Raw genomic sequence first — 71,152 nt, forward strand, 5'->3', positions numbered from 1 at the left:
TAAACTCTTAGATCCTGGAGGGCTTCAGGCCCGTTCCTTTCCACAGACATAGAATAATGAGGGGATCCTGGCTGCAGACTGCTGCAGCTCAGTCACCCGCACTGCCAGCTCATGCAAGATGCAAGCTTGCCTGCGCAGATGGCTCGTGTCAAAGTCTTCTTAGTGTCATGTGCTCCTGAGGCACCACTGAGCTCAGCACTGGAAACCAGTGTTTTGTTTTATTTGAAAAGCAGAAAACTTGTTATTTGAAAAAAATCTGTTCCCCTAAACTGAAATTCAATACTTTTGACTCTACACACACACACACACACACACACACACACACACACACACACCCCAATCTAAAATGGATCAAAGACCTGAAGATCTGAAACTGATATCTTGTGAAGAAGGGAAACACTTCAAGACGCTAGCACGGGCTGGGGTTCTCTGGAGAGAACTCAAAGAGCAAAAGAAACAAAAGCTGTCCTTGGCAAGTAGGATCCCATCAAACTAGCAAAGAAAGCAATGAAGAGTAACAAGAGGACATCTAAAATGGGAGGAGATGTTTGCCAGCTACTCAATGGACAGATAGCAGACATCCATAATACACAAAGAACTTTTTTTTAAGAGTCTCACTTTGTAGTGCTGGGTGCCCTGAATTCATTATGTAGACTAGACTGGCCTTGAACTCAAAGAACTACACCTGCTTCTGCCTCCAGGGCTGGGATTAAAGGTGTGCACCACCATGCCCTGCTAAGAACTCAATCTTAACCAGGAAAATAAAATAAGTCAGCTTGAAAACAGATCCTTCTTTAAAGAAGAAATACAGATAGTTGCATATATATATATATATATATATATATATATATATATATATTCCCAAAACAAAACCAAAATGAACAAAACAAAACAAATCATTATCCACCAAGGAAAATGCAAATCAAAACAATAGTGACGGATCAACTTGCTGCAGTTAAAATGGCTATTACAGAAAAAGAAAGAAGGAATGGGAAAAAAATTCTGGAACAAATGTAGAGAAAAAGGAACTCATGAATTCTCTTGGTGACAATGTCAATCAGTGCAGTCTCGAAGTCTCTATAAAGAACAAGTATGGCGGTCTCTACCACGTGACCCAGACGAGCCAGCAGAAAGTCAAAGGAAAGGGAATCCACACGCCCATACATACACAGGCCCTATGGATGGCCTGTGTGTAGCCAACGACTGATGAACGGGAAGGCAAATGTGCGGCGTGGATTTAAACAATGAAGTGTTATCAACCAGCAAGGACTGGAACCCTGAATCTTGTAATTAGCAACAGCAGGAATGGAACTGTACTAGCCGTGGACTGTTCTTTAATGTGACTAATTTTTTTAATTTTTATGTATGAGAATATTACTAAAGCTAGAGAAGGCACATCATGCACTAGAAAACAAGTGAGATGACTGACTGGAGGCAGCTGTTTCAGAGCCCTAACTGCCCTCACAGAGGACTGAGCTCAGTTCTTGGTACCCCAATAGGCAGTTCATAACAACCTTTAATTCCAGGCCCAAAACTTTCTTCTGGCTTCTGCAGATACCTGAACAGTTGTTCACAGACACATACATAAATACTTAAAAAAAAAAATCAACTTCTTTTAAAGTGGGAAGAAAATTCACTAAAACATTTAAACGATTAACTCCAGATGGTGAGTGAGTGAAATATTAAGTTTCTACTTTAAAACAAAGTAAGACCCACATTTTCTTAACTAGGGTGAATATTTGATATTTATTTATTTGTATACAGTGTTTTGGACTTGACAACTTTTTAATGAAAATGGTATTCAATATGACGTGCATGCGAGAAAATGAACAAATTGAGCATATATGGCTCCGTGGAGTTTCACTAAATGAACACAGCCAGCACTGGGGTCAAGATAAGTCAGTCATTACTGCGCATCTTTGCTTTACAGCAGCTCCTACTCAATACCACTGGCACGGGGGAACCTTTTAAAGATTTGTTTATTTTTATGCGTGTGTGAGTCTTCATGGGTATGTGCGCACTGCAAGCATGCAGGAACCCGTAGAGGCCAGAAGAGGGTTTGGGGGTCTCCTGGATCTGCTGTTACAGGCAGTGAGCTATCATATGGGTATTGGGAACCAGACCCCAGTTCTCAGCAAGAGCGGTAAGAGTTTGAGCTGCTGAGCCATCTCTCCAGCCCCCCTTTCCTGATTAAACATAGCAAATGGAATTTGCCACGTTTTGCTGTTCATAGGAACTGTTTCGTGCCTGCGTTGTGCTTGGTATTTCTGGTGAAAACCACCTGCGTTGCTACTGTCTGTAGTGGGAGTGTGGTGGTAGGGAGGTGCCTCAGGGCACATACCTTGCTGGGCTTTACCCCAAGTTCAGTCTCCTAGTGCTCAGAGCACAGCCAAGGATGATCTGGGTCCTTCCTACCTATGATCCCAGCACTGAAAGGTGCAGATAACAGGGAGACACGGGGGGGGGGGGGAAGGCAGAGACAGAGAGAAGGAAGGAGGCAGAAAGAAAGAGAGGGAGAGAAGAAGAGAGAAAAGGAGATGGAGAGAGGGAGAAAGACAGAGACAGAGGGGGAGGGAGATAGAGAGAGAGCACATTTTGAAGACCTGGTCATGCTCCACTTGTGAAAAACTCTGTGCCCTGCTAAGCTGTCATGGCTGCTCATCTCCTACCGATTCTCACCCCCTCCTACCCCCGGCAGCATCTCTAGGGCTGGGAAAGAGTTGGGCTCATCCTGTTACTCCAGCTCCCACATCACCAATGCACGTTTGTTTTTGAGTCTCTTAAAGGGGCAATCAAGCAGGATGGAGAAGGGCCCCATGGGCATCTTTCCAAGAGGGGCACAGCATGAAGCTAAAAGGAAGTGAGTCTGCAGTGGACAGAGCGGGTAAAGTGTCCCAGAGTGCCAGGTCTTCCCCTCCTGCCCTGCGCTCACTGCCAACGCTCTGCCACTGTCCTGGAAGCAGTCACTTCCTCTCAGAGATTGCTTCATCTAGCCCTGAAGCTCCCCACGTGCATATCCACCTTCCAGCCTCTGAGAGAGAGACAGAGAGACAGAGACAGACAGACAGACAGACAGACACACACACACACACACGCACAGAGGAGCTTATTTTTGTTCAGTGGAAATTCAGCTAGCACAATGGCTCAAGATAAGCTTTTAGCTGGGGATCAAACAACCTTAGGCCTAGGTACTTAGCCTGGATTTGGCCTCTGGGGGCCACTCTATCTCTCCCATGCCTCAGTCTCCAGTGATGGCCTCAGCCTGGTGACTGGCTCTCCATCTGTGCAGTCAGGCAAGTCATTCTTCAGACAGAGTTTGTTTGCTCATAAAATGGGCAGCCCAACATGTCTTCCTCCCCATTCCAAGCTGCACCTCCACTAACCTGCAAGAATCTCTGGGAAAATGTTCTGGAAAAAACAGAGGCGTTTTTATGACTCTCTCCTCACCTAAACCTGCTGGGCTAGGACAGAGCGCAGACCCTCAGGCTCTGACCATTATCCACCAGTTTGGACTCTGGCTGCCCTGGCTTTGATGTTGTCTACTAAATGTCCCCAGGTCACCGGGGAACTCTGATCTCCCCAGCACCTAATAATTCAAACAGCCTGAAGTCAAGAGCAGCTAATCAGCCAACAGCCCTTGCAGCTGCAGGATGGAGCTGACAAGGAAGGGCGTCACTTTCATTCCGAGGTGCTTGCCTTACAGCCTGTTGTCCGAGGCAGACAACACCCTCGTCTGGGGCCTGGAGGATGAGGTTGATTCCTCAAGAGCTGCCTGGCAGCGGCCACTGTTTGCAGGGTTTGAATCATGGTTGTCCTGGCTGGGCCATCGGGTGAGAATTAAATTTTAATTTAGACAGCCTTGTCTCTGCAGCCCTGGTGGCCGTCGTCTGGGTGATTGACTGACTGGTTTCTTTCACCTTTGCATGCCTCGGGTTTTTACTGGCAGAGGAAATGAAGGCTGAACCCGGGCAGGAAATTCCATGTATACAGGTGTTTCTGATTAGCCCTGTGCACCTCGGCCAGGGGCACAACCAGGGGCCAGGGATTTCTGTGTGAACCTGGATCCCCACTCTAGCCTGGCAGCCATGGCTGCTTTGCATTTGCGGAAGGGTAGGCAGAACACTTAGGCTGATGCAGGGCAGAGGTGGTAACAAATAGTGTCCTGCCTGACCCCGTGAGCCTTGAGACCACCTGTCCTTGCTCCAGCCTCGAACAGCCTCTGCTCCTGCAGTGGGCAGACAGAGCCCCAGAGCCTGACCTGGGAGATTAGCATCCCTGAGGTCTGTTTACACACTGTAGCCCACTCTTCATGTGGCTGACCTGCCCCCATTTTCACATATTCCAAGGAGCTTAGAGATCCTAAAGTACCCCCTTCACTTAAAAGGGCATCTTCAGAGGGGTCAGGAAGGGCAGTCTTGGGCTTGGACGGAGATGGCCATCTGCAGAAGTGGTTTCAGAGGCTGGAGTAGCAGCTTCCTCATCCCATAATGCCCCCGAGCTGCTGCAGGAGTATTTCCACCCTCCATCCTTCACTCACATGGACAAAGGCACATGGCGCTCCTCTTCAATCCAGACTCTACCTTGTGAGTAGAGGAACCTAAGAAGTGACACAGAGACACACTTGGTACCACTGAGTCAGTGGCCCCTCCCCAACCCCACCTGTTTTCCCATCTTAAAAGAACACCGTGAGAACACTCTGTGCCGAGTCAGCACTCGGGCTCATGAAATATTCTCTGTCAACCCTCAGGTACATATCTGAGAATAGAGCTGAGAGAATCCATACGGAGCTCTCACCTGGACATGTAGCCCCCTGGGAACAGCGCCAAGGGAATTGGCACATTTTATGGATGCTTTGGATCATAACTTCAAACATAGCCCAGGATGTTACAGACATTTCAAAGGCCTGTCAAGTGGTTATGCAAAGTAACCAGTTGGAGGGATGTGATGAGCCCCATAAAAAGCCCAGCGAGCAAGCCAATGACCTGGTCTCAGCTGAGGAAAACTAAATGGTGATGTAAATAACTATTTACTTATTAACTTTAAGCCACCCAATCGGTTATTGCATCCCAGCAGCAGAGATAGATACGAATGTGTGTGAGATAAGATGCTGACGTTCTAACCAGCCCAAGATTCGTGGCATCTGCAGAGGACGAGACTAGTGGGACCTCAGATAGAGCGGGGGAGTGGAGTGGGGGGGAGAGTTTGAGAGGCTCTTGCCCCACAGGGGACATGGAAGCAGGCCGTCAGCATGAATATGGGTGGCTACAGGTTGAGGTTCTTGGCATGAGGGACTCATTGGGGAATTCGAGACTGACTCACCACTGCCGTCAGCTGTGTGTGTGTGTGTGAGAGTGTGTGTGTAGGTGTGTTCTACTGTGCTTGTGCTTTATAAAAGTGCTTCCTCCATCCCTCTCCATCTCCTACCCTACCCTACCCTGTTACTATACTCTACCCTACCTTACCCTACTCTGCCCCACCCTACCCTACCCTATTCTATTCTCTGTTTGAGACAGGGGTTCTCGCTGAACCCGGATCTTGCCATTTCAGCTAGACTGGCCGGCCAATGTGCTCCTGGGACCTGCCTATCTCTACACCTCCAGCATTGGGGTTATAGACACAGCTGCCAGGCCAGCTTTTTACATGAACACTGTTGCTCCAAAGTCAGGTCGGAAAGCTTGAATGGCAAGGGCTCTACCCACTGAGCCATCTCCCAGCACTTCAATAACCTTCTTCAATAACCTGGGACCTCGAATGCCTACCACACTGTAGGGGTGGGGGGAGAAGGGGGAAAGAGAGTTTGACCTAACACTAGAGTGAAGAGAGGAGTGTAGAGTAAGGCCACGCCTCAGCCTGCCCTCTTCAGCTCTAGGGGCAGAGGATCTGTGCTGAGCTGTAGGCATGTTGGCTGCCAAGAATTAAAGAGATTTCAGACTCCTTGAAGCCCCCCCATTTGTGTGCAGGGCCTGTCAGTTGTGAGCTGTGGGCTAGTCCATGGCTCTCCCCTAAGCAGCCTGTCTGAGGGCCTCTTGCTCTCAGAGAAGCACTAAGGAAAGACTGCCATGCTGTGCGGGGTCGGGGCTGGGGGTGAGGCATGACTGAGATACGCTTGCCGCCTGTGGTACTGAGCAGCAGGGTGGAGCTCGGTCTGGCTAGGTCTCTCTCTCTATCTCTGTCTGTGTCTCTATCTCTGCCTTTCCTTGTGTCTTTCAGTGTCTTTCTGTTTCTCCATCTCTCTGTCTCTGTCTCTGTCTCTGTCTCTCTCTCTCTCTCTCTCTCTCTCTCTCTCTCTCCACTGCCATTGTCATCCAAACACAGCTTCTTCCTCTAGAAACCTTTTCTGACCAGCCTTAGTCCGAGTTGAGAGTCCTGATTCAAACCAAATATGGTTGTAGGGCAGACACGTGGCTTTACACTCTACCAACAGCCTGCCACCTCACTCTGTGACCACAGGCTCTCAGAGGTGGGTCTTGGGACATTCTAACTGAACATGCTTGCTGGGGACACAGGACAGTTGGGGTGACAGCAGTTCTCAACTCTCGGTTCCGCATCTGCAGCCACTTGACATTTCTTCAGCCCTCCCCCCCTTCCTTCCTGGGACAGAACTGTGAGACATAACTCCTCCCCTCCCTTTGTGCCTCTCATTCCTCCTGAGGCCCTCAGTGCGGGTCCTTCAGGAACTGGCGCTGACCCAAGTTTCAGCCTCCCCAGCCTTAACAAGTACTATCACACAGGGGTTGCCTGTCACCTCCAAGGTAGGGTGAAGAAAACAACTACCTAACACCAGGTAAAGTACTGGTCCCCACTGTCCTGAGTACTCACATGTCATCCCATCCTCGGCATCCTGGGCACTGGCACCCACACGGTGTCTCACAACTTTCTGTAGCTTCTGGTCTCCGTGGGTACTGCATGCAAATGTTGTACAGACATACATGCAGGTCAAACATCCATACACATAAAATTACACACACACACACACACACACACACACACACGAAGGGGGCAGGGCAAGGAAGGGAAGGGAGAAATAAAAAACAAAGGACAAAGTAAGGTTGATTCCTTAAGGCCACAGAGCTTGGAAAGGGTAGAACCTGGGTCTAGACTTCAGCTACCTGATGCCTAAGCCTTGGCTTTTCTTCTTTAAATCTCTCCGCTTGCCTGCTTTGTTGTCTGTGGAGTTCTAGGAAATGTTGGCTGCATTTCACCAGCAGGGTCTGATGCAAGGCCCCTGGGTATTTCCATGTGGTCCCTGAGCGAAACCTTGGGTGTGCAGAGCATTGTATCAACATCCAAGATGTCTAGAACAAGCTGGCCCCACGCCCTGAACAGGGAAATGCTGTTTGTGGCTGGTGCTGCGGTTGGAGTGGTGTCTTTTGGTTCATGAGTCAAGGGACCACATGGAAACACTTTAACTGGCCCTGAGAGGTCCTGGCTGGAAGCCACTAATGGCGGCAGGTCCAGTAATTTAGAGAGGCAGGTATGGTTGCTGCCAAATCCTGAGGGGATCTGTTTGGAGACTGATCAGCCCTTGCTGCTCATGGGAAAGGCCATCATGATGAGATGGGCCAGCCCTGCAAGTGGAACCCTTCAGGGAAGAGCTGCTCTGCTCTGCGCTGTTAGGCTGTGTTGGGTGGTGACCACGGCTGCTGAGATTATGAGCAAGTTTATCTGTGATCCTGTCTGTAAGTTTCTCCTCATTTCCAATGATCTGCCAAGGGCCTGAGACCCCACCAGCCCACACATGATAACCTAGACAAGTGACAAAGGCACTTGGCATGTCTCGAAAGACAATTCACACTGTAATAGCTGGCTCTGGCAGACAGGCCATGGTGGTACAGACCTGTGAGAGGGGAGGCATGCAGCGCAGGCCTGCCTGGCTCTCTGAGAGAGTGGATGATCTCCTCTGCCTCCCTTCTTGGTCCTGACCACACAGGCTGCAGCGTACAGGCCCTCCCTCGGGCCTCGGGGGACAATGGCCTCCCCCCGGCATCATCTGCAAACCTCATCTGCAGGCTGAGAGCTTCCTCCCAGGTGGGGCTGCCCCTTCTCGGAGCTCAATTTCCCCATCAGCTCCAGGCCATATATCTTGCCCTGCTTTCTCCTGATGCTTTATAGCTTGCTGGAAACACTGTTCCTTAGCACTTCGAAAGGTACCACTTGAAAGCACCTCAAGCTAACCAACACGATTCTTTTTTAATTTGAGTGGGCTTATTCCTTCGAATGGCTTTCCTGATCTCAGGAGGGCGTGCTCCCTAATATTAAACATTTTTTTTTCTTTAAAAAGAGCATGCAAAAAAATGACTCACATCTGTTTGATATTTAATTCAAATCGAATGGCAGGACAGGAACAAAATTGCTCTGCAAAAGGCCATAAAGCGTGATGTTTAAGAGAGCCAAGCATGCTGAACCTACATGCCGGAAAACAGGGAGAGACAAAGATAGAAGGGATGCAGCTGGGGCGGTGGGGTCTCTCCTGCCCTGACGCTGGCTGAGGACAGCAGTGTCACTGAGAGAGGAGGCGGCAGGAGAAGGAGACAGTGCACCCTGGAGGCTGCAGAGGAGTGTCTTTCCTGACTCCAGAGGGTCCTAGAGCCCAGCACTGGCAACTGCAGGGTGGTGGTGCCCTGGCACTCTTCGGGGGCTGCTGGGCAGCTCTACACAGACAGCCTGGGTGAGCAAGAGGTACTGCCCTCCTCTTGGTGTCCAGGAGGCAACCCAGTGAACCCAGGCTAAAACCCTTCATTCTTCCCTGCTGATCCATTTTCCAGAAACATCACCATCCTGTATTCCAGATGCAGAAGATGAGGCTCCGGTCTTGTGAGAAGGAAGGCGACACAGCCCGTCACTGGCTCTGAGCTCGGAGACAGAAAGGCCTTCGGAAAGAAAGACAGGATGATGGCCGTGTATCGGCTGCTTCCACCAGGCTGCATTTTAGGTAAAGGGCTGACTCCAGTCCTTAAGCTCTCCACCTATGAAATCTGATGGGTCACCCTTCCCAGGCAAGCCTCAGCGAGGAGGCTCCACCAGAGCTGGCCCTGGGCTGCCCGTCATTGAAAGCATGGACGGAGGAGTGGGAAGTGAGCAAAGTCTGAGGGCAAGAGAGATGCTGGTAGCACTCCTAACCAGCTGGGCAGGCTGGGGTCACACTGACCAGCCAGGCAGGCCCAGCTGGACGGGCTAGGCTCACTTCTGCTCTCTGACCCTTCATTCCCGTGTCTAGAGCATGCACCTGCTTAACCTCCTCCCGAGGTTACTTCTGTTCTCTGTGGTGGAAAGCATAAACAAATTTGCTCTTGAATGGTAAAATAATCTCATTTTAAGGCATTTTCACTCTGCTCCAGCCAGCACCTGGGTGCAAGAGACCAGCATGCTTGGTCCCACGCGGTAGGGTGCTGAGGCTCTCTCCAAAGAGTTGGTGGTGAACAATTATGAGATGTCAGGGTGGGGAGCTGGCTCCGCACTTGCTCACCTAGGAGCCATATTGGGTTCTCAGCACCCACGAGGCAGCTTACAACCATCCATAACCTCAGTTCAGGCAATCACTAGGCACGCGCTTTGTGCACAGACACACACACACACAAGGCACCCACTCATGCATAATAACTTGCCTTTTAAAAAGATCATAGGCATCTCAGCAGAATGAAGCCATTTGATTTAATAATAAATTAATAATAAATTGCATTTAATCATTTATAAGGATAAATAACTTTTTAGCTGAATTATTAAGTTACATGAGGTTAGTTAAACCAGCTGGATTTAAGATGAAGCAAACAACCAAAGCTCATTGTTTCCTAAGCATTTGTTGTATCTACAGTCTTTACATTTATTTTTATTGACGTGTATGTGTGTGCCTGCTTGTTTGTATGTGCGCCGTGTGTGTTCAGTGCCCACAGAGGCTAGAAGAGAGCGTCAGGTTCCCTGGAAATGTAGGTGCAGGCCCTTGTGCGCCAGGAGACCAGTGCACACTGGAGGCTGGGGGTGGGGGTGGAGCTTTCCTGACTCAACAGGGTCCTAGGGTCCAACTCTGGCAGCTGCAGGGTGGTGGTGTCATAGTGCCCTTCAAGGGCTGCTGGGTAGCCCTACGCAGACAGCCTGGGTGAGCAATAGGCGCGGCCCTGCTCTTGGTGTCCAGGAAGTCAACTCCTCATCTGTGTGGTAAAAACCAGTATGCGCTCCTGCCGTTAGAAGCATTGTGGGCGTGGCTGCTGTGTCACATGTGCGTCAGTAGGGGGCAGAGGGGAGAGGCTGTGTGTACACTCAATGTTCCCACCTATGGACATCGGACTCGGTAGCCTAACAGTCCCTGAAGAAGAAGAGGAGGAGGAAGAGAAAGAGGAGGGGGAACGAGTGTGTGCTTCCCTGAGTCTTCTCCCTTCCATTCAGCAAGGTCACCTCGTAACAGGTCTCTCAAACCGGACCATAGTCAGAAGAATTACACCACAGAGAGAGGCGGATGCTGCCATGAGAGTCCCTGGAGCAGAGAGCCAGGTGTGGGGCATTCAGTGGCTCTGGCCCTGACTGCAGGGGCTGATGAAGGATCTGGATCTGGGGGTTTCTTCCTCTGAGTCGAGGGCATCTGTCTCTAGGAGGAAATCCCTTGAGAGTTGTCAAAACATTCACCCTGCTTTCGAAGGCACTGCTGAGATTCTCAGATGGGAGCGCTTTCTCTTTCTTTAGCAGAGGAGAGAAAATCGCAGCTCACAATTACCCTATGGTTTTCTGTTACCCGGACTTCGGCAGGGGTCCTGTAGAGTGCCCACCCGGCCCTCATGGGCAACAAGTCTGAGCACATGTGGCTTTGAGATGTTTCAACCCTAAACCTACAGGCCCAGGAGACACGGAATACAAAACTGAAAGGCAGCCTTCCCTATTAGCTTCCTGCCTAGGCCTCCAATGAGCGTCCACGGGGGCCATGTGATCCTGGGTAATGAGGCTCAGTGCTGGTTCCAAGGCTCCAGCCTGCTGCCAGTCCTCCTGGGGCAGAGTCCAAGAGTTGTGTGCCTGTTTCTGAGTGGTGAAGAGTCGGAGGCAAGGCCTGTCTGGAGACAGCTCCGGTGTCAGACAGAGGAGTTATGGTGTGGGGCCTTGCAGCGCGCTGCTGCTGGCTCCTGGGCTCAGTGACAGCTTCTGCAGTAAAGCCATGCGGAGCACTTGGCTGTTCAAAGTCTGTTTAACAGCTCTAGCAACAGCTTTATCAAGGCTTCCATGAGGGTCCGCTCAGTTCCTTCCTAGAAGCCAGCTTTTACCCCACCCGAATTCTTCCTCATAGCTCACCCTCCTGCCTTCAGGGGCTTACTGAAAACCTACTGAGCTGCCAACCATGTCTAAGAGCATTCATGTCTAAGAACATGTAGGGTTCTTCTAGGAAGTTCTAGGGAGCAGACATCTAAAATGGGGTACTGACTCCTATGGAGATGAGGACTTCTGTGCCATAGATAACTGCTTTCAGTCCCATTTGAGTGTCCCAGCACTGTGGAGCTTTGTGGTGGAGGGCTCTTCTTAGTGGGAGCACCAAGGGATCCTTCTGGAAGGATTCAGTGCCTAGTGTGATGGCTGGGACTTAGTCCCTGCAGTTCATGTACTGATTGTTTTACATGTTGTTGGTTTTTTTCTCCCCATCTTAACAGAGATGAGGTAGGTCCCGACAGTGCTGTCATCTTATCGACGAGGGACAGGTGGCATGTGTGATAATGGAAGTTTCTAGAATCGGTAGGAAACAGTGGGGGTTTGAGTATTGAGAACAGACACCTCTCTCTGCTCTGTGCTCTGACTCCTGGGAAGGGGCACCTCAAAGTAGGGAGTTGTGGTGTCCTGGTAAGGATGTGTGAGAGCCAAGCCAGACCACACCTGGCTCTTCCTGTGTGTCACTCTGCTGCAACCATTCTCTGACCCACGGATGTTTAGGGTAGAGTGGTTGGCAGCAGAGCACCTGGCGTCAATAGGAGCCAGAGAGGAGAGGGGCTATGGCATCCTCTGGACTAGGACTGCTCCCATCCTACCTGGTGGCTACCCTAGGGCCCAGGCAAGGCTAAGGGACACTGACACAGAACACAATGGGTTTGTGTTGGAGTTTGGCTGCCCACAGACCCATCATGTTCTTCCCTTTTCTGCTCTGTGGGGCAGGGACCCTTCAGGCCATCTCTTAGTCTCAGTCTCCTTTGCCAGCTGTTTTTGCATGAAGGGCTCAAGCAGCTGTGCTGCAGCAGCTGTGCTGCCATGACAGGCTTCATAAGATACTCCAGGCCTGACTTTCCATTTCCTGGGAATGCTCCCACAGTTGCTTAGGTCCTTATTCTCTTTCTCAGAACATGAAACTATAGTCCACGGAAATGAGATACAATAACTCAATGACCTCCCTGAGAATCAGAAACAATAGTTTAGTCAACCTTTGCTTAGCTAGTTGGAATGATATTGTTACCTGGACACAGCTTGTTACTTGAACACTCTATGAAGTGCCCCCACCCCCATCCTCTAGATCAGTACCAACTGATCAGTTTAGGACAAGCTTGCTTCTGCTAAATGGGAACCAGTCATGTAACTGAAAGTCCTGTGCCTTCCTCAAACCGTAATAAAAACCCAGCTTTGCAGCCACTCAGGGCTCCTTCCCTAATCCGCTGCATTAGATAGTGGGAAGTCCAAGCTTAAGCCTGTGATAAAGGCTCTCTGTTCTTGCATACGTGATCAGTCTCCTGGTGGTCTTTGTAATCTGGGCACAACATTTGGGGGCTCGTCCGGGATCCCCAAGACACTCCCTCACCCCAGGACCCCTGACACGTTGAGTCAACAGCCAATAGCTGGCTGGTGTTTGTCCTGCTTGTTTGTCATGTTCCTGACTTGGGCCCAACTGGTAAACATGTAAACCTGCATTTGCCTTGGGAAGTCTTAAGTGGACCGGCTTAAAGACCTCGAGCCATGGGATCTAAGAGAGTCTCAGGCCCACCTGTAGGAGATTGGATTCCCTTTGCAATTTTGATCTGCAGCACGGTGAGAGGCCAGCATCTCACTTTCAGTTTTGCCTCCATTAGCTAGGAGGACTGAATTTATTTGTCTGTATGTTAATTGTTGGTCTTGTGTTTATTGTTCTTGACTAGGGAGATGGGACAGACAACGACCCCAACCCCCTTGACCCTTGTTGAGAGCCATTTCAAGGAAGTTAAGGAACAGGCTCACAGTTTAAGCTAAGAAGTCAGAAAGGAAATGTTATGGTTTCATGTTTGCTTTATTTTGACTGTTGGCTCCATTTCTCTCTTCTCTGTCCCTCTTCCTACTCCATAGATTTCTCCTTACAGCATGGAACTAGAGAGTATAAATGCTGCTTTACTTTAAAACAGCCCTAGCTGGGGCAGGAGGGAGGCACTTAGGAGTTATTGCCAACTTCTTTTGGTGAGTTTCAGGGTAACTGCCAAATGTCTCACAGATATGTCAGGTAACTTGGTTAGTTCAGGGACCTGCAGAATCCCCTACTGACTTTTTAGAAAGACGCGTGAAAAAAAAATGGCCAAAGAATCTGGGAAAATAGACGATGGCTCATTCCTTCCTAGTTATTCCTGAAAACTCACTTTTCCTTGAAAGAAATATCTTCGTGTTTCATATTCCGAGGAAAGGACCAAACTTCTTTTACTGGCCAGTTTACTCTTGACTTGGTTTTAACTCATTTCAAGATCTGCACCTTTCAGCTAGGAATGCCCCCACCTTCTGCCTGAATGAAGCTGGCAACCAGCTCAGAGCTAGGCACTAGCTGCTTAGCCTTTCCGATAGGAAAACTGATGACTAGTCATGCTACAAAACCTCTGTGCCCATGAGAAATGGATTCAGCAAGTAACAAGAGGCTCTTTCCTTGAAATTACAACTGAAAAAAAAAGTTTAAAAAAATATCTTTTTTAAATGTATAGGTTTACTATGTTCTGGATAATTTGTTTATGTATGGTTAAAAAAATCTGACACAACTGGAAAAAGTTAACTTACATTATGTTTTTCTTATATACCAATACTTAAGCCACTGGTGCTGGTATTGTTTGGTTTTCTATTTTAACTCAGAAAGAGTCAAAATATTTCTGAATGTAATGCTAAAATCTTGGCAAAAAAAAAGATATCTAAATATATAGGTGAAAACTATTGATCAAACATGCTTCTCTCCTGCTTCATAGTTGAGACAGGAAATGTATACCCTCGGCTGCTTAAGGGAATGTTACTGTTTTGAGACAGGGTTTGAGACTGTGCTTGATTAATGAAGCATTAAAACTGCCCTTCTATGTGTTCATATACAAGAACTTTTCTTGCTGGCAGCCAAACTTTATGACATCAAAATAATATATATGGCATTGATTTTAGAGATTGTTTAACAACTTTTAAGTACATAAAACTACAGGACATTTTAAAATTTATCAGATATTTACAAAATGTCTTATTAATGTGTCATCTTGATAAATAGATAAATCAATAAAAACTACTATTGAAGCATATTAGGGTTAAATGCCTAATTTTCCTATGCTTCACTTTGTTAACCAGGAAGAAAAAATATTCCTGTTTAGGTTAATAAATTTTAAGACTTGGATGCCTCCATTGTTCCCTAGGCAAAGATAGTTACATGACAATTTGACTATTGATATTTAAGCCTTGAATGATACAATTTCTGTCTCTAATTGTACTTCTAAACTATGGTCCATAGGAAATTTTTTGAAAATTTTGTTACTTGGCTATACTAAAAAATACCCCAACCTTAAGAACAATTTGCTATTCCATGTATGTTTTAAATAAAAAGGAAACTATTTTAAAAGTCATAAAATTGGCCTAGTCTAAGAGAAGCATATGCCAGGGAATTTTCAAATTAAAATCCGTGACTCCTGGGCCACTAAATGTTTTTTTCAGTTCCTGAAAAATCAAGACACTCCCTAAAGCATTGAAACATTCTAGCTACTTTGTGTTTTTCCTTGTTCCCTAAAAGTCAATGAAGCAAACAGGGGCTTGACAGGTCAACGGGTCTTAGACATTAATCTTATGTACCCTGTATAGCTTGCAAACATCACTTGCACAATGTCCTGGCAACTACAATATTAATAAAAATCACTAACTCATAAGGTCTATATATAGGCTAACAGAGACAGATTTAAGGATATATATATTTGATTTCCGTGTTTTTACTAGCATTATTAGGAGAGCTTGTTTTCATAAACTGGGTCATACAGGAAACTATTATGTTCTATGGTAATATGCTACATGGGCATGAAGGAAGTTCCCAATCTCTGTATTTAAGGATTTTGATGTGAAAGAGCTTCAATTCAATGATTGTCATTTTATTATGGACTGTTAAAGATGATTAAAACATACAGGTTGAGTGCCAAATGCCTCATGATTGCATTATTTAAACTATTTTTAAATATGTATGACTCTGCTTATGATCATGACTGATTACCTGGACAGACTTTATTTGGCCTTCTGAATTTGTTTCACAAATTGTTGAGGATAATTAAAAAAATGCAAGCTAAAGCTTTTGTTTTTTGTTTTTATAGTTAAGTTCAGGATGGGTTACTAAATATAAATCCACTTTGTTTGACTCAGCTATGCTGAATAGATAGGTAGTCCTCAAACATTTCAAAAATCTGCTGAATATGGCACTTAAATGTTTCATTAAAAAAACCTAAGCTTTATAACGGAGACCCCAGCTCCTAGAGGTAACCCTAAAGTCTCCAAGAAGATAGATGGGGCACCAAGGGCTTCGCCTGGACTATGGTATGCTAACCACTGGGCAAGACTACCACAATGCCTTGCTGCTGCCAAGGCCCAGCCTGAACTGTGGACAAAAAGGACACCTGGAGAGTTAATTGTCCCGTGTTGCCTAAGACAACGTGAGGTCAGTCTCTCCCATGTTCCTCCCCCAAAAAGGCCTTTCAGATTTGCCGAGCCTGACAGCCGAAGACTGACACAGCACTGGACTTGTGCCCCCAGCGAAGCTACCAACATCATGGGATAGCAGCCATCTGGGTAATGGGTAAGCCTCTGTCATTTTAACAGTTTATTCTTCTCAGATCTCTAATGTGTTTGAGGACTAAAAACTTACGATACTACTCCTGGTAATCTGGGCATAACACTGCTAAAGAGAAGGAGGGTCGTGAAAAGGAGAGAAGCCCCGCCATTGCTGCCTTTTCCCACCAACTTGTAGTCTCAGCTGGCCACAAGCAGACTCTCTCACAGAGTCCTCCATTTCCACAAGAGACCTTCACAGCAGCTCAGGACAGGGCCTACTCCAGTTTCTCTTACACCTCTTCTCTTAGTTTCTCCTCCAGTTACAGGAGTGCAGCTAGCAGTGTCTTTGCAGGTCGATCTCTGAATTCTGCTTCCTGTTTAGATTCTTAGCAATTTTCCCACTTGTCTGAAGAATCTCTCTCTCTCTCTCTTTCTCTGGTTTTGTTTGCCTGACTTGGTCCTGCATGATTAAAACCCTCCAAACAGGGTTTTAATAGGCTACTTAACAGTATTCCTGTTCCAGCCCATCTGAGACATGCTCTCTGGGAGAATAGCACCATGGTATCTGACCCTGCGGAGAAGCAAGCCCAGAAATGTCAGATCTGGCTGCCCAGCTGAGCACTGGCCTCTCAGGCAGCCTCTGCTTTACTCTGAAGATTTCCCTGACCCCCTGCCTCCACAGTTTTAAGAGAAAGCAGAGCAGACATCTTGGGCAGGCTTCCTTCCAGGAGTCAGAAAGCTGGACCTCCAAGTCTGGAATCTGGGGGCTTCTCTGTGTTGACAGTATGCAGAGGGATTGGGGAAATGACAGGGGAAGAGAGGAATCTCCCGCTTCTCTAGAGCCAGTTGCACATGTGCATTCTTTATTCTTCACGGATGCGATCTTGACTCAGATCTGCCCTTTCTCTGCCTCCTTCTTGTTCCCAAATGTCTAAAGCGGTGCCCCTCACAAATACTCCTAAGATGCTATTGTCGCCATGGGGCTGGAGGCCATTTTTCTCCTAGAAACAAATACCAAAAGAACAGGAAGAGGATGGGATGGGGATGGGTGAGTTGCAGCCTCTCTGGAGAGTGGAGCAAGCTCCCTTGCCAAAGGGCGCTTTAATGCCTAAAGAAGAAAGTAATTACACTCCTCTGCCGGGGTTCACCTGGCTCCCCATCGGTCACCTGGGATGCTTCCTCCCCACTGGAGCATGGGATTGGAAAGCAAAGGTAAGTGGGAACAATTTTTACTCCATCATCCGCCTCCCCCCACCCCCGCCCCAAGCAGGCTTAGTATCTCAGCCGTAAAGCATTTACAAACTCTGAAGAACGATAATAACTTCCCTTCTCACGGCCCAGTCACAAGGAGGTAATACATGTTTTCAATAAGCTGAAAATGTAACTCAAATAGTAAGTTTTATTTCACTTTAATCCGCCTGTGAGTTCACGGTAAAGGTAAGAGGAATCAGAGCCTTGCAATGTGAACCAAGTTCATTAAAATCCGAATCTCCTCCTAGGGCTTAACCCCTCCCCCAAGTCTTGGCTAGATAGATGGCCTGGGGCCGCAGAGTGATCACTGAGAGGCCAAGGGCTGGAACCAGTGGATGGAGGAGGAGGTGGGTGTCTCAGCTTGGGCTGGTTTCTGGGCAGCAGAGGTAGCTAGGAACCATCTACACTTACTGAGGCCGGCTTGGTTGCTTCTGAACCTCTCGGTTGACGGCAGCCTGATGGTGCAGTGCGCAGTGATAGAAACGATTCTCAATCCATGTCTCCAGCTCTACCACATACCGGAAGGCCTAAAACTGGACCCTTCACCTAAGGCTTTACTTACACATCGATGGAGCAACTACTCCCTCAGTGCCCAGCTGGCAGAAATGACTGCTACCCGTCTGTGTACCAACCAGTATTCCTTCCAGTTAACAACTGTTCTGTTCAGGCCTCTAGCCAGGTGGCCTTCTGGTGCCCTGTGGTCTCAGGTGGTACTGGTGTGTGTGTAGTAGGCAAGCTGACATAGCAAGATGGGTATTTCTGGTGTGTGCTTGGGAGAGGGGGCCAGGGACAGGAGATTTGGCAGGTGGCCTGGCCTCAGTCTAGCCAGCTGGCCAAGAGCCCTTCCTGGGGTCTCCTGGGAGAGCCTGCCCCATTGCACCTCTATTGGAGGCTGGAAGTGCTGATGAGGGGGAGCTGTCTCTCCTTCCCCATCACACATTCATCATGCACATGCCCCAAACCCAGGTTCCAGCTGAGGTGGGGTGCAGAAGCTCAAGGAGGGAGGAAGACAAAGGAAACATTGCCATGCTCTCTGAAGCCCTGGGCTGCCCACTGGGGCAGGAGAGTGAGAGACAGCTCTCTCTCTTGTCCTCCCAGACTGTGTGCCACAGACAAGTTTACCCGAAGTGCCTTTGTTTACTTCTACAGGGGCACTAATGCAGGAGCCACAGGTCCAAAGACCATGGGATGATGGAGGGAGCAGCATGAATTGTAGCCCAGACAGCAGGCTGACCAGAACGCAGCTTGAAGCCACCCGGGTTTTGTGCATATGGGTGTCTGTATGTCTGTACGCTGTGTATGCGTCCATGTGCTCATCCCTGTGGCCACACAGGCTACCCTGCCGGGAGCGGGAAGCTGAGCACACGCAGATGAGAGGCTTAGAAGGGATCCTGCACAGGCGAGAGAAGTAAGTGATGGTGATGTCAAATCTGCAAACCAGGGTCTTGAGATCACCTTGCAGATTTCAAGTGCTAGGGAAGTGGGAGGGGGCCGTGAAGCTGCCGGCTTGAGGCTTGTTTATGCTTTTCACGAGAAGTGGGGTCTAGCGGAGTTTGCTCTCTTGAGTACTTGACACAAGTCAGGGGTGGTTGGCGTACACTTGTAACTGAGGCATTTGGGAGGCAGATGCAGGACAGCGCATGCAAGGCTACTATGAGCCTCACAGTGAGACTTTGTCTTAATATATATATATATATATATATATATATATATATATATATATATATATATATGAATATATATATGAAAACTTTTTTTAAAAAGGAAGAAAAAGAGGAGGAGGAAGAAACTTTCCTGAGGAGACTTTGAGAAACAAGCCAGATGTTTCCTGGCTCTTCCCCTTCCTGTGTCTGGCCTGTCATCCTTTAGCCTACTTTTCAGAGTGAGGACCTCACAGACGCTTCACCCAAAATATTCCAACAATGCAGTCCCTGTGGAGGAAGCTCTCTGCTCTATCATAGGGACCCCTGGCAGGGATGGGGTCTCCTGGAAGGGAGAGGATGGAGAGAGGCAGTCAGCAGCTGTAGCCTGTGCTGCGAGTTCAGGAGCTGCAAGTAAAGACCCTGGTGCCTTCTGCCTTTGGTGGTCATGCGTGGTCTAAGAATGGCTCCCCAGGCTTTGTGGCAGCTGCTCTGGACAGCACTTGAATCTTCCAGGGACCTGTGAAAAGCACCAGCCTGAACCTACAGGTACTTTCTCTTCTCCAGTGCCCATAGTGTCTCTCGTTCTACACCAAGACCTTCTGATATAAAACCTCCTCCCTTCAGGCCCCAAATAGAAATGAAACCCTTAGAGAGTCACAGAGTGCTGAAAGCCCTTAGGCTCTGGAGCCAGATCACTTGGGTTCAAGTCACCCCAAGTTCCTTGTTTGTGATAAGCTTTGGGATTTGTATATTTTAGCTTTCCCTGTCTTTGGTCTCAGGATGGTGGCTGGCCTTTTTTGAGCAGCTGCTGTGTGCCAGGCATGGCACTAAACATTTCCCATGCCCCACCTCCTAAGAGCCGCCCAACTGTTCTGACAGGCAGGTATGCCTATCTTCCTAGCTTTCCTGAGATAGAATCCGAGGGCGTGTCTGGCTAAATCGCTTGCCCAAGGTCACCAGACTCACCCGTGACATGGCCCTAGCTAGTTGACTTTCCTTACCTGTGAGCTGTGTGTGAGACCAGTGTCTATCTGGGGGAGTGTGAGAACTGTGTGTGTTAGTGGCAGTGTCCCATGGCTTATCACACTGTGACCTGCTTAGCAGAGGGAGGGATATATAGCAAGCATCACCTTCAAATCCACCCAATGATAGGGCTAATCTCAAGCCCAGCTAGAGGAGAGAGAAGATACAATCACAATAGCTGTGATAAAATAATTAAGTCATCTGATCCCAAGTGCTTCTCATTTCGGAGTCCAGCAAGCTGCTAGAGTGCAGATTTTCTTGGCTTTCTTTGTTTTTTTTTCCTGGATCCTGAGAGTGGGTACTCATTTGGCGTGAGGTGGATGTTTGGTGCACGTCCGTTGGTAACTGAGGAAGCAACTGCTTTGGGAGTCTCGAGGGTGTATTCATAACATGGCCGGCAACCCCCGAAGGCAGAGCATGTCCTCCTCAGCCCTGCCTGAGTGTACTCCATTCACATCCTGTTGGAGGAGGGACCTTCCCGAGCAGGGATTGGGTAGGTCTGGTCCAGTGTTATTTTCTCTACGGGCAGGGAAGCAGTGCTGAGCCTCCTATAATCCGCCTCGGGCACAAAGGGGCAGGGATGGTAGATGACAGGGGTGGCACAGACGCCCACAGGGTGGGGTATTAGTCTGCCAGCAGCACTACACCCTCGTGTGTTGGGTGCCCAAGTGCAGGGTCTGGGGTTATGGTGATTGGCGGAGTCTGTGGCACACTCCTGCCATCCCATGAGTAAACACCATTTCTGAATGGCAAGCCGTTGCTAGCCCTTGGTCCCCTTCTCACTGAGAAAATTCCCCCGTCCTTACCTGCTTGGCTCCTAACAACCCCCCCATCCCCACCTCCATTCAGATAAGATACCTCCCCCACCCCTGCTGGCATCTGACTTACTCTGAGTGAGATAACTGCTGGGTTGACTTCTTACACAACCTTGCACTCCAACCATAGACTTAGTTCTGAAAGAGCCTACTTCTCTAGAGAACCATCTTTCCCTGAAGATCCTTGCCCTCTGGCCAATCAAGGCTTTGATTCAGAAGTGACAGAGAATGGAAGGAGAGCAGAAGGAACAAGAAAACAGGGGAAGAAGGAAAGGAAGAAAAGAGAAGAGGAGGACAGGAAGTTTCCAAGCAGTCCTAGCTTCTAGCTTTCCTCCTGGAAGCCTTGAGATCCACTTGCTGCCTTCCCAGAAACGCAAGCTCCTGCCTACCTTCCCCATTTCCACTCACACCTCTTCCAGGTATCCGGGCCCCAGGGCCACGTGACAACACGGCTTACATGTGGCCCATCTGGGCTCAGGGAATCTTGCTGGGCATGCCAGCTTAATGAAATACTTTCAGTTTATTAAACACAGGCTCTCCTAAGCCCTGAGCGCCTGTGGGTATTCGAAAGCTGAAGGCAACCCAGAGCTACCACAAACGTAATTTCTCCACACGCCCTTGCATTCCTGCTGCAACCCTTCTGCTCTTAAGCAGCATGTGAAATGAGCAACATAAAGTAACCCCCTAGCCAGACAAGGGAGGAAATGGGGGGGTGCTGGCAGAGGCTCCCCAGAACCCCTCAGGGCCTCTAAAATTATATGAAGTTCCCATTACCCGGAGCCATGGAGGGCACCTCTATACCCCTGGACTGCTCCGAGTTTACAGAATCAGTTCCCCGTGAGCAGAGCGGCCAGTGGCCTTGCATGCGAACTTTGCGTGTTAACCTCGCACGATGTAGCTCAAATATTTCAACCCCATTTCAGCAAGGCTTGCTCTCAGCAGTAGGGCTGGCGGGGTGCCGCGTCTTCTGGCTCCCTCTGGAGCTTTGTTTCTGTTGCTTCTCCAGGGCTTGGCAGGGAAACAGCTGTCTGAGTCTGGGAGGAGCCGTGGAGAGACCCCAGGAGATCATGAGTTGCCTCCCCCAAAACAGGGGGAGTCTCTTTCTTAACAATGTTTTCCCATTCGTCTGTCTCCTGGGCCTTGGGTCTGTAAATCAGGGGTGAAGGGCTGAAATGGAAGTAGCAGACAAAGGCCTCCAGGGAGGTGCCGCCCTCTTTGCGGACTACCATCTGGATGCCAGAGAAGGAGATTCTGTTGACAGTGCTCAGGGGGACCTGCTCCAGGTACCTCAGTGGCAGCCCGTTGACCCACACACAGCTCTTGCGGGTCAGAACCTTGAGGCAGAAGGCTAGCAGAGTGCTGCCTTTCTCCAGATAGGGCTCCAGGGACAGATGGTGGCGGGACAGCTGTGGCAGCTGCAGCTGGAGGTGGGTGTCCTGCCCCCGCCCAACCAGCATCCGGCTGGCATCATGCTGCAGCTGCAGGGGGACTTTGGCAAAGGTGACCGGGCCCTGTGTAGGGTGGTATAAGCTCACGTGCAGGGCTGTGAGGGGCCTCTCCATAGAGGAGACCCTGGGAAGAATGTGACAGAGACACACCTCTGTAGCTTTCTGAGCCCAGACAGGCTGCCCACTTTGAGGATCCTGGGGCCAAATCTTGTCAAGGAGGACCATGCCTAAATGGATACGGTCATTCTGTCCGAGCTGGATGGAGCAGAGGCTGGCACAAGTGCTGGAATTCCACCTCCTCACACTCCAACAGGACACGCTGTTGAATCCACTCTGAATCGCACTGTTTTATAGTACGGGTGTGTCTGTCCTTCCAGACAAGGGTTAATCTTACCAGCTCACAGGGTGGAGCCTGATAGTCTATGGGCCATCTGGAGGCAGTTTGTCCCTGCTTTTTAGGAAGAGACGAGCAGACATGACAGGCTTTCTCGTACCCTTGAGAGTCCTCCTCTGAGCCAGGTTATCAGTCCAGGTGCTGTGGAGACCGGCCTGTGCTCTTGGGAATACCCCTTTGGAGGGGACAGGTATGGTGCTTCCCTCTGTGGAGGTACAGAGCAACATGAAAAGGTCCTGAACACCCCACGGAAGGTAAAGATAGCTCCTTCTCAGTGTTTCCAGTAACCCCACTATGTTCAGCGCTCGCCTCTCCTGAATGTCTGGGCAGAAGGCAGATCCTGGTGGAGACAGCGAACAGAGGGGAAATCTGGCTTGTTGGAGACCCCTCAGGGGCTCCGGGAAGTGCACACAAGGTATCACAGATGCACCTCCAGGAATTTGTCCTTCAGTGTCTGAGGGGCACATGGGAAGGGCCCCATCCCATGGCTCGATTGGTTCCTGCCTGGCTTTGACGAACACAGACTCTGCCGCATCTATACCACATCTATTATACAGTGTCTACCTGCCCTGCACGACCCAGGGTTTGCCACCACCTTCTGCAGGGACCAAGGAGCTATACAATAATTATAGTCTTTCTCTACTGCCTGGCTTTGGCCGGCAATATTTTTTTCTGCTAACAAGGTGTGTTCTATCCTAAACTCTGTGTGAAAACATTGCTCATCTTTCAGGGCCCAGTTCAAATGTTTTCTTTCATGAGAAAGGTGACCTTGTCTCTTCTTACATAAACCACAAGGGCACCTGGCCAACCCCCACCCGTCCATATTTGCATTCCCCCCCCCCCAAGAGTTCTGTAGGCTTCTCTCCTGGTCCCCTGAGGTCTCCCAGGGGTAGAGTGTGACCCACCAGGCAGTCCATACAGCATCTGGCCAAAGCAGGTATTTGGGGCACACCTGCCAGGTAAGGAGACATCCACATAAAATGAGTGATATCTCAGTCAACCATAAATGGGAGCATAGTTCTTAAAGGCTACGGGATAGGAAGCTTGTGCTAAGTTGCCAAATTTTTGTCCTGTTGCTTTCTAAATGTAGTATGCCAGTGGGGATCTAGTTGACAGGGAGGCCTAGGCCCCTGAAGATATCCTTCCCCTACCAAGCAGACAGGCACACCTCTTTGGGCACCCTTTGATCCCAAAGAATGCTTCTTCCTGAGGTTTGGTGCAAGTTGAGCCCAGGATTGAGGGCTGGGCAACAGTGCCCTCAGGCCTGGTGAGAACACAGGGTGTATCTGTATCCTTTAGAAGTCAGTGCATGGCCCAGGGGTATTGAAAGTGAACATGGTTCTGTGAGATCTCTCTGTGCTACTGGGCACTTAAAACTTATGGGAGCCTGCTCTCTGCCAGACAGTACTCCTGCAGAAGCAGACTTATTTGTCTTGGATCCCAGTTGATCTGGGAGAACAGAAACCCCAACCTCTTAATGGCCCCCCCGGCTGACAAACAGAATGATGCTGGCTCTGGCCAGGGGCCCTCCTTGTAGTCCCCCCAGCCTCCCTGTGGGTGCAGGTCCCTCCAACCTTCACCTACCTTACTGCCGGGTACATCTGGCACTAACTCTGCAGCTGTGTGCTCTCTGCAGGAAGGGTTGGGGCAATGCCTGGGCAGGCTTTTTAGTAGTTCAGGACTGTACTGGGTCAGAGCACACGTCACTTCTATCGTTCTTCCCTTTTCACTCTAGGAAAGAACTGAAAGTGTCATCTCCTTTGCAGAAGTGGAGCCCACTGACAGACTTGTGAAACTGGTACCCCCTCTAGAGGGGCCTCTTGACAGCAGGGTTTCCTGGGTCTGGGTGTTCCCAGTCTCTACTATTCCAGAGACCACAGAGTATTAACAACTTTCTTCTCCCCTCTGAGGGCAGAGAGTTGCTACCAGGGAGCTCCTAGACTAGGAGATTCCTCTCAACTGTCTGGGGTTGGTCAAGAAAGCCATAAGTAATGGAGAATCTCCAGGGTATCTCAGAAGTGAGTGAAACACAGGGGAAGGGAGAGCATGGATACTCATGGGAAGGGAAAAGAGAGCATGGCCACTCATGGGAAGGGAAGGGAGAACATGGCCACTCTTGGGAAAGGAAGGAAGAGCATGGACATTCATTAGAAGGAAAGGGAGAGCATGACCACTCATGGGAAGGGAAAAGAGAGCATGACCACTCATGGGAAGGGAAGGGAGAGCATGGCCACTCATGGGAAGGGAGAACATGAGCATTTATGGGAAGGGAGAGCATGGATACTCATGGGAAGGGAAGGGCTGCCTATTCATGGAAATAGGCCTCTTTAGTGTATGCAGAAGGCCATCTGCTGGCTTTGTCCCATTGTCCCATTCTCCCCCTGCAGTTGGGTTGGGTAGAATGGGAGGGAGCCCATCATACACTGCTTTCCCTGAGTGGAGACTCATTCCTGAGGCTCTCCTGGTGCCTTCTTCCAAGATGATGTGCTCTGGGCCCTCCAGCGCAGTGCCTCAGAGGCTGTGCTCACTCAGGGGAGCTCAGGGAAATTCTACGGCCTCTCCTAGGTCTTTCCTGTCTACCTGAGAGTCAGTGCTGAAATAATTGACTCTGAAGCTCGAAGGAGGCTTGCCAGGGTCACACAGTGAGTCTGCAGCATAGCCAGCTGAGGACACAAGTGGGCCTAGCCCCAGCCTCCAAGGTCTGCCCCTGGTGCAATTCCTTGCTTGCTGGGCCACAGAGTACAGGCTCCTGTTCTGTCATCAATGATTCAGGATAGGTGGGAAGGAGCCAGGCTCTCCCTCAGAGCCACCAGACAGCTGGGAACAGGGTGCTTTCACGAAGGTGTTAAGCTCAGTGAATGAGGCCTTAGTACCTTCAACGGCCCTTTCTCCATCCTTCCCCCCAACTTCCTGTGCCCTAGGTCCTGCTGGCATTGAAGAAGGATTAAAATGTTCATGTCACCATGCAAATTCTCTCCTGACAATTCTCAGTGAACCTCTCGTGGCAACAGTAACCCAAGGGGTAGCTCTGAGAATGTGGCAGGCAAGCTGGTTGCCTGGGGAGGACAAGAAGCCAGATGTCGGTTGGACAGCTGGACTGGACCTCAGGCTCATTGTCAGCGCTGCACCCACTTGGTGAAAACAGCCACAGTCTCTACTGCACTGATGGATCAGCAGAAGCTCAGGAGCCACAGTCAGGTACCTCAGGGACGGCATACATACAGCGGGATGAGTGTGCACAGCAGGGCAAGTCTTCTGGGCCATGAGGCTCACATGTGTCAGTCTCTGCCTACACAGGTCTCTCAAGCCTGAAGAAAACCAAGTCCCTCTTTCCATAAGAGCTTCCTCCCCAGTGTCCCCCATGTCTGCTGGCCTTATAGGTCACATGGATACCGCAGTGATGCCCACTGCCTCTCTGTCTGCAGAGCTGGGCCTGGCGTAGGCCTTTACCATTTCTGAGTTTCTTCCTTGGAGATGGGACACCCCCTGCCTACCACCCTGCTACAAGCACTCTCCAACAAGGGTGTGGGCATAAGACACAAGTGTTCAGTCCCTGTGGTGCAGAAACTGGGCCAGGAACATCAAGAAAGGGAAGTGAAACACCCAGGCGATTCATCTGGCAAGAGGAAGTTCCACCCAGGGTCCTTCTCCAAGACATAATGGGACTCTGAGGCTGGTCTGTGGGGACAACACTTATTTTTGACTTTTTAGGTAGAAGGTGGGAGACAAGATGAGCAGGAAAAGAGAGCTAAGTGAGATGGAGGCACAGCCTCTCAACCTTGCTCAGGAGGTTCCATCTGACCGGCCTTACCTTACCTGCGCCTCTGACTGGCTGGCTGCTGGGCATCTGGCTCTGGACTCTAAAGAGTGTTGTTTCAGCAAGATGAACCCCATTGTGAGCCAGCTGGGGAACCCAGAGACAAACAACCACTTCCCCAGACCTTCTCCTCAGGCCGCTTTTCCCAGGCACGCTTGTGCCCCCAGCTTGTTCACTCACGTAACACTTGCGTGACAAGTTGGACACCCTGTCTGGACCTCAGTTTTCTGCTCTGTCAGAGAGGAGCAAGTGGGTGAAGCTGGGAGGACTAAATGAGTGAGATGTGCGGAAAGTGCTAACCACAGGGAGACCTGCTACCTCAGTCTCAGCAGAACCTTTAGCTGAAGATCCAGAACATACCTGAGGAGAGGGGCGATTGGAGGAGAGCGACACTGTGAAAACCCTACATTCTCAAAACGCCCCATCGTGGGCTTAAAATGAGACAGTTTAGGAGTTGATTCCCCACCGTGGGAGAGCTTCACCTAAGTTCCATTTTATTCATAATGAGGTAAATCATCATGCCAGGAAGTCTCCGCTTCCTTGCTGGGAAAGGCATCCCTGCTACTTATCTTGCAGATGGGGAAACTGAGGCTGGAGCAGTCAGGTGACTTGTTCAAGGTACACCTGGTGTGTACCCGGCCACACCAGAGCCTGGTCTGTGAGGTTTCTCCTGGCCCTGGCACTTGCAGTCAGGTGTTCTTTGTATGCAGTTGCCTGGCCAACCAGGCCCTGAGCTTAGGAGGTCTGCTCCCGGGCCAACTTGGATGCCCCTTGAAGAGTCTTGAGGACCTGTGGCAGCACCCTTAACCTGCCTTTCAAAGCTGTAATGGAGAACAGCCAAAAAGCTCAGCAGAGCCGCCCCTCTGGTGAGAGTCCTAACCAGGCTTTCCACAGCTGTAATGAGACCCTGACAAAACCAGTGGGGGAGGAAATGGTTTATTTCAGTTTCCTTTTCCAGGTAACAGTCCGTCATGTGGGAAGTTAGGGCAGGAACTCGCAGCAGGGACTGAAGCATGGACAATGAAGGAGTGACATTTAAGGGCTTGCTCTCCATGGCTCGCTCGCCTACCCTTTTTATACAACCTAGGACCACCTGCTCAGGGGTGGCCCCACTCCCAGTGGGCTGGGCCCTCCCGTGTCAGCTATTAATCAAGAAAATTCCCGACACCATTGCCTACAAGCCGGTCCAACTGGAGGTGAGTCTTCCAAACAACTCTAATTTGTGTCAAGTTGAAAAAAAATTTTAACACAAGGAGAGAGCCTGGTTCTTTTGACTCCAGGTGTCCTGAAAATGGCTTGAGGGAGATCACACTCAGACTGCAGGGAACACAGAGGTAAAGCAGGGTACAGAGCACAAGGCCATGGTGGTCAGAGACGAAGGAGAGAGGACACGGGAACAGGAACAGTCAGGCAAATTCCCGCCAGCAAGAAGAAAAGGATGAGGAGCCAGGTTTACTCCTTCAACTGTAGACTGGAGTAAGATGATCTGTCTGTTGAGGGGAAACTTGGGGGGGGGGAATATAGCCTAGTCTTGGCCCTGGCCATCCCTGAGGGGCTGAGCACAGTTGCTCTGTGATGAAGACAACACTCCCTGCCTCGGCCAGCTCTCAGAGAAGGGTGGGTGCTTGTGACTCACTGTGACTGTGACCCCAAGGCAGGGGACCCTTCCTACTTCTATGACCAAATTCATGAAAAACAAAACCCTGCAGTAGGAAGTCTGTTTTGGCTGAGGTTTCACTAAAGTTCAGCCTGTGGTCATCTGTCTTCATTGCTTTTAGGCCTGGGGCAAGGCAGAATCATCAGGACCAGGACAGAAAGATGGGTAGAGGAAAGGGAGAGGGGACAGGGAAAGGAAGAGCAAAGGATGAGATATGCAAATGACCTCTAACCACACCTGGAGTTCTCCACCCACAGAATCATTAAGTACTGTGTCCCCCTTCTTACAATAGGACTGTGTAAATGAGGTATACCTGGCACCCCTAGTCCCATCAAATCAAATATACTCAGCCCCAGAACCCCTCCCGCTGCCCAAGGTTTATAATGCACCTGGTTCACTCTCTCTCACTTCATTCCTCCACCATGACCACCTGAGGCTCATCATTTATCCTGGGAAAGGACGGGCTCCCCTCCTCTGTGAAGAATTTGCTGCTGGACCCTCAGGGCTTGGCTTCTGGCCTGGCAGCCATAGCTCCCTTGGTCACCACTGAAGAGGAAGTGAGCTGCTGACCACAAAGCAGCAGCTGGACCTGTGTTTGGCACAGGTGTCCACCTGAGTCCTCTGCCATTAACACGGCAGCTTAACCAAAGGGCCGTAACATCATCACCGGCTTTGGAACGCCCAAGTGTCCATTGTCATCTGGTACTGGCAATCTCATTAAAAAAGAGCTAATTATGGCACATTGGAAACTCTTCTCCGCACCTCAGCCCCTGTGAGATCTGGGACCCTCGTGCACAGACCTTGCTCTGAGTGCTCTAGCTGTACCTGAGAGAAGCGGAACCTGAGACTCCCAGGTTCCACAGGTTTCCATCTGGAATCTGGCAGCACCTGGACTGGCCCATGAGAGGAGCATGCATACCTTAGGTCCTGAGTTCAACCCCAGCACCCACATTACAAGCTGGACACAAGCTTGTAATCCCAGTACTGGGGAGGCAGAGGCAGGCGGATTTCTGGGGCTAACTGGCCAGCTGTCATGGCCTATTTGAGGTGCTCTAGGGCCATGAGGGAACATGTTTAAAAGAAATGAAGGAGAACAGCACTTGGGGAGTGACATACACATGCACATACAATGCATACACATATACTCCCACATGCACATACACATACACACAAATGTACACACGTGTACACACACATACATATGCACACACACACACACACACACCTCTTAAAAGCATGGGTTTCTTTAAGGGCTGAAGCTGTCTAGGGATGATGACCTCACAATGTGACACATGGCTGTTCACACATGAACTTTCTGTTTTCATTGTGAGATGAAAACCCAGCATAAATATGGTCCATGACACCGTGAGAATAAAGAGTATCTGAAAATTGTGTCTTCAAAGGCAAATTTTTAATGTGAAAACCAAACAAAAAACCCTCTCTGTAGAAGTGCAGCTTGTTTCCGTTGCTTAAAGCACTGTATGATCTGAAAGTGGGAAGGAGAAAAAATGTGCCCTCTTGGTAAAGTAGCCACACATATTATTCACACATAGGGTCATTTTAACCATTTTTGAAGTGGTACTGTCCTATTTCTGTTTATGTTGCTGTGACAAAAGCAGCATAGCAGAGAAGGGGTTTATTTTAACTCACAATGGCAAGTTACTGTCAGTCACAATAAGGAAGTCAAGGCAGGAGCTTAAAGAGACCAGTCACAGCACACCCAGCGACCAGCGGAGAGAAAGGAATGCACACCTGTGTAATACGTTCTCTTCAGGCCTCTACAGTCCAGGACCAGAACTCAGGGAATGGCAACACTCACAGGAGGCTGGATCTTCTAACATCGGTTAACATAAGACAGACAATCCCTCGTGGAGACTGTCTCCCTTAGTGGCCCTAGATTGTGTCAAGAATGAAAACCAACCAGCACAGTTACTAAGTACATTTAAGCTATCGTGTAGATCATCTCCAGATTTTTTTCATACTTATTAAGAAAAACTTCTCATTTCTTTCTCCTTTAGCCCTCAGACACCATCTTCCTACTTTCTGTTTCGATGAGTTTGACCTCTCTAGATCAACTTCAAAGAACTGGAATCATACAGATTCATCTTCTGGTGGCTGGCTTATTTCACTTGGCATGATGTCCTTAACATTTATCCATATGGTAGCCTGTATCAAATTCCATTCTTTTTCTTGTTGAATAATATCCCCTGTATGCAATTTCCAGTTTTGCTAATCCACTCATCTGCCAATGGATGCTTGGGTTGCTCCCATCTTGGCTATTGTGGTTCTGGCAGACAGAGTGAGAAAGAGCTGCAGTGGAGAGAGAGATTCCTGGAGACAGTCCATCGTTTCGCACAGATGTGACAGATGTCCTTTGGAGGGGCACAGCCCCAGGGCCTCCACCTCTGGATCGATCTTTGCTGCTGCTGTGCCTTTTCAAGTTTGTCATTGCTGTATTCCTTGTATATCTAGAATGGTCTGACTGGTCCTGGGGAGACCATTTTGCTGCCTATAGTGTTGCCTCTTGGGAGACAGCCCACTCTACTGGGCAATTCTGCAGATAAAGATGAACTTAGGTAAAATAATATTGTTTAGATGAACTATTGATTTTACAGAATTCCTGATTTGACTTAAGTAGTTTTAGCATGTTAGTTCAAGTTGTTTTTTGTTAGTTGATTTGATGTAGAAAATATTAGGGAACAACTTACAGTTCTAAAAGGCGCACTCACAATCGTTGAGTTAGGGACTTTTTAAAGTCAGGGAACAAGCACAACGGCAGCCTGCCTGGCACTAGCTGACGGGCCTCTCTTGCTGAAGCTGGGCTGGCGATCAAGAAGATGGCTGATTTCTTGTATCTATTTTTGCCCGCAGCTTCCTGATATAATTTTTTAAAAAAAAAATTGTTAGTAAGTAGATGTGCATCTTGAGAATTTAAAGTAAAAATGACTTACTGTTTTTATATAAAAGTAACCTCAAACGGAATTAACAGTGATCCTTTATCTCTTCTCAGTTTGTCAAATATTTCTTTCTGATGGGATCTGCTTTAAAACTACATCAAGCAGCAAATTCTTAAAGGGAAGATTATTTATTTACTACTAATTCAATTTATTTAGTGATTCTAGAACAATCCAATATTTCTTTCCACTGTAAAACAGTTTCTGTAATTCGTATTTTCCCATTCATTTTTTTTTTTCTCTATCATTGGCTTCTGCTCACTGGTATAAATTTATTCATAGTGGTTTTTCTAATCTTGGTGAATCTGCTATCTATTTTTTTCTATTCTTAATATTAACTTATTTCTTCTTTCTATTATTATCAGTATTGACAGAAGTTTGTTAATTTTGTTAGTCATAGGAAAAAAACAAATTATCTGTACTGAACATTTTTATTCTATGTTTAATTAGTATTTTAAATTATCAGTATCTTCTCAAATCTTAAAAAAAGTGTAGATTTGTGATTCTTTTAAATTTTAATAAGATTACTTTTTAAGATAAATAATAAAATAATGGATTCTTTCTTTGTAACTGCATTTGGAGACTGACAGTAAAAAGAAACTGGCTAAAAAATTCCCTTCCTCCCTTACACTTTGCTAATCTAAAACAAGTTGCTTAGCTATAAATGTATTTGGGTACTTTGGAATGATTTGGTTTTTTTTACCCATAATATGTAAGATGCCTGATCATGTGAGGGTATTGGGGAACACGGAGCTTTGCTCCATCCATCCAGGGTGTGAATGTGTATGAGTAAGAGAATCAAGCTCTGTATCCTCAGAGAAAAGTCCGCTGAGTGATCAGTACCCGACTCTACACCATGCCTCAGTTTACCCCAACCTGTCAAAGCTGGCCTTTGACGTGGTTCTATGCTTGTATGAAAAGGATGAGTCAGGGGAAAACACACGTTTGAGACCTTGCCTTTAATTATTTTGGTATGCATCTGTTATGACTTGACAATGAAGTGCACACACACACACACACACACACACACACACTGGCTCGTGTTTTTTTTTTAACACACTGCCTCCAGTTGACTAGAAGGGAATAGGTCACTGGAGGCATCTTTGCCTGACTCCTTGCTGTTCTGTTCTCTGCTTTCCGTGCAGCAACCTCTGCCGCACACGTCCGCCACTGGCATGTTTCACCCCAGCTCACCAGCCAAGCAACCATGGACCAATCATTCAGAAACCATACCCAGCACACATCCTAAGCCTCCAGGCTGGTGACGTATGCATATCAAGAAGTGGAAGTTGTGGCTCACGTTCTATATCTGTGTTTTTTAAGGAATCACCATGCTGTTCTCCTTGGCCTTTTAACTCACTCACATTCTTGTCATTAGAACACGAGGACTGTGGTTTCTTTAGTCCCTACTGATACCTGGCATTTTATATTTTTGATGGCCAATGGGTGATACTCACTGTGGTTTTGATTTGTGTTTCTCTAGGGATGAGCAGAACTCAACATCTCTTTTGTGCACGTTGGCCATTTTTGTAAACATCTTTGGTGAAGCACCAATTCAAAGTCCTGGTTAGTTTTAGCTTTTGCTCTTATTACTGTGCTTTGGTTGCAGGAATTCTTTACATATCTTTACATGCCCTTTATCAGATCTGTGTTTTGTGCATATGTTCTTGTATTCTGCAAGTTGTCTTCTTGTTACACAAAAGATTTTTAATTTTTGTGTGAGTGCTAAGTGTGTGTCTATGTGTTCTTGTGCCTGTCGGTGTACATGTATTTTTGTGTGCTCGTGTGGTTGGAGGCCGGAGGTTGATGTTGGGTGTCTTTCTTGATCATCCTTTACTTTATTTCTTGAACCAGGGTGGAACTGGTTGACATAGCGGGTTACCTTCATCACACAATCACTTTTCCTTTTCCTGTTGTCTTGATGGAGATCTTACATCTTAGGATACAGCCATCAAGAGTACCCTGGCTCACAGACCTGCTGCCTGGGGAACCAACACATTCAGTCATTTTTATTAAAAAAAAAAAAAATTATGTATGGGTGTTTGGTGGCGTGCAGTTTCCTTGGAGGCCAGAAGAGGGTGTTTGATCCTCTAAAACTGGAGTTAAATATGGCTGTGAGCTGCCCTGTGGATGCTAGGAATTGAATCCGGGTCCTCTGGAAAAGCAGCCAGTGTTCTTAACCGTTGTGCCACCTCTCCAGCCCCACGTAGTTCGCAATATCAGGAAACAAAAAAGAGAGAGAAAGGTGTCCCTCGTCCCTGTCCTAGCTGCAGGACCGCTGTTATTGCAGCCATGCAGGAACTCAGCCACAGCCTGGCAGGCATGGCTCCATGGTCTGCTCACAAATCCTCAGCCCTGGGCACTACCTGGCTCCCAATTTGGTGACAGTGTCCTCAGGAGCAGCAGTTCTCATTCCCCAGTGGGGTCTCATCCTTAATGTTTTGCTTTCTTTTACTCAAGCCTTTCAGAAAAACCAGCCCACACCACGACAACAAATACTCCCCAGCCTTCGGCGTGATGCTCCTCACGTGTGCTTTTCACAAATGTGTATCTTCGCTCTGAACCCAGTGTCATGGCAACTATGTCTTTTCCACATGTCCACTAATATAAAAAGTGTTTTCCTCCCCTTTTGGCCCCAGGGGGCAGCTAGATCACTGAAATGAGGACAGGATGAGAAAATGAGAAATCCTGCCTGCTGAGCTCACTCTCCAAGCGGTTTTCCAGAAGCCCTGTGGGACCACAGACCTCCTGAGCCATAAATCACCAACCCAGGCCGGTGAAGCTGTCACCCAGTGGCATGGCTGGTTTCTTTCTGGTTGTTCTTGACCCCAAGTGCTCCTGCTGCGCCACTGTTTAAGGCTTACTTCAGAACCAGCGGCTGCTGGTTGTTCTCATGACCCTTCACTGCCTGCCCCTCACCTGCTGTTGGCGGCTGGGCCAGAGCATGAGCACACACTCCGCTGTGGGTCTCTGCAGCACAGGCTCGTCTTACAGAGCTTCAGCGGTTCTAGGCAAGGCCCAGGGCGTTGAGTATGTCAGCCTCCAGGAGGCAGCTTTCCTATTGGCGTGTTTGCCCAGACTGTGGAAGGCTTCCAACACCTTTAACTATAGCTCCTGTTGGTTCTTGGCAGGCCTGTAAGTACATTTAGTGCAGGCCACTGGCCTTCCTGGAAATGTAGAGACCCTAGCTCAAATGCCCACACTAAGACTTGGCAAATGCTACCCTTAATTTGGCTTTCCTTCCTGTCACCTATGTGCCTCTGGCCCTAACACAACCATACATGTAATGGACAAGTGTGTCTTGGAGAATCAAGTTTTCTCCCAGTCTCTGATTCTTATGTACAGGTAGGCAAAGCTTAATGGGAGGGCCATGAGCTGAGGAACATTCAGTAATACCCATTCTGTGGGCATGGGAAGGTCCTGGGACACGCTACAACCCAACTTCACCAGATAATGAAACTTTATGGGACCATCATATACCGTTGCCCATCTGGCATTGAAATATTGATCTATGACATATGGCTGTGTCTACAACAACACCAAAAATAGATCCTCTTTAACATAGTCAGGCATGTAATTTTGAGTGCTAGGGACAGTTTTCATGTGCTCAAAAGTGTCTGGCTATAGTCTGTAAGGGCCAGAGGCTGAATGGAATTGAAATGAACATTCTTTACTCCAAGTAAGCTCTGGGGCCATGGCTGAACCAGAATCTCCCATATAAGCCCACAACTTTACTCCTGCAGAGTCTACACCGCCTCCTGGAGCCATCAACTCAGCCCTGAGACAGTCAGTAGGGGTGGGTTCTTCACATCTTGCCTTCCATCTTGACATCTGCTAGGACATGGCGATTTTTTAGACACAGCATGTTTGTTTGTTTGTTTGTTTGTTGTTTTTCCTCAGCACTGGTTTCTGTGAAATCTTTCGTTTTGTGGAGAAGAAGAAACAGCTACAGGCCATTCCCTCGTTTGCCTAAAGTCACCCGTGGGGGAGCGAGCTGCGAGCCAGCACAGACAGGTGTCCTCTCTCCTTAATTCTCTCCTCCAGAGCTTGGTGCTGGGACTTGGTGCTCAGTTTCTCTTCCTTTGTTTGCATAAATCACCAACTGAGCCTGGTGAAGTTGTCACCCACTGGTGGCTTTTGACCTAAAGCGCCCTGCACATTCGTGCTAGAGGCTTAGTTCTGGAGTCCCCAGTGATCTCTGGCCTCCAAATGGCCCCTGCAGACTCTCCCAGCCCAGGACTCTGGCCAGACTTCAGCCTCTGACCAAATGATTTGTTCATTTCTTAGGTCCACCGGCTAACCATGAAGTCATTTGCTGGACGGAGCCAGCCACTTCCTCAAGCATTTCCCTGTCTAATCCCATCTGAGTCTCTCTTTCTGATCAAGCACTAGATGCTTCTGTGTCCCTGAGCATAAGACACCTCTGGCCTTGGACTCTATTTACCTGCACGTGGAGTGGAGCATATTTCTTTTCCTTTTGCCCATCCTATTTATCTCCTGTTATTTTGCTTTAGATGTAATTCCCTCATCAATAACCCAACACCTACTCCTTGGCCCTGTGGATTTGCTTGGCCCTGTGGATTTGGTAGGAAACTGATGGATCAGCGAATTAGTTTCTGCTTAGTTTATCATGTCGGCTGTCACAAACAACTACAAGCTAACCCACAGTCCTGGAGGCTGAAGCCAGAGTCTCAGGTTGACAATCAAGGTATGGGTAGAGTTATGCACCCTCTAGAAGCTCCGGAAGAGGGGGAAGGGGCATCCTGACTTTTGCCTCTTTCAGTTTTGAGTCTTCTGGCATTTTCTTGGCTTCTTGACATGCCATCCCAATCTTCAAGTCTTCCATCTCGTCAACTCTCTCTGCTGCATCTTGACATGGCCATGTCATACGTGAAATGCCTTTACAGATCCCTATCTCAATAATAACCTGTGGACTCCCTGAGTTTCTGAGCAGCCAATCCAGAATAACCTCCCTATCTCATGATCCTTGGTTTGAACACATCTTTTGCCATGGGTGGTTTGGGGCGGGGGAGCCGGGTGACAGGGGAGGGGAGAGGAAGGCAGGGGAGGGCAGCCTGGAGTTTGAGTGAGGTTGAGGCCTGTCTAAACACTAAAAATCTTCTCTTGAGACTGGCAGGAGAAGGACTACCCCCTCCCTGCCCTGGGCCTGCATGTCCCGGGCACACTTAGCCCTCTGGCTGGCACCTCTGCCACCCTTGAGGTCCCCTCATAAGGCAATGTCCAGCAGCGCCTGGAATTCCTCTTCATACAAGGCATCCCCAGCACTTTGGCCCCAGTCAATGTACAATCACCCCCAAAATGTTTAAATAGCCTTTGTTCCCCCCCTCTTCCCCATTAAGTGAGCTGTCTCATGGAAGCTGTCTCCTGAGAAGGCTGACCAAGATTCTTCACTGCACCCACCACCCCAACTAAGCTTCACTCTCTTCAGTTCAGCCCTGGATACCCCGAGGGGGGAACCAGACTAGGGGGCAGGGTGGCAGTTCTTGGTTCCTGGATGAGGAAGTGTCTTTGGGGCCATCAGCCTGGCACAGTCAGGAAGTCACTCTTCCAGAAGCCTGCTATCTTAGAGTTTCCATTGCTGTGGTAAAACACCAATGCCATGACTGAGAGCAACTAGGGGAGAAAAGAGCTTATTTCAGAGTACAGCTCTCAGGCCACACTCCGTCAATGAAGGAAGTCGGGGCAGGAACTTGGAGGCAAGAACTCGGAGGCAGGAACTGAAGGATAAGCCATAGAGGGGTGCTGCTTACTGGCTTGCTCAGCCTGCTTTCTTGTACCACCCAGGACCCCTGGCCTGGAGTGGCTCCACCCTCCGTGGGCTGGGCCCTCCATCACTGATTACGAAATGCCCACAGACTTGCCTGCAGGCTGATCTTGTGGAGGCTTTGTTCTCAGTCGTGATTACCTCCTCTCATACGACTCTAGCTTATGTCAAGTTGACAAACAAACAAAGAACAACAATAACCAAAACCAAAACAAAGAGAATATGAAGCAGTAGCCGGAGCCAGGGCAGCAGTGTGTCAAATGCTCCCAGGAAGATTCTGTTCATGTTAGAGCCGAATGGTATGTACATGCCTGCAAGTATGAACGCCAGTGCAGCAGTCCCGGGGCAGCAGGGGACTGCCTACCAGCCAAGGGACAGCAGTGGCCAAAGGCTGGAAGGCCAAGTGGAGACGGAAAAGCCTTGTCTGGCCATGCGGGCCACACTGAGCATTTGGATTCTATCCCCACACAATAGGGACTGCTGGAGCTATAAGAATAAGGGGTGGAGCTTTGGGGGTTGTAGTTGAGATGGGGAGGTGACAGATGTCCCATATTCAGAGGTGGAGAAGTCAGTGTGACACGGGGAGGAAGCCTGGACGTAGCCTGGACACCGGCCTTGCTGGCCGTTTGCCCTTTAAATGGAACACCTCCCATTCTGCAGCTGCGCTGCCTACCGAACACCTGCTAGCTCGTGACCTTGTGACCGTGACCTTTGGATTTGGGGTAGCAAGAAGAATCTGGGACAGCGTTGCCTGCTTAGAACTTTAAGAAGAAGCCAGGTAGCTGGGTTTAAATCTGTATTCAGATATTTATTATGTGAACTTGGAGGGGTCCTGTGACCTTCCTGATTTTTTCCCTTTTATAGACAGTGTTGTTACTGTGAAGATTCAATGGTTTAAAATGTGCAAAGTTCTTTAGAAAAGCTCTGAGACAAGAAAATATGAGATAAAATATTGTCGTTTGATTGTAGTTTCTGTTGGAGATGTCTCTGAGAGCAAGGCTGCTTTCTGGTGCTTTGAAAAAAGGGAAAAGTAACTGATGGGGTCATTCAACATTCCATAGAAAAAGCCAAGGTGTCTGGTTGCCCATCTGTTGCTGAGAACACCACTCACTCTAGTCAGGCCCTTAGAGGAAGAAACCTTGGCTGCTCAGTAAAGCGGTGGCTGTCTAACGGTACCGGAAGGTGCTGTGCGGGCTGCTGTGAGGGCCTGCACGCTGTAACACTGACCTCTGACAAGTTGTGCACATTGGTGAAACGGTGGCACTGAGGTTATGGGGGGAATCAAGTGCTTTCCAATTTGACTTCAGGCCTGCAACACACGAAGGATTTCATGCCGAATACGGCAAACTTGGCCAAAAGCTAACGGCCCAGGAGGTCATGGGCTCTAGGTGGGAACCTATTGCTGTTGCCTTGCCAAATGGGCTTGTTGTCTAACTTCCTTCTCAATATTTATGTTGGTGCACATAAATCACTGCTGCCTTGAGGCCTGGTCAGAGAAGCTTCTTTGAGTTGTCCAGCAGATAATGCAGCGCTCACTATAAGCACATTCGAGGACCGTGAACTCCGGTCCCTTCAGGCTCTGTTATCCCCTCTCTTTTTCAGTCAGGTCTGGCTCCCTGTGTGGTTTTGGGTGTTGGTGTTGCCCACATTTGAGGTGAGCAGGTCTGGAAGCAGGGGGCCTGAGGGATCTTGCTGGAGGTGGCAAAGAGCGTCGGCTGAGAAAAGGAGAGAGAACTCTGAGTTAGGAGGCAGGAACAGAGGACAAGAGCAGCCAGGATTGGAGAGCCGGATAAAAACCCACAGACCAGGGACATCCCGATGTTGGGGCTGAAGAAAAGGAGCTAAGCCTGAGTGAGGAGGAGGAAGCTGGCTCTGCTGCTGTGTGGCCTGCAAAAAGACAGTGGCTGTGTTTTCACTGTCATAGGTCAGGTACGATTAGGGGCTAAAACTGGGAAAGCCAAAGCTAAGAGATGGGAAGACACACACCCTGGCTCGCACAGCTAAGAAGCGGCACTTAGTTCTGTCTGCCCCCATGCCTGCTTGTCAAAGGGCTGCAGTTACTGCCAGGGTCCTGGAATCCTGCCTCAAGTCTCCCAAGATCACCTTATACGCACAGCCTGGAATGGTGGGTTGAAGAGAAACCTTTTCTTGCATATCCTCGACACATCATATCTCTGTTCCCGAGGAACCAGCAACACTAGTTGGTGATTTCCAGGCCGTGTGCGGGAGTGGCTGGGGCGTGGATTTCCGTGGAGCGTCTTACTGATGATTGACCTCATGGGAGGCCCCCATCGGGCAACTAGACAAGGCCTTTCCTGCTGGTCCGCAAAGTTACCAGTAGATGGCGCGCTCACCCCGCCCGTTGCTCGATGCATCTTGCCGGTCAGCTCTGGGCTCTGAGTCACCAGCAGTTCCTCATTTAACAGGCTCACGGGAGAATCAGGGCTAGGAATGACCTTCAGTCAGCATTCCCACGCAGGTGCAGAAGACACATAGGAGCACTGCGGCTCAATGTAAGAGTTAGGAGGCCTAGGGGTTGGGATTTCATAGGAACAGTCACCACCAAGTGCTCAGGACTCAAGCTAATGAGGGCCCAGGGTGGCGGTCACCCAGGAGGCAGAAGCAGGCTCATGAGGTGGTGGCCAGCCTGGTCTACACAGTGAGCTCCAGGCCAGCTAAAACTACACAGTGAGACACCCTGTCTCAAAACGACAAGCAAGCAAACCAAAAGAAACAATGAAGTTAACGAGGGCTTCCTGGAGAGCAAACATAATTGGGCATGGCTAGGATCTAAGGCACATATGGTGGCACTTGGGCTGACAGAGGAGAGGGACCAGGTACCCTTGGTGCAGTACCTACAGGCTGACTGGCATTTCACCAGGCACTGTGTGTGTCTAGATCATCCTCATATCAGCTCTTTCAGGAGATAGTATTGGCCCCACCGAACAGATAGGAGATTTCTTTGCCAGTGCTGTGGAAGGAGCATGCCGTGGGCCCTTTGGGAGTCTTCCACAGAGAGTCAAGACAACTCTACCCTCAAGGTGACCTGGTTCAGACCTTTAGACAGCCCCTGCCCCTTATCTGAAGGCCTGACCACCGAGGCTCTTGGCCTTTGGATCATGGGGCTAGGCATGCAGATGCTATGGTGGGGAGGGGAGGCAAGGCAGGTCTTGGGCCTGTAGCTCTTCCTGTCCTCACTCACAGGCTGTCTGCTAGGCACTGGGAAGGCTCACGAGGTCCCTTTCCCTGGCCTTGGTTTCTGACTGAAGAGCTATATGTAGCTTGAGTTTGAATCTAAATCAGCCTATGGGACCTGCAACCCTTTTTACCACTAAGTCTTCAGAAAACCAGCCCCTAGCTGGGTGTGATGCCTCAACGCCTGTAATTCCTGTTTTTGGGAACCTGAAACAAGTTCAGGGCTGGCTTGGGCTACATATTGAGTTCCAGGGCAGCCTGGGTTACAGAGTGAGACACTGTGTTAACTGTTTGAAATGAAGCAACAAACAAACGAATAACAGCCATTCCCTCAAAAACTTTTCCAGCCATATCCCTCTCTCTGTTCCCCCCTCCCTCCCTTCCTCCCTCTCACCCTCCCTCTCTCCCTCTCTTTCCCCCTCCCTCCCTCCCTCTTCCTTCCAATGGTTCACCATTTTGCACAGAGATCTTGTTTCTCTGACTTTTTTCATACACAATCTGTAAAGGGCTCTCATTATTTCAGAATATATTCTGGGCCCTATTCTGTGCTCAATTACACACCTTCTATGGTTGATTTTCATGAAATTTAAATAACAAAGAAGGACGCTTATGTCATTTCTTCCTTATAAAAATCCACCCTTTAAGTCCGCTCTTGCTGCTGCGGCTGTGCGCAGTGCAGCAGCTTGTGTGTGTGGTGTCTGTGCCGCCTCGCTAGAAGGGCATACAAAGTGAGGTGTGTCCTGGAAACAAGAGCCAGTCTTGCACACACTGCTCCAAATCTGAAAACAGCCTGCCCGGAACACCAAACTGTCCATCAGGACTCTGAAACAGCATATGTTTGTCCCTGGGAATGGGGGTGGGAGGAGGCAGGGAGAGGCAAGTTGGGGCAGGGTCATGGTGGGGAGGGAGGCCTGCTAGCGAAGTCAGAGATCTGCCTTGTGGATCCTGAATCCAAAGAGGACATATACCCAGGGAGGGGGCTATGAATGGACTGACAATAAGATGTTCAGCACATGCTGGGCTGGCTGCTCCCTCTCCATGGCCGTTAGCAACCTGAGACAGCCTAAGTTAAGAGAGTCAGCGTTCTCCAGAGCTCGCCCAAAGTCCTGGGTGCCAGGGCAGAGCAATCAATCAATCAATCCATCCATCAATATAATGGGACCCTGTGCTTGGGCCTTTCCTTGAATTTTAAGGTGTTGATATTTGACATCCAACTTCACATTTTCCCATCTGGAGCCAGGCATGGGTGGAGTGCACCTGTGATTTCAGCAATGGGGAGTTGGAGAAAAGAGAATCAGGAGCCCACAGCTATATCCAGCTACATGGTGAGTTTGAAATGAGCCTGGGCTACGTTAGAGCCTCTCTTAAAAACAAACAAGGAAAATCAACCTTTTGGGGAGTATTCCACAGGTGAGGTCCAACAAAGGGTGTGTGTCAGATTGTGTCTCTGGTGGGAGCTTTCAGGACTCTTGGCAGCAGAAGTTTCTGGACTTGGGTGGGGGGAGGCTTACCCCAGACCAGCCTTCTAATTCCCAGACTCCAGTGTCCACTGCCTCTCACCCTCCAGGATAACTTCCTGGCGGGAACTGAGATTGGCGGCTTTACACCATGACACCGGGATTCTTCTGGATTCTGACCCCTTGGTAGCCGTTTGCCTGGAACAGTCAGCTCCATGTGGGACTCATCACAGCCACCCATGTCTAGCTCTCCCTAAACAGAGGCAAAGAAACCCACGGCCACGGAAGTCTATGGCTGATTTTAAATAAGGTGCTGGCCTTGGGGGTGGGAGGGAATTACTACCAAGGACAAGACTGGACCAGCTAGAGAAATCCAAATATGGTCTAGACACTAACTGGCGTTAAATTTCCCCATTTCAATCATTGTATTTGGGTTGTGCTAGAGGCTGTCCTCATCTTTTTTTTTATAATTTTTATTTTTAATAATTAATTATAGGTTATTTGTATCCCAGCTGTAGCCCCCTTCTTCAGATCCTCCCAATCCCACCCTTCCTCCCTCATCTCCTCCCTGCCCCTCTCTCTAAGTCCACTGATAGGGGAGGTCCTCCTCCTCTTCCATCCGACCCTAGTTTATCAGGTCTCATCAGGACTGGCTGCAATGTCCTCCTCTGTGCCTCATCTTAGGGGCACACACTGGAATACTTAGGGCTGAGGATCAAGCAATTTGCAACTCACTCTCAAGTGGTTTCGCTTTTTAAAAAGTCGGTATTTGTCTATCAAACAAAATACCAGTATGGCCATGCAAATGTGGGGAAATGTTGGTCACTGCATTTGTGTGTCATGGATATCTGAAACTTATTCCTCTAAGTTTAAAAGTGTATCAAAATTAAAAAGTATAAAAAGAGAAAAAAAAAAAAAACCACACACATAAGCACTCAAGCATGTGTTGCATGAAGATGGTGTAAAAAGAAGTGACTCCGGTTGGAAGAAAATGCCTGGCATTTTGTCACAGGTTGGTAAGGGGCAATGGATTCTGATTTATCATGTCTACCCAGCGCGTCCTTACTTACAAGGAAGGAGTGCTTATTTCTCCCTTCACCCTGGCTTTCTCCCTTTTGGCACCAGGGACTATGGGGACCACTGGGGGGCACTAGCCCAATGCACACATCTCAGCTCCTTCCAGAGGCACCAGACCTGAATCTTGGATGGCTCTGCACAGGCTGCGGTCTCCGTGATCCATCCTCTGCGAAGGCTCTGGGCTGGCTGGTCAGAGGATGACCACCTTTTGAGTTAGACTTCAGGAACAGATAGGTGGGTGGTGTAAGTACATGTAAAAGTGACAATTACTCTAAGCACCTACGTGGGCAGGGCGGACAGCTGGTGTCAAAAGCCTAGCTAGCCTTGACTTCTGTTTCACCTCATGCTAGCTGTGTGGACGAGCAAGCCCTAGCCTGGAAGATTCCTTGTCTGCTCTAGCATACACTCCAATGGACCAGGCCCCAACTCAACAAGAACAGCGGTGTCAGCCTGCCAGCCCATCTGCTTCTGACATATCTGGTTCTCAGGTCACTCAGCTTCTGACAGAGCCACCTTAGAACTCTCAGCATTCCCTGAGGGTGTGGTTCTCAGACTGTTCCAGGGATAACTGGTTGACCTCGAGACCCTCCCTCACGACATGTGTAGACTCCAGTTTTTCTGTCTACAACTGTATGGCGTTTGACTTTCATCTGCTTCATCTGGCACCAGAACAGCCTGCATTTAGAAGACATGTGTTGAATATTTCCTTTTTGAAACAGCTAAACCCCATTCATTTGGAAAGACTTCCAAAACTACAGGGCAGTGCCGCTCCTTACTCATTTGCTGCTTTGAAAACCGTAGTTACGTTTTATAAAAATGCTAGATGTTCTTGCCACTGAACCTAGGAGTCCACGTGTGCATTTCTGGTAAAACAGTTGTGTTTATTGTGCATGGAGTTTATATTCTACATCTGAGCTTTATAAGTGCCCTAAAGGAGAGCACACGGTTAAAAGTACAGCTAGTGAATATGGTAGAAGTGACAGAAAAGGTTCCTCTTGAGTAGAATTGTTAAGCCATGTCTGGACAGTGTGAGCAAATTCACGTTGCTAGGCTGACTGGAGGGGCAGAGGGGGACTCACGGGGGACAGTTGCAGTGCAGGGCATCCTGAGAGGCCTGCCATAGGTTTGTCTTCCAGCGACTCCACAGGGATACATTTATTGAGCGGGGACACCCCTTCCTCGTATGTTAGGAGCTAGATCGGGTGATGAACTTAGGAATGCTGAACTTAGCGTGGTCTGTCGCTTTGTGTTTCCTTGTAAGCTGAGCACTGAATGCAGTGACTTCGCCAGTACATATGTCTAGAGGCCTGCTGACGCTTTTGTCACCTATGAATTTTTTGTAGCCAAGGAAGCCAGGATTACAATTTTGTCTGAGAGATTGAGATGGTATAGTGTATTCTTGGTTATCAAAATATTCACATAGCGTGGGAGTTTTAGTTGGTGAATATTCATAATGTGGGGGAAAGTATGGTATTTCCTGTATAATCTCAATTATCTAAGTATATGTACGCTTGCAGGATCTAGGACACACAGAGCTCAGCTGCTTGGGACTGGGTGACTCTCGGATTCTTGTGTTTGGTTTTCTGTAATGCATATATTTAAAAATAAAAGACACTTTCAAAAGCTTAAAAAAATGCTAGATGTTCACATATAATGGGGTTATCATTGTTTATTTCCTCCAAGGTCTGATTGTTTACCTGCCACTTTTAAAGACTTTTTTTTTTTTTTTAACTGTACTTAGGAGTAGATACTTTCAGTGAGAACAGTCCATGTCTCTTGGCAATCTCTTCCTGAAGTTTTTCTCTGGCTCTTTTTGCTCTTGGCTCATTCCGCAGCCTTCTTGTGTTTCTCAGCGGGTTGTTTCTTTGGAGCAATATGTCGATATTTGTGTTGCAGGATGTGTGGAGTAAGAAGACCCTGAATCTTGGGTGCTTTGGTCCTGGGCCTCTCACTGTCATTGTTTAAGGGCTTTCTGACAGCATATCAGCAGACATCATCTTCTTTAAAGACTGGCAAGCTATTAGATTCTTCTGGCTTTTGGGGGTCCTAACCACAGAGGCACAGTAGTGTCTGTCTGTCTAGGAATACCCATCTCTCCTGTTTGTTTGTTTGTTATAATAACAGGTTGCAAACACTCAGATTGGCATCCCTGAACAGACTTGCACTTCCCTCTTCCTTCTTCCCTCAACAGCAGATCCATTCTGCCACGGACAAGGTACCTTGCTTTATGGGAAAACCTTGTTATGTGGTTTGGACCACATAGCTCTTTCAAGCCTCCACCCAGAACATCAGCAGCTACTTCTGTAGCCATGTGCTGCTCAGAGAAAGTGTGAAGTTTATGTTCCCTGTTCACTTCAGTGAGCTCTGGCAGCTGGTGGCTAAGGCACACTCAGTTTCATCTTGACACAGCTGCCTAGGAGACGCCACACCAAATAATAATAATAATAAAAAATAATAATAATAATTTTGGTTGATTTGCTTTTGTTTTATTTGGGGGAGTTTAATTTTTTATTTTATTTTATGTATATGAGTGTTTTGCATGTACCAAGTGCACACCTGGTACCCACAGAGGCCAGAAAAGAGCATCAGATCTCGGGGAACCGGAGCTACAGACAGTTGTGAGCTGCCCTGTAGGTACCACAATCAAAATCAGGTCAGTTAGGAAGGCAGCCTGTGTCCTTAATCACGGAACATCTTTCCAGCCCGTACCTTTAAGTTGCTTATTTAATGTGTGTAAATTAATTATTTAATGTGTCTTGCTTGTATGTATGTGTGTATGTGTACAGTGCTTAAGGAAGCTAGAGCCCATCGTACTGGACTTAAAGTCGGTTCTGTGCTGCAGTGTGTGTGCTGGGAATAGAACCCTGATCCTCCGGAGGAACAATCAGTTCTCTTAGCCATGGAGCCATCCCACCAGCCCCATCATTGCTATTTTTTAAAGATAGGAACATTTTTAATGTGTTTAAAAAGGCAAATCCTGATAGAGGTGATCCACATACAGAACTTCCCAGGGCCGTAATTACTTGTAAGAAAACTAAACATTTCAAAGTCTCTAGCAAGCCCCTTCGCATGCTTTGGATACAAATGAGCTATCTACATGATGGGGAAAAAAACATTTTAGACATGTTCTTACTCTGCTAGTCTCATTTATGCAGTCCCGGATGTCTTGCAATTAATTCACTAGGTAGAACAGGCTGGCCTCAAACTAACAGAGATCTGCCTGTCTCTGCCTCTGCCTCCAGAGTGCTTGGATTAAAGGTGTATGTCACTATATCTAGCATGATAGGATATTTTCAGCCATTAAAAGGAGAGAGAGAGAAAGAGAGAGGCAGAGAGATGAAATCTTGACATTGGCAGGATGAGCTATGTAGACTCAGAAAGAATCTTACTTGTGGAAACTAAATTCTATCGTATTTGTCTTTCTAGTCTGTTTATCTCTATCTACATATGAGGTCACAGAAGCAGAAAGGAGTTTCCTGAGCATGATGAGAGTGGAGGAAGACATCTTAAGGGTGGGGAAGACATCTTTAATACTACGTATTAATAGTGTAACACGTGTGACAGGAGTGCAAAGAAGAAGGCTCCTTGAGGGAAGAAAGAAAAATCATCTCTAGGGAAGCAAGGGAGATGGGAAGGGAGAGAAATAAGGGCCCAGTGACATGCTGTCCGTAACAAACCAGTTACTTCCTATGCACACTTAAAATTTAATAGTGAAGATGGGCTGGCTGAATGGCTACAGGAGCCCCCAAATGTTGGTGCCCGGTGTTTCCACATTATTTCCTTGCTCCTGATACATGTCCAGTGTGGTTGGAGGAGACCTGAACTTGCTGCCTCTACTCTGCTGTGCCCCCCACCCCCACCTGGGAGCGGGGCTGAATGAAAAGCTAATCTGAGCACTGTGAGTCCCGGTGACAGAAGAAAGAGGGGGCGCTAGAGGGCCTCACACCAGCAATGAGATGGCGCCAACTTCTAGAGCACTGGCCACCATAGGTTCCTGAGCTGTATCTATCTCAGGGAGCCAGGAAATGTGCTTCTAGAGTGCTCAGGGCTCACATAGACCATGGAAGCAGCTGAGGACCAGGAGTCTCTGCTGCTCACTGCTTTGTATTTCCTCATTTGTTGGCATCGAGGCCTGAGTCACATGAGGTATTTGTTTGCATGCTATGAGAGCAGGTGGCCTGGTCTGGCTTGGCTCGTCTTGCCTTGTCTGTCCTCCATTCTGATTAGAACCAAGCATGGCTCACAGCACAGACTCAATAATATAAGCATGGCTGCACAGCATAGCATGGTGGTGTACTCCTTTAAGCCCAGAACTCAGGAGGCAGAGGCAGGTGGAGCTCTATGAGTTAAAGGCCAGCCTGGTTTATGTAGAACACAACAACACCAGGTCCTTCTGATGTGTCTGGGTGGCTAAAATTTCAAATAAGAAATATAACTTCAAAGTGATTCCTAAGCCCTAAGGTACACACTCTACATTGGCTAAGACGGCCTATGGGGTCGCTCTATCCAGGTACCACGGACACATTTCTGGATATTGCGGATGGGCAATGATGAGTTTGCTCATGCAATCTGTGCCTAGGGATAAACCCTGGGTCTAGCTGGGCAGGAAAGGACTCCCACAATGAGGATGCCCTCAGCCCATTTGTGGGTGGTGGGATGCCATGGGCAGGTCACAGTCCCTTTTTTTCTTAGCCAGTCTCAGCTGTTGGCAAAGACTGGCTGCTGCTTCTGTATGATTCTATCAGAGTCATCCCTAGAGGTTTTTGTGGCAATGGCCTCATATTCACAGCCTTATGCAAGGTCTATTGACCTCTCTATCATGTTAATTTCAACAGCCAATACCATTAGATATTGGTCAGGTCATGTGATAATGGTCAGGTCAGGAGCATCATTGCTCAGAGAGAACTTAGCCTTTTTGGGGAGCAATGTGAAGTTGGCAACTAGGAGATGACATGGTAATCAACTCACAACAGAGGCCAAGGTGTGGCTTGGTCAACTACCCCAAGATGCCTGGAGGCAGCATCCTTTTGGAGGTTTTCACGGTCTTCCTTAGAGGCACTGGCGTAGACATGAGGATGGTTCCCAAGAGGAAGCAGTGCTTCCATCTCCCTTAGGCTATGGCCATTTCTTTGCTCTTGGGGTGCAGAAAGCTTTCTCTTCTGTACCCTAAAGGCTATTTCCTGACTCACAAGTTTTGTTCCATTCCCAGGACAAGAAAGATAGTTTAGATGAGGCAATGGAGGCTCAGAGAAATGGCAGGACTGGATGCAGTGCTGGGAATCGTTCAGGACGTCAGGGTGGGTAGCTGCCACTTTTTAAAGGGACTGTGTCATCACAGTTTCTAAGCACAATCTATTTCAGCTTTGGCTGATAATGCAGCACCAAGTGCTAGCTAGTTAGGACAACCCCAAACCTTGGAAGAGTTGATTAATGAGACTTGAAAAACTGAAGTCCATGTGTCTGCTGCTTTATCTAGACACAAACAATGATAATTATGAAAGCTCTAACAATAAGAAAGGCAGCTTGGTCATCTGGGCCCCCTTTGACTGACTGTGGGGGGAAAAAGTTAGGAGTGAGCAAACTCAAGGCAGACACAACCCAGCCAAAGGGAATGTGAGCCAGAGAGTAGCTTCAGCAACTCTTCAGGTTCGTCGAAGGCCCAAGGCTCAGAATATGCTCAGTCAGCAATCAAAACCCCTAGGCTCTGAGTCCAAGAGGAAAGCAAGTATCCATTTTCGAAGGCTGGTAGAAACTATAATCAATACTGTCTTTAAAAACTGGAACTGAAGGCTGGAGAAGTGGCTCTGTGTTTAAGAGCACTCAGTGATCTTCTGAAGGCCCTGAGTTCAATTCCCAGCACCCACATGGCAGTTCACAACTGTCTGGTCAGGTCTTCTGGTGTGCAGAAGTACATGCAGACAGAGTACTCGTAGACATGAGTAAGTAAGTATTTAAGAAACTGGGGCTAAAATGATGCTCCAAGGGCAGGAGAGATGGTTTGGCAGTTAGGTTGCTCTTCCAAATGACCTAAGTTCGGTTCCCAGAACCCACATGGTGGCTCGCAACCATCTATAACTTTTGTTCCAGGGCCTCAGGGTCTTCTTCTGGCCTCTGCAGGAGCTGTATTTATGTGGAATATTTAGATATAGGCAAAACACTCAAATATACACAATATATATATATATATATATAATATATATATTACGTACAAATTTACCATGCTATCTAAGCAAGTCACTTTTGAGTATATTAAACAACAGCAAACGGAAAGCAGAAACTAGAATGTGTATAGCGGTGTCCATGCTCACAACAGCCAGAAGGGAGACGTGATCCAACCGTCTGTCACATGTGAATTCATACGAAATATGGTCCACACATACAAATAAATATTATCTGCCCTTAACAGGAAGGGAAATTCTGGCATATGCTACAGCATAGATGTATCTTGAGGATCTTAGAGCAAGCAACACAAGCCAGCCACAGAATTTAAAGACTGAAAGTAAAACTAACGGACCTCACAAGTGTCTGTAACCACAGTTCCAGGGGGTCCAGTGGTCCCTTCCGGGCTCATGCACAGATCACATTTACACGTGGTCAGGAAATGCACTCATACTCAAAAAAGAAAAAAATGAGTAAGTATTTTCTTAGGTTATATTAAAATGTTAACATGGTAAACGTTAGGTTGTATATATTTCTTTTATGCTGAAATAAACAATGGGCAGCCTCCCTCTTGATTCTTAGCTGGCAGAGATTCTCCCCAAAGAAGACACTGGGCCAGAGAATGGACACCCTTGGAGTGACCTCTGTGACATGGGCCAGGAGCGTTGGGGCCATCTGATGGGCTCTGACAGGACGTGAGCAGCTGAAACTCTAGAAGGGTGGCCAGAACATGGGCTTCCTTTATCTCCCAAATCAGAGTGTCAGAGAGCCCGGCCTGGAGGGGAGCAAAACCAGGTGGGCAATTTAAAGGTGCCCTGGCCTCCGGTGAACAGCCCGAGCCATTCTGCAAGGCTGCCTCCTAGATCTGCCAGGAAGCGCCAGTAGGAAATATTCGGGACTACAGAAAGCCCCAAGCCCTTCTCTTCTGGGCTTAGGGTTGCCTGACAGCCAGACAGAAGGACGATTGGACCCAGGTCCTTCAAGACCTGGCAGGACTCCGGCTTCCAACTGCGGGAGGCTGGCGCCTTCACTCATTATTTTCCAAACAAGATAGTAGAAAATGAGGTTTCTGAGCCATTTGCAGGTTAGGAACCGCTGGAAACCTGGGACCACGGTATCCGCACCAAGAGAAAAATTAGACACTCCCTTTCTCGCTGCCTTCCCCAAGAACTTAGGGTGGGTACCCGAAGAAGGAACCCGTGAAAACGCAGAAATCCAAGTCCTTCTCCTCACCACATAGCAGCCCACTTGCAGCCCCGCCGCCCAGCAACTCCGGGATTAATCTTTCTTTCTTTTCTTTTCTTTTCTTTTTTTCCTTTTTCTGCTCAATGGATTGTGGTCAAGGCCATTGTAACGTGAGCAGTGCCTCGGAGGGGATTGGCCGAGGGGGCTGTGAGGGGCGCCTTTCACAGAGGGCTAATTGCGTTTCAGACCACCAGTATTCGGGAGCTACAGATGTCTTCCTTCATTTGCCTAGGCAGTACAATTGGGCCCATCTGTTGCATTTATTCCGCCCGCCCCGCCCCCGCCCTCGCCCCCGCCTCTCCCCTCCCTTGTCTGTGGAGCCTAAATTGAAAACTCATCAAAATGTAATCCAAGAGCAGTTTGGCCGGCCGAGCTGCTGAGAAGGGGCTCGGTGGGAATAAAGGCCCCCCGCCACTTTTACACCCGGGCCAGAGCCTGGGGAGCCGGGTCACAAGCAGCCTTAGGGGGGAAAGTGAGAAGTTAGCCGGCAGATGGGCTGCTCCACGCGGCCCTATAACCTGATGCCTCGGAAGAGGGGCCCTAGCAACCGGCCAGAGGACGCCGCTGCCCTGGAGGTGGCGACCCCACCTCGAAGGCCTCGCCCCTGGCCCAGGATTTCAAACGGTGCTGGGGCCAGGGCTCATCACTCTCTGACCCCCATGTGCCCTCTCCGGCTCAAAGGGATTTCCAAGCACAGAGGGCAGGCATGGCTTGGCTTGCAAGGCTTAGGGAATTTGGCACTGGATAAGGCAGCCTTCTGGTTGCCCCACCCTGCCCTGCCCTGATGCCCCTCTGCTCTGCCTCCTGCTGGCTAAGGCCCTTCCTGGACACTCCCCTCTCTTCCCAGTAGGCCCTGCGTCCTAGGAAGGTCTGTAGTTGTTGACCACCTCTGAGCCCAGATTCTGAAGGTGGTGGAGGTTAGCTTAGGGGCCCTCTCTACCTTTGCACAAGCCATAACTGGTCCCTTTTGTGGTCCCTTTTTCCAAACCCAACCCCACCTAGGCCTGAAATGGCCTGTCAGTCGACAGCCATGCACCCCACAGGTGCTGGCCACACAGTTTAACCTGTCTGTAGACCGGCACTGGGCACACACGCTTCTAGTTTGTAGGGCCTTGGTGTTTTCGGAGCGATGGCTGGGCTCACAGCTGGACACTGGAAACATACCACTCTGTGGCAGACAGCGGTGCCTCCTTATTGCTAAAGAGCTGTGTGTGTGGAGGGGGCTTATCTCAAACTTTTAAAATTCAAGTCCTCAGTAAACAAACTAACATGAATGCACAGGAGTCATACACACCTCAAAACAGCACAAACACACATAATTAAAGCAAAAGATCCACGAAGTCCTCCTATTCCCATTGTCTTGTGAGACGCCCTTCCATGCTCCCATAGTTCCTGTTTTGGTGTCACAGTTGTTTAAAATGCTGGTCCACTTCACCCTGCATTGCTTGCACAGCCTGCTCTCAACACTCTTAGGCATCAGACCCAACCTCAGAACGTGTAAAAGCAAAGTCCCAGCCACACGTGGGATTATGGTACACACCCATAATCCCAGCACTTGGATGGTGGAGGCAGGAGAATCAGGAGTCTAAGGCTAGCCTTGGCTACATAGTGAGTTGGAGGCCCACTAGGCTGCATAAGATTGTGTGGTCTTGAGTTCAAACCTGAACTGGAAACAGAGGCTGACCGGCTGACCGAGGTGATCAGTTCAAGGTGAGCCAGGCCCAGGTCACCCCCTCCCCTCAGTGTCCCCATGTCTTAATTAACTCTTTGCCATGTGGAAGAGGGTGGATGTCAGGTCTGGCTCGCCTGCCTTTTAATTGAAGTGTTAATTTGCTGCTGCAGAGAGTGAGAGCCTTGCACCTCTGGAGCCTTCCTAAACTGATTAACACTGAGGTGGGGAGTGCTGGAGGGTGGGGGAGGTGGTCAGCTTTGTGACAGGGAGTTAGGCCAGGGTGGAAGCTTCCCCACTTGCCTCATCCTGCCCACCAGCCACCAGGCAACACCTGCTCAGAGGGACCTGCCAGACACTGCCCCAGACTCTGGACCCTTCTGTTCCATCTTGATGATCAAGAGCCACCTCTTTCCTGTGACACTTTTACTCACACACCGTACCCATGGGATGGCTGATCAGCCCCTCAGAGCCCTGCCTGGTGGCCTCTCCCCTGCATCTGGTCAGGTACCAGGGAAGAGCTGGACATCCAGAACGTGAGAAGGACAGAAATGGACATCCCTGGAGCAATGGTGTCTTCAGTTCTAAACCCATTTCCCCATCTGCCTTTTGCAGCTCTGTCCTGGGGTAAAGGTGAGTGGTGAAGGTCTGGGAGTGAGCAGCAGGGCTCACAGCCTGCTTTCATCACTCACTAGCTAAGTGACTTTCAATAAATGACTTCTTTCTCGCCTTGACTTCCTTGTTCGTTAAGTGTCTCTAGTCCCTGTTCTACCTGCTCGTGAACTGTGAGCTGCTCCATAGGTTCTCAGAGCCAACAGTGGCCAGAGACCCAGTGTTCAGGACCTGTGACTGGTGTTGTGTCTTTGCTACAGTTTATGCCAATGTTGCCTCTTGGTTTATAGAGAGGCAACCAGATGGGCAGCTTACTCTTAGCCAACTGCTGGAGTTCAGAGCTGGCAGAGCGCACTTTGAAAGGTGCATGGGCTCTTCTGCGATGCCTTCTCACAGTGATGACAGTGGCTAACGCTGATCAAACTTGCACTGTGCTTTACTCTTGGTGATCATCTATATGCAAGCCACACATGAGGAAACAGGCCCAGGGAGACAACGACACTTGCCTGAGCTCACCCAGCTAAAGAACCAGGGAGAATCAATTCCCACGTCTCAGCGTGAGCTCACCATACCCTGTCAAGTAGGAGCAACTACAGTAGCTGAGTAACCCCGGCTGTTTCTGGCTTCTGATTTGATGTGAAAGTTGTAGCACAGTTTCCACTTGGGATTTGGTTGTGTGGACTTGATATTTCTCTTGGTGCCCAAGTAGCTTCAAGGGGAAGCGTAGCATATTAGCTTCTTTTTTGTTGCTGTGTTAAGACACCAAAGGCAACTTAGCAGTGAAAGGGGTTTATTTCATCTTAAAGGTCCTCTGGAAATCCAGTCCTTCTGGGTGCAGAAAGCATGACAGCAGGAGAGTGAAGCTGACCTGGCAGTTAAAAAGCAGAGAGGTCACATTTCATCTAAACACAGGAAGCAAAGAGAGAGAAGAGGAAGCGAGGCCAGGCTATACAACCTCAGAGCCTACCCAAGTGACACACTTTCCTCTAACGTGGCTTCACCTCCCCATGGTTCCAAAGAGCACACCACCTGGGGACAGAGTATTCAAGCATATAAGCTTATGGGGGGCTTTCCAAACCACCTGCTGCAGCCTCCCTCCTGGTTCCTGCACCCACTGACCTGACCAGCCTGTATCACATCACTTCCCTGTGGTGGCCTGACCACAGGAGACTCCTCACCTACCAAGCATGGTGACTATGGGTATCCTTAGAAAAGAAAGGCACAGAGAAGGAAGTGTTAATATTGTGCGGAGTATCCTATCCCCGGAAGGCAGGAGAATCGGGGAAAGGGTGGAGACAGGAGGGGTGTGGGGAGGGGAGAATGGACATCAGGAGAGTCCTGCATAGTCACCAACTCAGCTGGCTGCTCACTCTGCAAGGCTTTGGCAGAGGCCGTGAGAGCTTCAGAGTCTGGCGGAGAGGTGACTGTATCATCTGGCTCATTTTGGGGGAGGGGGTTAAAGGTCATCCCTACACCACACCCATTTCCCTGGCCCTCTTGGTAAATTCTGATGGCCTTTGGATGTCACCCGGAGGCAGCTCCTGAGCCAACACTAGCAGCATCTGCAACAAAGGCCTGCTATGTTGGGAGAACCAACGCTCCTTGCAAGTGGCCCAAGCCCCACATCCCTGATGGAACAAGATGGATAGTGTTGGTGGAGGGGGATGGTTTGGAGTAAGGGATGCTGTTTATAACAGTAGGTACCAGAAATAGTGCAGTTATCATGAGAGAAGAGACAACCAGCAGCTTCCATCACAGACACACAACACACTAACACAAAGAGTCTACAGCAACTAGGGAAGTTTCCCAGAGGATACAGCACCCTAGAAATGGTGGTGGGTGTTTTGGGGGGAGGGTTGTTGTTTGCTTTGAGCACTGTATAGTCCTGACTGGCCCTGGAGCTCACTAATAAACAGGCTGGCCTCAAGCTCACAGAGATCTGCCTATCTCTGCCGACTGAGAGCTGAGATTAAAGACATGCACCAGAACATCCAGCTACACCAGATATCTTAACGAGTGGATGGGTGAGGCTGGAGAGATGGTTCAATGGTTCAAGAGCACTTGTTGTTCTTGCAGAGAACCTGGGTTTGAGTCCCAGCACCCACACAGGGGTTCACATTCTTTGTGTGTGTGTGTTTTGAGACAGGGTTTCTCTGTGTAGCCTTGGCTGTACTGGACTCCCTTTGTAGACCAGGCTGGCCTTGAACTCACAGAGGTATGCCTGTCTTTGCCTTCCCAAGTGCTGGGATTACAGGTGTGCACCACCGTGCCTGGCTTCACAGATGTTTTAACTCCAGTTCCAAGGGAGTCAATGTCTGAACTTCCAAGACATCAACCATACGTGCTGTGCACATACACATAAGCAGGAAAAACACTCACATAAAACAAAATGAATGAATGGAAAGAGAAAGAGAGAGGATGGATAGGGGCCTTATGAGATTAACAGCATTTGTTGCTCTTGCAGAAAACCCAGGTTCTGTTCCTAGTATGCACATGGTGGCTCCCAAATATCCCTAACTCCAGTTCCAAAGCATTTGACACCCTCTTTTGGCCTTCTTGAGTACCAGGCACACACACACACACACACACACACACACACACACACACACACTGCACATACATACAGGCAGGCAAAACATCCATACATGTAAACTAAATTAAATAAATATAAAAATATCCTTTTAAATGGATCACAGCTGGTAGTTCATAAAGGGGGGAAAGACTGGCTGAGGGAATGTGTGCAGGAAAAAGGGCTGCGGAAACATGCCTGCATGTATGTGTACTCACGTGAGTGTCTTCACGTTACATGCCTGGGGTGCTGCTGAGGGCTGACTCATGGAGGATGGGTAAGTCACAGTCCTTTGCTTTATCTTCAGGGGTGACCAAAAACTGGGTCAGACAGAAGGCTGGGGCCAAAGCTTATGTGTCAGCATTTGTGAGGTGTTGGAGGCAGGACAGCATTGGAGGACAGCTGGATCTGGAGTGTGGTTCTACGCAGGACAGCTCAAGTTGTGACAGATGAAGGTCACCGCAGCGACTGGGAACCTGGAGGTGTGGTCTGCTCTTCAGAGCCAGGTCTGGTTTGGCCACCACATCCCCCAGATCTCCAAGGCTGAGGCCAGGCGGGGAGGAAAGCAGAGCCTGGGTTGCCTTTGCTCTTTGGGATGCCTGCGGTGACCACTGAGACTGCTGTCACCCTCGTGGTCATCATCCTGGGTCTAGCCTGTTTGTGGGGAAGCACATTCCCAGGCAGATGAAGAGCACAGGCCTTCAGGCCACAGCTAAGCACTGTGGGTCAGCTGCCAGGGTCTGTGGTCCAGGGGCTTGTGGGTCACTAGGAAACCAGGGAGGCCAATGCCTGAAGGAAAGCTCTCTGCGTGGTGGGCCAGGCACTGGGGCTGCTCTCTCAGTGCCCCAGAGATAATAAGGATTTCAGAAAGGACTCCTGGCTGAAAAAGGTTTTAGTTCCTTGTTTGGCGGCTTAGAAAAGGCAAACAGAGGCCTTTCTCCTTTGGGGATCAGTGTGAATCCCAGAAAATCCCATTATTTCCCTTTGAGATCAGCGGCCTGCTCTTGAGAGCTTTCTCTTCCCCAAGGCAACAGCCATCTTTGCTCTGTGTGAGCATCCTGCCCCTGTGTGGCCCCAAAGGTAAGGGGTGGGAGCGGGGTCACAGGTGAAACCCAGCTGACAGATGTTTTCTCTCAACTTTCTCACTGAGTGTGGCTACTTAGAGCAGAACCATTATCACCCCAAATTCCTGTGAGAAGACAGTTATGGGGCTAGAGGTGGGAGAGCAGAGGTGAGGTGAGCAAAACACCAGGGGGAAAAGACCTTTCTCAATGCTCTTCTCTTTCAGGAGAATGCCGTAGAGGTCTCAAGTCTCTGGACTCCTGGTTTGGGACCTGCTCTTGATGGGCACCTCCAACCAGGATTCCTCAGCAGGCTGGACAAACAGCAAGAGAGAAAGACAGCCATGTGAGTTAGAGCTGACAGTGAACAAGCCTTTACTGTGGACCCTGGCACTGGGTGAAGCTTCCTCCGGTATGTGTAGCCACTGTGAAGAAGGTTGCTATGTCCATTGGACAGGTGAGGCTGAAGCATGGAGGAGCCAAGTCACTGAAGGACCTGTGACAAGTGGATAATGGGGGTCTACCACGCAGGCCAAGGCCTCCAACAACCTGCACTTGTGGGGTTTCAGCTCTGGTGGAAAACCCCAGAACTGACTCTAAAAAGGAGGCAGTCTACAGCGGGCATCTATCCATAGAAGACCACCAACAGCGGCTGTTTTCAGTGGCTCCCCAGGGGCCTCTGTTCTAAGCCCGCCCACCCTGTGTGTGCTGAGTGCTAAACCCTTCTGCAGAAAGGCTCCTTGCTATGTGGAAGGCCCTGTACTGGGTGCATCCTACAGTGACCTACCTAGTTCTTTCCACTGGACAAGGTTGGTTTGTAGAGGCCGACTTGAGGGACTTGCTTTATGCACCAAGGTCTGAGATAGCCCTCTGGTGACACATCCTGTAAAGTGTGGACAATTTAGCCTGCCTGGCAGCCCTATGCTCAGAGTCCTTCTGAAAGGATGAGTGCCCCTTCAGAACATCTGAATCAGCAAGAGGTCAGCCACATGATCTCCCCTAACGCGTCCTGTCGGAAGCCCAGTAGCCCAAGCCTTCTGTTTCCAAGAGCCCTGTTGACCCTTACACACTCACACACACAGACCAGAGGACCTTACACACTTGCACGCCTAGGCTTGAGGAGGACGCTGTAGTGACAAGGAGGTCTTTCAGGAGCCGGCAGAGAGGACTCTTTCATTAGCATAACAAGGGGCCCATTGAAATAGCAGCTCCAATCTGCACTTGGGAGCTGTTGTCCTTTCAAGTAGGGAAGTCCCCAGCTCTGAGAGCCTGCTTGCTCCGTTGAGTCGCTGTTGCAGGAGGCTGCCCCTTCCCGCACGGCAGGATGATGGGACCCCTTAGGAAGCTGCTGTGATGCTGTAGGTGATTTCTCTTGGTTTTGGGAATGGGCTTGCACGTTAGCAGTCAACAGTTTGGGTCCAGTGACTGCATACAGGAGACTCCCTTGTGGAGGCCGAGCCTGGTCCATGTTTTCCCTCCTGCAGCAGTTATCCTACTTGAGGTGACAGTATCTCTCCTCTAGGGGTTCTTTCACTTGAACAAGAGAGATCCGTGTGGGGAGGCCAGAGGGCGGGGGGCAGGTGGCTTCTGGGCAGAATGAGACAGGATTTGTAGACTTACTTTGCCTAGAGAAGAAGCCGAGAGAGGAGCAGTGGTGAGAGGTCAAAGGTTAAGAAGAGTTAAGCCTTCACCTCTGAAGGTCACCTGTCAGCCCTGAGACAAGTATCTCATGAGCTCCATCGATGCACCTGCAAGCCATATTCAGCCATTTCCCAAGGACACACTGCCCTCCTGTATGGAGGGCCTGTACCCCAGCTTCTCCATTTAATGCCTGGCTCTAGTTTGGAGCCACTCATTGCCTCTCAGGAGTGCAGATTTCTTTTACTTCCAGCAGCAAACCTGGGTCTGACAACTAGTGGTGGGTAACTCATTCTTGTTTTGGTCAGATAGAACCCATACATGCATTTCTGTTCTTGGGCAGTGAGCGACAGTTGGGCTAGACAAGACAGAGAAGGACCCCCTCCTTCTCCCACTGCCTGGATGGGTCTGTCACACCCTTTTCCTGGGAAATCCTGGTGATCAAAATAGATCCTGCTGGTCTGTGATGGACTGGGGTAGGGGGAGTATTGCTCTCAAAGCTTAGCCTTCCCCTCATTTTCCTCTCTACTGCCAGAGAGGCTACAGTGTTGGATGAGTGTTTCTGAGGTGCCTGATTCATTAAGCCTGATCAAGGCTAACAGATAGAGTTCCTCCCAATGGGAATAGGAGTGTTTGTATGCTGGCTAGTTTCTTTCTTTCTTTCTTTCTTTCTTTCTTTCTTTCTTTCTTTCTTTCTTTCTTCTTTCTTTCTTTCTCTCTCTCTCTCTCTCTTTTGTCATCTGGGATGAAGGAATCTCAGCTGAGAAAATGGCATTAGATTGGCTTGTAGTCAAGTCTATGGGAGCATTTTCTTGATTAGGGATTGATGAGGAATTGCCCAGCCACCTGAGCAGGAAGAGGCATATAAAGAAGCAAGCTAGTGAGCCATGGAAGCAAGCCAGTAAACAGTAATCCTCTGTGGTTTCTGCTTCAGTTCCTGCCTTCAGGTTCCTGCCTTGAGTCCCTGCCCTGACCTCCCTCCGTGAAGGGCTGTGACTTGTAAGATGCAATAAACCCTTCCCCCTCTCCAGGTTGCTTTTGCCATGACTTTATCACAGCAATAGAAAGCAGACTAGGCAGAGGGCATGCTCTGTCCCCCGTCCTTGGCCAATGGAGGGGCCAGCATGTGCCACTCAGGGCGCTGTCTTTCCCGTGTTAGGCAGCTGTGTAGCTTACACAGAAGAGGTACACAGAACCTGTGGGTGACTGCCCTTTGGTGAGCATCATAGAAACAACGGCTGGTGGAGAAGGAAGTTGGGTGACAAACTCCACAGACCATCCTCCCTCCATCTTCACGAGTCTCTGTTCCCATGAAGAGGGACACTCAAACCACCACTCCCTGGTGCTTGGGTTAGGGCCACAGACTCCTTTTTCCTACCTAAGTAAATATAGAGGGAGGCAGCGGGCCTGAGGCAAGAACAGCAGATATCCCCACTGCCATGATCATGGACTCCCTAGGGCTTGAAAGCATGGTGTTGGAATAAGGAGGAGTAGGAGCGGTCCTGGGCTGGGCTGTCTGATGTGTGCAGGGTGCTAAGCTTCCCTGAGCTTGTCTGCTGCCTTCCATCTGGGCATTTGACTTGTACTCACGCGTCCATGAGGGAAAGTGGGTAACAATGATGCATCAGTGAGTTAAGCCTACTCAGTAGAGTGTCCGAAACATGGGGTGGTACCCCCATGCCCTGCTTGCTAGGCGCTTGCCATGCATCTTAGGGTTTTATTACTGTGAAGAGACGCCACGACCACAGCAAGTCTCAGAAAGGAAAACATTTAACAAGACGAAACGTTGGCTATGGTGTTTGGTGGCTTACGCTTTCAGAGGTTTAGTTCATTGTCGTCATGGAGGGGAGCATGGCAGCGTGCAGGCAGACACGGTGCTGGAGAAGGAGCTGAGAGTTCTACATCTTAGTCTGAAGGCAGCAGAAGGAGACTGTGCCACACTGGGCATAGCTTGAGCATAAACGAGACCCCAAAGCCTGCCTCCACAGTGACACACTTCCTCCAACAAGGCCTTACAGTTCCTAATAGTGCTACTTCCTGTGGCCTTATGGGGGGGGGGCAATTACATTCAAACTACCACACCAGGAGCTAGCTCTACTGAGTAGGCTTAACTCATTCATGCATCTGCTTGCATGAATGTCAGTAAGAAAAAGTAAGAAATAACAGTAAGAAAAAAGAATGGCAGATCTTCGGCTGTCCCCTAACAATTCAAGCAATGGCTGTCCCTGATTCTGTTGCCTGCCTTTGGACCCCTTTCCCCTAGCTGGGCTGCCTTGTCTGGCCTCAATGGGAGAGGATGTGCCTAGTACTGCTGGGACTTGATGTACCAGGGAGGGTTGGTACCCATGGGGGAACCTACCATTCTCTGAGGATAAAGGGATGGTGAGGGGGAGGGGTGGGAGGATGAGACTGGGAGGAGGGGAGGGAAGGGACTACAATGATCAGGCTGTAAAGTGAATAACAGTAATTAAAAAAGAATGGATCCGCTAAAGCCGGACATAGATTTTTGTAATTTTGGGTACTGGAATAGTTCTGACCCTCTGGGCTTAAACAAAAACAAAAACAAAAACAAAAACAAAAACAAAAACGGAAAGTCTTCAGACTCAAGGACCGAGGCTTGGGTGCACACTTCCGGAGCATTCCCTCTTAAATTCCTGGACGCTCCTCAGACCTACCTGGCCACCTCCTCTTGGCTCCTGGCTGCATTCCCTCTGAAGGTAGATACTAAAGGGGAGGACCCCCAGTCAGAGATAGGCCCTTCGTGGTTTGGTTTTCGAGCAGACAAGCCCTGGTCAGCTCCTGTCAAAGTCTCCAGTTCAGCCAGGCGGATGGGAACAGGGACTGGGCACTATGCTGGTCTTCCTCAGAGGGCTTGGAAGGGGGCAAATGCAAGGCAGTCCAGGAGCCCAAAAGACTAGTCACAGAATAAACTCGTTATGGTTGGACGCCTGAATCCCAGGGAAAGGTTTAGCTAAGGTAACTTAAGTATTTAAGTCTCACATAGTATTAAATATGTGTATACATATATAATCTAGACCCCACATTAAATTGAATTTGTATAGCACTCTAGCGCGTGGGTTTACCTCTATTACACAATCTCATATTGCAAGTATTCCCTTAAACGCCGTTTAATTTTCCTTCAAGTTTCAAAGATTTCCACAAGGCCCCCAGGAAAAATCCTGGGGCTTTGTGTTTCTGTTCTGTGGGGTTGTGGCTGTGGGCGGGGTTGGTTGGGAGACTGTGGGATCCTCTCTACGGACCTCTGGCAGTCCTTCGGGAGGTGCCAGATTGTGTGGGCGGTGTCGCCTGGGGATGGTGAGCCGGAGCTGCCACCCGACTGGGGGCCGCAGCGCCTTCTCAGGCTGGCAGGGGAAACTCCATCAGCTCAGCCCTCCCCTCCCCCTGGCCCGAGAGGAGGCAATGGAGAGCTCTCCAATTGGAGAGCCTTTCATGTCTTTGTTTTTGCAGTGATTAACCCGTCCGAGCGCGCCCCGAGCGTGGCTCCGGGCAGCGCGGGGTAGGGGGGAGGAGTGGGGAGGAGGGAGGGCAGGGCCTGGGAAGGGGTGGGGGCGACTCCCGGCTTTGTCGCTTTCAGGGGAACTTTGCTACCATAGCAATGGAGCTTTCTATGGCCTGACTTTGATTTCGATCCCATTTAAAAAGAGCCTGTCTGCTCAGTCTCGCGAGCAGAGAGGGTGTTCCATCTTCGCTAGCACTGCCCTGTGCCCTCTCCACTAGGGGTGGGCAGGATGGGGCAGCGCCAGGAGAGCCGGGCCTGTAGGCCGAGCAAGCAGAGCATGAGGCCTCCGGGGATCGCTGGGTTGGGCTCCCAGACTCACATCCCGGCTCCCTAGGGAACTGCGTCCGGTGCCGCCTCCCGAAGGGGGCGAGGGGAGCTGTCCAGCCCTGGCCCAGGCGGAGGGAGGCCTGGCACCTGCCAGCCGTTTCACCTCCGCATGCATTTCACACTTTCTATCCTGTTAGGCACCGCACTCCTCTGCGGACGCGGACTCCCCCGCTCCCCCACCCCCTGTTTTTGTTTTTGTTTTTTGGGTTTTTTTTTTTTTTTTGCTTTTTTTTAATACCGTGTGGGTTTAATCTAGTTAGACGATTTTCTGCTTAAAATTGCATTGTTAAAGGTAATTGTTTAAAAGTGGGCCGAGAGCGAGGGCGCCCAGTCTTTGAACCGGACGGGTTTGGCAGGCCCGGGCTCCGCGCCGGTGGCGCGCCGCACGGATCCGCCGGAGCGCAGAGGGGGAGGGAGACACCGAACAATTTTCTGGCTTTCCTCGGCGGGCCGAGCTTTTAGCGCCGCTTACCCAAGCGCAAACAGATGCAAATGTCTCCGAAAACACCGCACAAAGCTCTGCGGACAGAGGCGGCCTCTTCCGCCCTCAAAAGCACTGTATTCCGAGGCCAGTTTCCTCCGAATTGAGGGGAAGGATACGCATGCGTTTTTTTTTTTTTTTTTCCACTTTGTCTGGAAGCTGGCAGGAGCAACCAGGGCCTGCGGCTGTAGTTCAAAGGCTGTTGCACACTGAGGACCAGCCGGAGGGTGCAATGGCTCTGGGGGCACCACACCTCGGGCCTGGCGAAGAGCGCACGCGACTCAAGCTGGGGCAGCGGGCAAGAGCTCCCCCGCCAGGCTGAGGGTCCTTTCGGGCCCACAAAGGCCGAGCTAGTGTAATGACCACAATAGCGCGGAAGGGCGAGCTCCCGCCACACCGAAAGAACGTGGGATCAGCCTTCTGCAAGAAAGGGGAGTTCTCAGCTTTGCGTTGGGGAGCACCACTGGGGCCGCTGCTTCACCTGGAGAGGAGAGCTAGCCAGTGTGCTCCCTGATGGGCCTTTGGGAGGGGGAAGGGAGACTGCCACTCAGGCTAGCTTCCTTAGCGGATCCACGGGGTAGCTGCTGCTTAGGGTCAGGCATCTTCTAACCTTATCAGCAGAGAGTTCTGGAGCCTTCTGCTCCACAGCACGTGGAACTCCGGAGTCGGGAGTCAGGCGTCTTGATCCTATGAAAGGCGATGATGCTCTGGACTCCGAAGCAGAGAAGAAAGGCGGGCCAGTAAGAGAGAGAAGGAGAGGGGGTAGAGAGAGAGAGAGAGAGAGAGCCCAAGGTTGGCCCAGTGGTCATCATTTCCAGTTTGGAACTGGATTTTTCTTTAGTCTCATGCTAGAAAATTTCCGGCCTTGGGGACAGGAATCTAGCTACACCATAGGCACAGTCCCCAGAGGTCCATGAACTCTTCACGCTTAAGCAAAAGTCCGTTCAGTTCAGTGATGCTTGGGAAAACAGGATGGTCTCACCAAGGCTTCTGAGAGAGTTCACCTTCTACAAACTTTACTGAGGACCATTTTCGCTAGGCCAGGAAGTGTTTCTCAATGTTAAGGGAAATAAATGAATGGTTTGCGGAGGGATGTTCTGAGCAGGGAAGAATCCTTCCCAGACACCACTCCTCACGCCCACATCTTTTATCTGCCTCCCTCTCCCAAATGGTTTCGCTTTCCTGTGTCGTCAATGCTTTTGTCAGCCTGTTTTGTCTAGCCCGAACCCAGAGACTGTTTTATCTAGCCCGAACCCAGACTAAGGGCACGTGGTAGATCTTAACACCAGTCCAGATTCAATCGCTCAGAGAGGGGGTTGTGAGTGGCCATGGAGTGCCACCCATGGGCACTCCATCTTGAGTTGCTGTTGCCTGGCCGACAGTGCAGAGCCAAGATTCGAACCTTGGCAGTCCATGCCAAAGCCTCTGCGCAGTCTACCGATTCTGTGACAAACGAAGCGTCTTTCTACCCTAACCCCAGCTCCGCCCACAGCGCTTGAGACCCTTTCTCCGAGTTAGAGGGGTGCAGCTTGCCTCCCAAGGGGCTCATCCCAGTCGCCTGGGGGCAGGTGCAGCGCTGGGCGGGCTCGTGGGGCGGGGTGGGGGGCGTTATCTCCCGAGCCGTGGCGCCCCGCACATCTGTTTATCTCTGAAGCCCCGCTGGATTGGATTTCCCGATGATGTTTATCTCCCTCCAAAGAGCAGTGCGCACTGGCTACGCAGAGCGCAGCTGCTGGGCAGTGATTGACAGGTGGGAAGCTGGGCCTCCCGCCTCTCCTTCATGTGAGTGGGGGCTGCCCCGCTGTCCGCCGCCCACCCAGATTCTACAGCGCTGCAGGTGAGCGTGCCTGCGGCCAGGTGCCTCCCAGGTCTTTGGTCGGCGCAATTAGGGACCACTTAACTGAGGGAGGCAGCATTGTTAGGGTCACCGGCAGGGAGAGGGGGCGGGCACAGACCAGTGAAAAGATGGATGAAACCCTAATAAGCCACTTCCTAACTTGTCAGGAGGCAGCCTAGGGGAACCCAGGGAAGACCCTGAGGAGTGCCCTCTGCTCCTGGGTCCTGGGGGGGGGGGCGGGGGGAGCACAGCAGCTACCAAATAGTTGGGGAGGTAGTAGGTGCTGTGAGGCCGCAAGTTAGAGCCACTTCAGGAGGCTGAGGAGTTAAGAGAAAGCCCAGAAGGAGGTGGCCTCTGTAGGCTTCTTTCTGGCCTTGCAGTTCGCCCTTGTCTGTAATCACCTGGTGTGACAGGAAGCCTCCCTGTGCACAGCACGGAGTGGGAGGCTCGGGAAACGCTTGAGTGGGACTCATTACCCTTCCCGAGGAGGCGAGCAATCATCAGCGTGTCTAAAAGGCAACCGATTAACCACGAGAAAAGACGTTTTGATGATCTTTTTAGGTCACCCCTTTCTCCACACCCGGAGCTTGTCTTCGCCTTATGTTGAATGTTAGGGCATGATGGTGACTTTGCCTTGCTCGTGTGTGGCATGTCCCTTAAAGGCTTTTACCCTGTGCATTCACTTCACCTACCACCCAGCCCTCCATCCCCACTTCCTAGTCCGCTTCAGAGAAGGGTCACTGGGTGTCCTCTGTTCTCCCGGTGTTGAGGACTGCTGAGCACGCCTGCCTTGCAGTGGGGGTCTGGAGTCTGGTGGCAGCAGAAGGGACAATGGACAACGTATGCCTTGCTTGCATCTCTTGGTAAGGTCTCGAAAGCTGCAAACACTGCCCGGCCTTACTTTACGAGTTGATCTGGTTGTGTACGGATGGGCACTGAGTCGTCACTGAAGTGATAGTGACACTAACACTTACACACTCTGCAAGGTGACTGGTTTAGTGGTAGTTATCCCAAAGTGCATTGAAGGGTTGTTTTGATGGTCATATGGTCCACATGGCGGAAGTGGACACTGAGCGGGCTGGATGACTCTATCTCCTATTCCAGAGAGCAAGGAAGCTTGAGTTCTGGACAGACACAGCAGCTCTGGAGGCCCCTGAGTCTCTGCACTGGGATACAGACCTCCAGCACAAATACTGTCCAGTTAGTGGCCTTGCTTTGTCAAATCAGAAGCCACAGCTTCCGAGGCCAGGTGTATACAGCAGGAAACAGCACAGCTGAGGGAGGGAAATCATGAGCCGGAGGCTGGAGGCTACTGCTGGGCTATTTAGTGAGATCCTCTCTCAAAGCAAGCTGGGCTGCTGACCTGTGGCTGGGATTCCAGCACTTGGAGGATAGAGTCAAGGGTCCTCTGTGGTCCTGGTGTTGAGGACTGCTGAAGCACACCTGCCCCAGTCAATGGCTAGCCCTTGCACTGGGGGTCTGGAGTCTGAAGAGAGGAGCCTTAGGAGTTCAAGGTCAGCCACCATGGCACCTTAAGAAGTGCTAGGCCAGCCTGGGCTACATGAGGCCTTGCCTTTAAACCAATGTTTTAAGGCAAAGCAAACACAAACAGAAAGACCAGGTAACAAACAGAACTTGGGCTACCAAAAACAAAATCAGGCAGTAGGCAACAGAAGACAAGGTAGCCGGTGCTGTGAGGCTTCTGCTCTGAGGGTTCTGCTGTGAGGCTTCTGCTGTGAGGCTTCTGCTGTGAGGGTTCTGCTCTGAGGGTTCTGCTCTGAGGCTTCTGCTCTGAGGCTTCTGCTCTGAGGCTTCTGCTGTGAGGCTTCTGCTGAAGGTTTATAATTGCTCTGGACTCGGGCTTGCTTCTTTCCAGATAGGATATTTGCTACCTGGAAGTCCAAAGAGAGGTGCAGCACTCCTCTTTCTTGTTGGTGAGTCAAGGCCAGGCTGTTAAGAAGCACTTTCAGCACTGGACTTCACCAAGAGGGAGGCCAGAGCAGTGCTTGGAGGTCCTTCTCCCCAGTGACCAGAGGCAGGTGGAGCCTCAAAAAAACTTTTCAATGTCAATTTTTTTAATTTTCAAAGATGTTCTGATTTTCATGTGTTTGAATGTTTTTTGCCTGCTTGCATGCATGTGTACCATGTGTGTGTAGGTGCCAGAGGAAGCTGGAAGAGATGTCAAATCCTTTAGAGCCGGAGTTACAAATAGTTGTGAGCAGCCACATGGGTTCTGGGACCTGAAACCAGGTCCTCTGCAGGAGCAGCAGCAGCAGCAGCAGCAGCAGCAGCAGCAGCAGCAATGCTCTAACCACTGAACCATCCCTCCACCACTCCCCTTTTATTTTTTAAGAGCTGGGAACATGGTGCCTCAGCTTCCTCTGGAGCAGCAAATCTTTATGTCTCTGAAGAGATCGTAATGCTCTCCTAGCAAGAGAGACCTTTCAGTTTAGAACCAGGTCTGGATGCCCTTGAGGTGCACTCCAGACTGCTAAGAGTTGGTGCCCCCGCAGTGAGGGAAGGGCCCTGTGCTTGTTTGGCAAACAGACTCACTGGAAAGACACAAGCAGGCTTGAGAGAGGGGGCTGGGGAAAGAGGGGGGTGGAGTGGGTGGGCACAGAGCCCTCTCTGTCCTCTGGAGCCTGGGGGGTATTTGCTTTTAGAAATAAAGGCATAGACATTGTTCTGGGCACCATTCCCAGCCCTGCTCCAGAGCCGAGCTAAGGGCTTCACAAGGCATGTGCAGGGGTTCCCTGTGTGGGGTGCCTCATTCCAGCGTTTGGTTCAGCCAGCAACAATGCTGGGTCATCTCCATCACTTAGGCGGCTGCACTGGTCTGGCTGCGCCTGCTTCCTGTTCTCCATCGCATTGTGACAGTCCTCCATTGGACCATCTTTCAGTGGGATAAGAAGACAAAGGCTGGCCCTCTGTGGACGAACTTCTCTTTCTAAATGTTTACCCTGCAGCCCTGGGGATTAAGCAGAGAAGCTCCCTTTGTGTCGGGAAGCAGGAGCAGGAGCCACTGACCTCTGGCTCACTGTTCTTGACCTGGGCAGTAGTTCAGGCCTCTCATCCTCCGCCCTGAAAGGGGAAGGGCTGGGCAGCTGCTCTGTGCTGTACAGGGACCCAGGAGGCCTGCTTCAGATCTAATGCTTGAGAGCTGGGGCAGCGGCAGGCATTCTTCTTGCCTGAACCGAGCTGCTAGGGAGCTCTCCCTGGCTGGAAACACTCAGGAGCCAGCTCTGGGAGACTTCAGGCAAATGTCTGAAGTCTCAGAAACTATAAGACAGGGGTGGAACAGACTATAGTGATTGAAGATGGGCCAGAGAGGGAAGACAGACTCTAAAATTTTATCTGGTAGGAATTTTATTCTAGAATTAGGAGAAAGATTTAAACACCAAAGATGTGCATTTTGATATCTACATGTAGTGTTTGAAGGACAAAGAGCAGGTGAGGCAGGGGCATGGAATGAGAGAAACTGTCATACGGTCCCCTGATCCACAGGGTAGAAATGATGGGCTTCAGGGTTACATTCGAATGACCAGGGACCCTCCCAGTCTTACCCAAGTCCCCTCCTTGGGTCAGCCTGCTGCTCCATGGGAGGAAGGTCTTGAGGACAATACTTTTATGCAATAGTCAAAAGCTACAGGAGCAGAAGTCTGGGCTGATGGCGTCATGGCTGCAGTCATCTGCTGAAAGGAGGAAGATAGGTTTCATTCTAAAATTCCACCATGCCCTTCAGGTGTGTCCAACCTTTGGACTATGCAACACAACCTGGTCTTCTCCAAAGTTCCTGCTGGAGAATGACACAACTGAATCACGAGAGCAAAGTCAAAAAAGATAGAAAACTTTTTTAGCCAGTTTCCGACCTTGCATTGGGCAGCATTTGGAGCATTCCAGTGTGGGCGTGGCCCCTGGACTGTGGGCTGGATGTGCCTGCAAGCTTCTTTTGGGACTTTCTTTATTTTTGGCTTATCTGGATAAAAACAGTGGTTATATGATTTGGCTTCTGTGGAGACCAGATCTTAGGACTAACCTGCTCTGCATATACTGCAGCTTGCTTTAAAGAGCCAGCAGTGGATAATGTTAGTAAATAGATTCAAGCACTACACTCAAAGAAGGTACTCTCTCTTTGTGCAAAGAAGGTACTCTCTCTCTCTCTCACACACACACACACAGAGAAACAGAGAGAGAGAGAGAGAGAGAGGCAGAGAGAGAGAGAGACAGAGAGGCAGAGACAGAGAAGGAGAGAGAGACAGAGAAAGAGGGAGAGAGAGAGAGAGAGAGAGAGAGAGAGAGAGAGAGATTGATGATGAAACTTAGAATAGTTTCCACTTCCTTCCCTACCCATCCTGTATTTACAACCAGAGAAGCTAAAGATGAGCCCTGAGCTTTTTTTTTTTTTTTTTTTGAACCGAGTGATTTCCGTCTCAGCTTAAGGGAGACAAGCCTGGCATGCTGACTCTGAGGTCTTTGCAGGCAGGACTTGGACTAGCCTACAAGTGTTTTCCTCCAGCTGACTCCCTTTGAGGGGCGGTAGGGAACCTTCCAGCTGGCCGTGCAGGGAGGGCAGGCCCTCTAGCTGCTGGACCCCCTCCTGGCACTGGGCACTCATCACTGAGGTCCTCACCTCTCACCCCAGCAGCAGCAGAGGAGAATATTTGGTTTTTTTGTGGTAGAGAACACCTGGCAGTCCCAGATTTATTTCTGAACCAACCATCTGCTGAGTATGTTTTCCAGGCTCATGACACATTGTTTTCAAGAGGAAGTAGGAGAGTGGGAAAAATGAAGCTACCTTCGGATGCTCTCGGGCTCACCAGGGAGGGGACTTGGCATCGTGAGGCGGTAAATGGCCCCAAGCTAGGCCCAGATTTGAGTAGGGCTCTGGCACGCTCTCCACTCTGATCTTTGGTCCATGCCTATCTAAAAGTAATGTACACACTGTTTACCTGAGGACTTTACAAGCATTGCATATAAACAGGAGGCTTTGTAGGCTGCAGAGTGAGGTGTTCCTACCATTTGTTGATGATGGTGACGTAGGACCTGAAAAGAACCTGCATCAGACTAAGACAAGTCACCCTGATGGGGTGGATTTGTACAAAATGTCACCATGAGGTTGCAGGAAGCCGGAAGCCACCTCTCAGTCACCTATCTGTTCCCATACAAGGCCACTTTCTTCCTCTTAGACTCATGTCACAAGAATTGGTGACAGGGAAGCTGAGACGCAGCTTTGGAAGCTGACCTCTGGTTCTCAATTAATTTCATCCCACTGATTGCCCATGGCGGTGGGGGAGGGAAGGAAGGAAGCCAGCACCTGCCGCAGTGAGATGAGCATGGCCCCGCCCCCCCAAGCCCAGCATCCTGGCTTGGCCTCAGGAGCTGACAAATGTCTTTTCTCATAGAAAAAAAAAGGGGGGTGGGGAGCGAACATGGCTTCAAGCTGAGCCCCAGAAGGAAGACAAGCCTGAAGCTGAATCAGATGGTCCAGCCTTCTCTTTCCCACCCCTTTGTAAACACTTCTGAATAAGGAGGAAAAGGAGCACACCCCCAAAAGGGTAACCAGCCATTCGGACTTTCTTAGGACGTAGGGTACACACAGAGTTTGTTCCTTTTGGCTTGACTTCTCCACCGAGACCCCACCTCCCATCCAACCATTCCCAGACAAAGAAACTTTCTTCCTGTTAAGTTGCATGTTGTCAGCATTGTGGTTGGCACCAAGGAGTGAGAGATGGATGAACTGTGTACTCCGGTTAGCTAATGGTGATTTTCCTTGCTTACGGTGGAAGACTTGAGGCCTACTTTATGCCTACTTCCTCTAAAAATGGCAAACTTAAATGTCTGTGAAGCTGTGAAAAGGAATCTAACTCTGTTGCTGGAGCTGTCATTGGTGACACATGGCATTTGAGGTTAACAAACTTGAGGTAACCAAGTATGACCCAGGGTCTCTGTAAATGGTGAAGAAGTTTGGGTTTGGCACATTGAAACTCATTTGACCCCTTGCTTCCCTGTGTATTTGTTTTGGCACCTTAGGCAAACATTTTGATATTCTTCCCCTCAGTTTTCTTGTCTGCAAAATGAGGTTTTCTTTGAGGAATAATACCACACTCTCTAAAACGTGCTTGGCATGACCTCTGGACACGGAAGAGACTCAGCACCATGAAATTCTTCCATATTCAGGACCTGACATTTCAGGTGTAGGGAACCTAGCTTTTGCATGTGATTTGAAGTTGTGATTTTTGTTTTCTTTTCTTACCATACCTTGTGATATTTTCTTTATGTTGTTGTGAAATACTTGACAGGAGCAATTGAAGGAAGGATTTGTCTTGACATGGTCCATCACGGTAGGGAAGGTGTGACAGTTGGAATCGGGCTAGCCTGGGCTGACAGCAGGGCTTCCTTTCTTACAGCTCTGCAGAGCAGAGAGAGGCTCATGCTGGACCTTGGGCTAGCCTATCACCCAGAAGCCTCACCCCTATGGCTCTGTGTCTGACAGCGAGGACCCTCATCCAAAGATTCCACACTCCTCCATCACAGCACTGTCAGCCGGAAACCAAGTATTTTAAAGCGACGGGGACACGTCACACACAAACCATAGCAGTGTAATAGAACAGATATAAGGTATATGAATGTTTTGACATCAAAAAGGCCCTCAGAATTTGGATCACGTAAGCAGGCATGGTAGTGTATACCTTTAATCCCTGCACTTGGAAGGTAGAGGAAGGTGGAGTTAGAGGCCAGCCTGGTCAACATAGTGAGACCCAGGAGCTGGAGCTACATAGTGAGACCCTGTCTCAAGCAAGCAAATAAACAACAAAGGGTTCATTTGGCTTGAGACCCAGATCATTTGCTTCCTAAGGCTGCCATGAGAGGTTACAACACTGGGGAGCCTAAACTGTCTCTCTCTCCTGGAGGCTGAAAGCCCAGAATCAAGGTGGCAGCAATACTGAGCGCTTTGGCAACTGGAACTCTTTGGCAAGTGATAGCATCATCCATCATGTGCTTCAGTTTCTACACAGCCTTGACCCCATGTCTGTATCTCAAACCACCACTTCCATTGCCTTCACCAATCGTTAGAGCCAAGGCTTTCCCTAGATCCAGGATGGTCTCAGCCTCTGATCTTGTAGTAAATCTTAAAAGATCCCATTGCCAAGCAAGGTCACCTTGACAGTGCTGGGACAAAGGATGTGGATGTCACCTAATGAGGTCACTATAAAAAAACCATGACAACCACCATTTACTGGCGGGTTTCCCCACAGCCTTCCTTTCTGCCCTGTTTCTTACCACCCTCCCCTTAATTCAAAGCTATGGTGTCCCTCTTTCTCTCTCACCCGCTCTCCTTTTCCCTTTTTCTTTATTACTTACTTCCCTCTCTTTCTTCCCACCCTGCTCAATAGTCAGGGTCTCACTGTGCAGCCCAGGCTCTCTTGAACATGCAGCCCTCCTGCGTTTGCCTCTCCAGTTCCGGGATTACAAACATGCCCCACAACCAGCTTGAAACTGTATTTCTAAGTCCGTGTCCATATTGGTGTCAAACACTATAGGTGCTTTATGCACGATG

At 49.4% G+C, this 71,152-nt stretch overlaps 1 protein-coding gene and 1 non-coding gene across 2 annotated transcripts; one reads left to right on the forward strand and one right to left on the reverse strand.

Moving 5' to 3' along the window:
- Positions 1-10,171: 10,171 nt before the first annotated feature.
- Positions 10,172-10,298, forward strand: LOC129692938 (small nucleolar RNA SNORA17). The gene has a single exon (XR_008722799.1). It is a non-coding gene; the product is annotated as a small nucleolar RNA SNORA17 (small nucleolar RNA).
- A 10,460-nt stretch (positions 10,299-20,758) lies between these two features.
- Tifab (TIFA inhibitor) lies at positions 20,759-24,180 on the reverse strand. Its single transcript, XM_055629341.1, has 2 exons — positions 24,119-24,180; positions 20,759-22,739 (listed from the first exon to the last, which is right to left on the reverse strand). Exon 2 carries the CDS (start codon positions 22,363-22,365, stop codon positions 21,628-21,630), a length of 738 nt encoding a protein of 245 aa, XP_055485316.1. The 5' UTR covers positions 22,366-22,739; positions 24,119-24,180; the 3' UTR covers positions 20,759-21,627.
- Between the last annotated feature and the right edge of the window lie 46,972 nt (positions 24,181-71,152).

The sequence above is a fragment of the Psammomys obesus genome, unplaced genomic scaffold (assembly GCF_907164565.1).
Source record: "Psammomys obesus unplaced genomic scaffold, mPsaObe1.curated_primary_1811, whole genome shotgun sequence".
Taxonomy (NCBI): Eukaryota; Metazoa; Chordata; class Mammalia; order Rodentia; family Muridae; genus Psammomys; species Psammomys obesus.

Coding starts and splice junctions, on each gene's coding strand:
- Tifab (XM_055629341.1), bottom strand. CDS start 22,365: ATGGTCCTCCTTGACAAGATTTGGCCCCAGGATCCTCAAAGTGGGCAG.